The 72,089-nt window shown below is 39.4% G+C and overlaps 1 protein-coding gene, 2 long non-coding RNA genes and 1 pseudogene across 3 annotated transcripts; all 4 read right to left on the bottom strand.

Annotated features, from left to right (window-relative positions):
- Positions 1 to 4,264: 4,264 nt before the first annotated feature.
- LOC148923559 (secreted RxLR effector protein 161 pseudogene) lies at positions 4,265 to 4,750 on the bottom strand (annotated as a pseudogene).
- A 144-nt stretch (positions 4,751 to 4,894) lies between these two features.
- On the bottom strand, positions 4,895 to 6,815 carry LOC148923558 (uncharacterized). Its single transcript, XR_016132665.1, has 3 exons — positions 5,550 to 6,815; positions 5,366 to 5,437; positions 4,895 to 5,258 (listed from the first exon to the last, which is right to left on the bottom strand). It is a non-coding gene; the product is annotated as an uncharacterized LOC148923558 (long non-coding RNA).
- Positions 6,816 to 14,966: 8,151 nt separating this feature from the next.
- Positions 14,967 to 16,887, bottom strand: LOC148923557 (uncharacterized). The gene is made up of 3 exons (XR_016132664.1): positions 15,622 to 16,887; positions 15,438 to 15,509; positions 14,967 to 15,330 (listed from the first exon to the last, which is right to left on the bottom strand). It is a non-coding gene; the product is annotated as an uncharacterized LOC148923557 (long non-coding RNA).
- Positions 16,888 to 41,727: 24,840 nt separating this feature from the next.
- On the bottom strand, positions 41,728 to 43,872 carry LOC148923556 (uncharacterized). The gene is made up of 5 exons (XM_089061535.1): positions 43,437 to 43,872; positions 43,065 to 43,361; positions 42,568 to 42,935; positions 42,322 to 42,450; positions 41,728 to 42,126 (listed from the first exon to the last, which is right to left on the bottom strand). Exons 1-5 carry the CDS (start codon positions 43,870 to 43,872, stop codon positions 41,728 to 41,730), a joined length of 1,629 nt encoding a protein of 542 aa, XP_088917661.1.
- Between the last annotated feature and the right edge of the window lie 28,217 nt (positions 43,873 to 72,089).

Genomic DNA, 72,089 nt, shown 5'->3' with positions numbered 1-72,089 from the left:
TCTCTTCCCTTCTATTCTTACTTCAGCTGAAAAAACAACTTCAACATATGATATTTTAAAAAAAATTATCATGTTCATCGTCCTATTGGATGGATCACTTTGATTATATACTATTGTTCTTGTATATTAACCATACGTCCATTATTAGTACGTTTTAATCACATGTATGGATATATTTTACTTTCATTAATATGCAATAATAGAATATTTTTACTACATCACAAAGCTATATATTTTCAGAAATTTATAATGTGATTTTTTTCAAGTTTAATGACCTAAAAGAGGCAAACATAGACCATTTATAAGGTTACATTGGCCTTCCTTATGCCCAATAGTTATGAATACCTTTTTACATACATTTAGATATAATATTTATATGCATATCAAATTTTAAAACATGTTAAATTCAGTGTCAGTATACTCCCGCCGTGAGCCGTCCTAAGAAAACAGAATAAATTGACCATTTTTTTTGTCATTCTCCGAAAATGAATTAAGTCTAAATATAAAAAAATTTGAATCAATTATACACCACAAATAATAAAGATTCCATAATCCATCAACACTATTTTTATTACTTTTTCTCAAAGTTCTCTTACTTTACTAATTTTATATTAAATCAGTTTCATTAACAAAGTTTGACTATTATTTTAAGGTAGTAGGGAAAATTACTTTTGTATAGAAATATACTCCCTCCGTCCGCAAATAGAAGTCCCGTTTTTCCATTTTAGTCCGTCTGCGAATAGGAGTCCCGGTTCATTTTTACCATAAATGGTAAAAGGGTCTCACCTTCCACTAACTCATTTCACTCACATTTCATTTAAAACTAATATATACAAGTAGACGCATATTCCACTAAATTTTTTCCACCTAATTTTCTTAACATTTCTTAAAACTCGTGCCGCCCATGAATGAGACTCCAAATGACGGATGGAGGAAGTACCAGTTATTAGTTTTTCAATGAAAAACTTATATAGTTGAGGCGATCTCATAATTTCGCAAGAAGCCAGTGGCGGATCCAGGGAGGGGCAGGAGGGGGCGACCGCCCCTCCCCGGCGACCATTTACCATGTAACCGAACGTAAATTTTCCATGGTCGCCCCATTCGTTGGCTTCCGAAATCGCCCCGAGGAAGAAAAGAATCACCCAGTGCCAGTAGTTCTATATGGAAAAAATCAGTTTTTCACAGCGTTACTAGATCTGGTTGTTCTAGCCTCTATAACATAGAAGAGATTAAAAAGATTGAACACAGAGAAACATAGCAATGTAGAGTGAGGAAGAAAGGGATATAGTAAAATGACTTGGGCTTTACCACTATTTTACTATTTTACTGGACCAAAGGTTTAAAGTTAATGAGTTATTGGTGTGAATCCAATAAATACGACTGAATTTAATTTTGATATACATCTAACTACTAATAAAATACTTACTAATACAAATTAATTGTGGTATTCATTGTGAAAATTTGTTGTTGAAGATGGAGTTAGTATTTAGGATGAAAGAAATTATTTGTGGTGAATTAGGATATACATGGTGTGGGATTTGGAATACTTGGTAATAGTATCCAATTTAAATATTGTAGAAAGGAGTGAACGGAAATTGCCATATTGGTGTGGTGTCGTGGGGGTGTCAATTTAAGCATTTTTATTTGCTAAGTTGGTGTATTTGTGGGGTAGTATTTTTTTTGTTTGATTAGGTAAATGTTAAATTTTTTTCGAAAAAACATAGTTTTATTTTGGTTGAAAGAGTATGCTCTGCTGTAAAATTGCATAATGCGATAAAAGATGATTGATCGAGTGAATCTTGAAACGTTTTCAATATATGGATACTGATAGAAGTTAGTTGTTGCGATCAACGTATTCTAATGTTATTGAAGTTAATGAGAAAAGTGAATGACATAGATATTAATAAGAAATTGGTAAAATAAGATAACGAAGAAGAAAAAAAGTGGATAAAGTATGAGAGTGAAAGAGTAAAAGCTGATAAAGTATTTTAGAGAAAATTTTCATATTTGGATGAGACTATTTTTTATGGACGGAGTCAAATAAAAAGATGAGATTATTTTTCGTGGATACTGCAAGAAGCACCATAGTTGTTGATTTGGCATTAAATTTAGCATGGGTGTAATGAATCCACCAAAACTGATTGCGTAAATTTCGAGGTACAAAATCCCAATTTTAGGCCAGATATAAAGCAGGCGGTGCGACGATTAAAATAAAGATTCTAATAGTATAAAGATGAAGAACTATGGATACTAGAATATAAAATTGATTCATTAACATAAATTACCACCATTATAACACTACCTACTAGTACTAAAGTTCGAGAAAGAACTAAGCGAAAAAAAAACCAAACAGTAATGAGACATAAGAAAATTTAAAACCACTTCGCATTAATCATCATGAACATAAAAATCAAACTGACGAAGTCCAGATGGTGTGATGGTCGATGGCCTACAAAAACTAAATGAACTTGTCAGCCATATTTCATGATGTTCGTGATTTCTATATTTAATTTTTATAGTAGTTGGTTTCTTATTCAATTCGCAACCAATCTCCTTATATAGCTCATTTGGGCTCATACAGAATAAAAATTTAAATAAAAAATAGGTCAGATCCATAATGCATTTTAATTAACACATTACCAGGCGCCCTGCCCCTCATATTGTGACCACCTTCTCTGGCTTTTTGTTACTCGTTCCATCCAAATGTGAAGGATTAATATTTTTTCCTCTCTATATGAGCCTCTTCTATGCCTTTATCATTTACTATTTTATAGTGACGTTTCGTACATTTATTTCTAAAATACGCCATAATTTCTTCTACACTATTTTTGCTGGAATCAATGATATTTAGGGTAGGTTTGGTAGCTTTCTATGGCTTTTATTAAGTTTCCACATATTTGACCTTTTCAATTATTTTATATGCTGCTTTGGTAGAAATTAATCTTATTAAAGGTTGTAGGGATCAGACCAGTCCAGATTCACTAATTACCAAGACCTCCTTTGTTCTTGTACAAGAGAGCTTAGCCAAACTCTCACCCACGCGGCTGATTTATACAACTACAAAAGTGTAATTGTACTAGGGATACAAGTAATTTGAACCCTAATTATTACAAGCTTCTTGACCGAAACCCTAGCTGGTTCATCCAATTGATTTGTACCCTGCACACTCAAGAAACAGGTTAGTAACTTCACAGAAGATCCTTTCGGATCAAAGATGAAATACTAACACAAAGAGAAAAACAAATCAGAATAGATCACTAAATATGGCTCAGAACCCGCCACATAGCCCAGATTTATTCAACTAGAACCGAATCCAAGGGAGCATGGATGAACTGACTGGAGTCTACCCTCACACCGTCAATACCTCCACCACACCGTCCCTTCACACCTGATTAGATCACCACACACAACTCAAACCAGAAATCCTAATCCTCACAACACCAAGCAACCAAAGCAGTTGCCTTCTCAACAACTCACACACGATTAATCACACTAGAACCATGAAGAATCTCAAGGAGTTGACCGGGAAAGCCATCGGAAAAGAGGAGAGAAGACAGAGTATCACCGAGAGTAGAAAGAGAGAGAGTAGATTGTAGAATGAATAGGAGCGACGCCTACACATCTCACTTATCACACACAAAACACAAACCCTTGATCCAACGGCAGAGAAGCAAGATCCAAGTGAAGGGACGCATTGCAGCAATCCAGCGGTGAAGAGTAAGTAGCTGGGCTTCTGGGCCAGGGCCAGCAAGGATAAAAGGCCCAGACACAAATTAAACCAAGCCCAAATAATGGTCCACATATCCAACATACTCCACCTTGGACTCTTATTCTAGGAAACCAATCCTGAGTTATAGGCTAGGGCATAACTCATCATTGCCAACAAGGTTAGTTCCTGACACCAAAGAGCATAAACTCATTAGTCATGGAAATAACCAAAGATTTGCCTAACAAGATCACAAGAAGGTCACCAATGGCCAACTAACCAGTCTTGTAGGTCTTTCATGCCTAGTGATCTCAAAGAGCTAAGGCTCACAGAGTCAACTAGGTCTTACCCCCGGGACATGCACATGCTAACCACAATCAAAATGCAAAATCCTAATTCAAGTGAGCAATTTATCAACATGTAAGCATTTGGTTCCCATATCAGCTGGGTTCTTATCAATGTGCACCTTTTAAGAAAAACTTCACCTTTTTCAACAATATCTCTAATGTAATGAAATCTCACATCAATATGTTTTGTCCTATCATGAAAAACTGAATTTTAACATATCTGAATAGCAGACTGAGAATCAGAAAACACAATAGGAGATTTATTCACAAACTTAAGTTCAGAGAGCACTCCCTTCAACCATACAGCCTCTTTCATTGCCTCAGTAATGACGATATATTCTGACTCAGTAGTGGATAAAGCCACTATATGCTGCAGCTGTGACTTCCAACTAATACATGATCTGCACACAGTAAACACATAGGAGGTAGTAGATTTCCTCTTACCCCTATCATTAGCATAGTTGGAATCCACAAAACCAGTTAGTAAAACACCATCATCACATTTAGAGTAACACAACCCATACTTGGCAGTGTGCTTATGATATCTTAGAAGCCATTTCAAAGCTTCCCAATTAACAGAACCAGGATTTTCCATATATCTACTAAGGCATGACACAACATAGGCAATGTCAGGCCTAGTGCTAACCATTAAGTACATCACTAATCCAATAACATTAGCATAAGAGACTTTCTTCATGGCATCAATATCAAACTGAGCCTTTGAGCATAAATCTTTACTCAACATAAAATGAGCAGCAAGGGGAACAGAGGCAGGTGTGGCATCAAATGTAATACCCGCGCCAGTTTATAATTATTTGTGTTCAATATAGTAATGTGGAACTAGAGAAGTAACGTCCCCTCCTTTATTTTAAATAAATGGAACGCGAGCCTTTATTGAAGCTAATTCTTTCTTTTATCATTTTCGTTACAAGATGATAGAAATAAAAAAAATAAGGATGAGCGAGCAAATTAGAACAGACTAAAGATACACTTCGGACTAAAGAAGTTCGAATATCTTTCTACATACACAAACTATCAAACTAGCTTTCCAATGAGTTACATGGAGTAAAAGATCGGGATGTGAGCTTTCAAACAAGCCCTTCGGTTTTCTTCCTTTAGGCCCGAACCGCGGCCCGTTCCCGAGAAGCCCGTCAGGCCGAGGATAGCGGGCTGGGCCGGGAGCAATACAACAGCCAAGTCTTGCTCTACCCGAAAAGGAATTTAGACAATGACAAAAGTTAACAAAACCTCATATAACAAATGTGAAAATCTGCCAAGTAAGAGGAAATTCTAGGAAATGAGACAACAATACCTTGCAAAAGTGAACACAAGTTGTACTAAAAATAGCAAGCATACTCCTGCACCTCCCCACCTCAACCGAGAGCTGCAATGAGAAAACAAAGGTTCTTAAAACTAAGGAGTACAAGGCTGCAAAATCTGTGTACTAAACAATAAATTAAGGAGGGACAAACTGAGATAAAACAAGTAGAGTTTACCTCTCAATGCTGCCAAAAAAAAATTGGAGGCTTGCCTCATTTGGAGTGGCAACTTATCCTTGACCGACTCCTTGCCATTCAACTAACCCAAACCGTCGCCCTCCAGCTGCACCAATTCAGTCCAACCCGAGCAGCCACCTGCTCCCCTGCACATCAAACAAATAACCTAATGAAGGTAGTACTTAGGCTTCAAGAAAGAGACAAATGAAATGAATTAAAGGTGCCATCTGCAGCATGAGAACAAAGAGCTTTGACAGCCCATTTAATTTCCCCTAAGGTACACAAAATCAGCCTATAAAAAGCCCCTCCACCACACTTATGAACTCCCTTCCGCATACTTCAAACTTCCAGCAACATAACAAGATTGAGAGTAGGAGAGCTTGAGTTCTAAGAGCTGAAAATTCAAGCAGCTGGGGTTTCAAGAGGTAATACACCCCCATCCTTTTTCTTAATCAATCTTTCATGTCATCATGTAGAAACACTAGAACCAGAAGCAATAAGCTACTGCCTTTACATCAAAAATCAACAGCTTAAGTAGTTTTCACAGCATAGAAACTCACATGTTGTTGCAACTGCCTTCAAATGTTAAAAGCCCCACCACAGTGGCACTTTATAACCATTTCAAGATCAATACTTTAGCCTAAAGATCAAGCTCATTGCAGTGAGCTAAACATTAGCTCAAAACTCACAAACTCAAGTCACAATAATAAAAAAAAAAGGCCACCAACATAACTACTGTCCAAATCTCAACAAAATACATAGAAGGGAGTATAAGAACGTAGCTTTAGGGCCGAAGGGATCCTCGGAGACCGCCGGCGACGGCGAGGCCATGAGGGCAGCCGCGGGGACTCCACGGCAAGCTCCAGCTTCCGAGGTGAAGACGGTATCGCGTACACCAAGCAACGGCAGGATGGCCATTTGCAGAGCCCGATCCCAGCGTCGAATCGCCGTGGCTGTGGCTGCCTCGGCGGCGCATCCAGACGATGATGGCTGCGATAGCGATGAGGGGAAACGCAGCTCGACGGAGGGCCGGCGGCGCTGGCGGAGCGGAGCTGTGGGTGCACAGAGAGAGAGAGAGAGGCGATGCTCCCTCTCCTTCTCCGACGGTGCGACACCAGCGACGAGCGGCAGCCGCAAGGTGGCGGCGGCGGGTGGCGGCGTTGACGACGAGATGGCGGCGACCGGGTGAGGCGGCGATACCACCGAGAGAGATGAGGGAGGTTGGATTAGGGCTAGTGTTGATTTGGGGAAGATGAGGGATGAGAGAGAGGCCGATGGATTGAAGGAAGGGAGAGTAGTATTTGGGCCTCTTTAATTCTAGCATTTGGGTTTTCTTTTTAGATGTTGGGCCTCCTAAATTTTATTTTGTGTTGGGCTGGTGATGAAGGTATTAATTTGGGTCACTAATTAAATTAAAGTAGGTGTGAGGAATCTAATTAAATCATGGGCCTTACTATATTATGGACTTAATAATTAATAGCCCGCAAATTAATTCCACGAAGATAAGTCTAATTTTTCCGGAAATTAGCAAGAGTGCTCAAATGATTAATTTTAAGAAATTACGATACGCTAACGATGAATAGACCTCGAGCCAAATATTTAATACTTGAATAAATAGCATAGGAGGTAGCACCCTCTAGCTAAGCGAATAATTTTCCCAATTTAATTAAATCAGATCTGCTGATTTAATTAATACTCAAGAATTTTAGAACTCTTCTAGAAAATTTAGAGAAAGAATAAAATGATCACGCACTGAGGATGCATTCATGTCTAAGCTTAATGGATATCTCAAAATCTAATTAAGTATCTTTTTATTTCCTAAAGGGACGTCTTCGAACGTCATCTAAAACCAAGTTAAGGAAATTTCGGAAGGAGCTTCAGCTGTTAAGGTGGGCATTTCTTTCAAAATGTGATTTCAGTATGAAAATGTGAATCTTTGCTCAAGTATATTGTCATGCCATGTTTTGTTTTATGATTACCTATCTGCTTGGCTATGCCAATTTAGTTAAATCGAATTCGGGTCCCAGTAGGGCCGCAAACCCTACTCGGACTAGTGTACACATAAGGGGACCGTGAGCTAACAAAAGGGGTTGGCCGGTCCAGTGACCGTCGTGGAATGTGGCCACATTCCCGGTTCACATCAGTTTCAGATATGGTATATCTATGTTACGTGATTGCGCAATCAAATCTTTACTAAAGGAAAAGTATTTTAGTGACTCGGGTCTTTTAAGAAAAACCCCGTGATCACTCAACTGTGGCATTGACAATTAAATATAGAACTATTTTTGGCAACGTGCCCACTGAGTATACCAAATACTCAGCCCTGCATGTTATTTTCAAATGTGCAGGTTGAACGTGGACGAGCAGGCGAAGGTGTTGGGACAAACATTTTAAATAAGTAGTTAGGTAGCCCAAAGTAGCATGTCTTCATACGTGCTATTTTGTCTTGGACTCTTCCGCTGCAAACCTAGAATTATGTACTAGCAAGCTTTGAACCTAGTCTTGTTACTCTGATCACGTTTCGACTATGTACCCATATGCCTTTGATACTTTTGGTTTGAGTGATTTCATCCTTTTTATGTTGTCCCTTGATGATTGAGAATTGTTTAGTCACGAAATAGCTACGCTCATTAGCACTAGGGAGTTGTGGTCGTGACAGAGTGGTATCAGAGCACCGTTCTTTCGCTCTGGACCCAAGAACCTTCCTTCAAGCCTTAGTCTAGAATGATAGCACTAGGCTAGAACATGACTTAAATAGAAAGTTAAAGGACCCAACACCTCGACTCGTCACGTTCAACCGCAGCAAAAGAGGTAAATACCTTTTGTTTCTTGAAAAAGTCTTTTTCAAAAAGGGGATAATAATGTTTTAAGTCATGGAAAAACTATGCAATCTCTTTGAAGAAAATGTGTCTTTCATGAAACATTGTGAGTGCTTTTGAACACTAAGTGTAATGTGCTATGCATGACCAGCTATGTGATCTTGGACTTATGGTGATAGTGTTGATAACTCACATCTGGGACTATGCATGCAAACCTAGAACGCCTAAGGAGGTACATTAGGCTAGAGTATCTATGAACGAATAGTCGTGAATGACAACTCTTGCACCGCTTCCAAGAGCGATGAAATCAACGGAAAAATGCAAGATAGGGCGAACCCCTAACTTTTCTTGAGAAATAGAACTTTAAATGCGAACTACGGCGTACTGTATTACGACCTTTACGTTTAAAAAGAGAAAGAACGTCCAAAATTATGAGGGCCCACGTGTCACTCAAAACGAATACTAATACGATCTACCCCTATCAAGGAAAACCCTAACGGTTTATCGATACGACGGCTAGTACTATATATTTCACTATACATATTACTTCTATACTTTTTTTCTCTTTTTCGCGTTTTTGAGAGCCCATTCTTTCGTACAGATGGCACGACAGCGCTACACCCATCGTAGGCCGCTCCGAGCTGGCGCGGATTCCGAGGCAGTGATTCGCTATTACCGGTCCTACCGCCGCTGCCATGGGGATACGCTGGCAGAGTTCGTAGCTCACTACGCGAAGTTATGGGACGAGGCCAACTGTCATGGGGTGAAGCCCTACGAGGGTATCATGAGGCTCGTCGGTTTGTTTCCTGAGGGGTGGCAGAGTTGGATGACGGCCACTGCCGAGTTGTACACGTCGTCCCCGCCTCCCACATATGAGCCTATCGGGGACATGCCCGGTTTTCTGAGCGCGGTCTCAGCAGGGTGCTTCCACTTCGGTGATGGGCCCCCACCAGAGACGCAGGCGCCCGGGAGCGAGAGATTCCGCAGGTTGCCACCCTTGGCCCTCATGCGGGGTGCAGGTGGAGTATTCGAGGAGGGGCAGTCGTCTCGAGCTCCCGCCCGCGAGAGGGGCCGAGTAGAGGTTACGCCCGACTCGAGTGATGAGACCGGGTCTATGGGGAGCAGCGCGGCGGATGAGGATGACGACAAGAACTCAGAGGAGGAGGGCGTAGACGACGATGAGGTCAGTGAGGAGGACTCCGAGGGAGAGGACCCGGATGAGGAGCCCGAGGAGGTTTTGGAGTGGAGCGAGATGAGGGAGGATGGTCCCGCTGAGGAGGAGCCACAGATTGGCGGCCTCGCTGATTTGGGGTTGGAGTTCGTTCCCCCACCACCGGCCGGACCACCACCAGAGATACCCCCACCTCCAGTGGAGCCCCACCCGGAGACACTACAGCTGTCCCACCACCCGATAGATTTGACCTCTTTCAGCGAGCTGTACCACCGCATATGGCGTATGCGCAGGGAGTTGGCCGCCGGGACCGACATTCCCTTTGCACCAGTAGCAGCCCCAGGGCCACTAGAGCCTGTGGCAGTGCCGGAGCACCCCGAGGAGCCGGTGCCTCCGATCGAGACGTCCCATCAGGGGACTAATCATGACGACCCGATGTGGATCAGCAGCGACTCTGAGCAGGACTGATTGGGCAGGCCTCAGGCGTGTTTATCGTAGTAGCTTAGCATCATGTTTTCTCTTTCCATGTATCGAACCTTTTAGGAGTTTCTTATTTTCCTGATTGCCCTCACATGTATCAGATTGTAAGTCCTCGCTAGAGGCAATTTTCTTCGATTATGACATGTGATGTTTCTTGGCTACGTTACTTGCCCTTGATATTATTGCTCCTTGTGTTCAAGAAAATGGTGCATTTAATGAACCTAATGCTTGCGATCATGACTTTCGACGAGTATAAATCCATGTTAACCTTGTTATCCTTAGAACAGAATGCCACCAAGGAGACGTGCCGGACGGCCAAGAAGGAATGGCGAGGTGCCACAAAATGTACCACGAGGAAATGGAGCGGGAAGAGGGATGACCCCACCACCTCCTCCGCCGCCTCCACCGCCACAGGAGCGGCGAGTGGAAGAACTCTTCCTAAAACAGAACCCTCCGGTTTTCAATGGTTTAGGGGACCCAGTTGTGGCTGAAAACTGGATACGCGCCATGGAACGTATCTTCAACTTCCTGCACTGCAACGATCAGGAACGCTTGACTTGTGTGACCTTCCAACTGACAGGATCAGCTGATTTCTGGTGGGAGGCACGAAAGAAAATTTTGACCCCGGAACAACTGGCTCAGATGACTTGGGATGAGTTCAAAACTGGAATGTATGACAAGTACATCCCGAAGAGTTACCGTAAGGCTAAGGAAGTGGAATTTTATAATCTGAAACAAGGGCGGATGTCCGTTACTGAGTATGACAGAATGTTCTGCGACATGTCTCGCTATGCGCCTGACCAAGTCGATACTGATGAGAAGATGGCTGAGAAGTTTTGTGCCGGTCTGAGGTACGAAATAAAGATGGCCTTGGCAAGCCTTGGAGGGTTGTCATACCCTGAATCACTAAGTCGAGCTTTGGATATCGAGGCTGCTATGCCCAAAGAAAAGTCTATTGTGCCTGTTGCCACAACACCACCTCAACAACAGCACAACTTCCGAGAGAAAAGAAAGTGGGATGGAGATCGTACTCCAAATGAAACTAAGAGATCACAACTTGCTCTGAAGCCACCGCAGAACGGTGGAAGGCAAATTGCTCCAAATCAGATGATGGAGTACCGACCTAGAGCCCCTCCCTGTGCTAAGTGCTCAAAGAATCATCATGGGGAGTGCAAAGCTGGGACTGATAGGTGCTTCTACTGTGGCAAGGGTGGACACTTCTCCAGAGAATGCCCGGATAGGAACGCTGGAGTCAGAGGGAGACAGAACTATCAAGGGCAGCGTCCACAACTGCGGGCACTTCAAGCTGAGCCGAAAGGAAAAGCGGCCCTACCCCAAGCTCCACAACACCAGCGGCAGTTACGGCAGAGGCTTCCCACTCAGGCCAGAGCTTTTGCACTGAGGCAGAGGCAGCCTAAGACGGAGCCAGGGAACCAGGAGCAGGGCAATCTGGCAGGTATGGGAACTCTCCTCAACATACCTATTGCCATTTTGTTTGATACTGGTGCATCACACTCGTTCATATCAGCACCTTGCGTGGATACTTTAGAACTACCTACTGATGCAATCGAACATAAGATGAGGGTGTCCTCACCCGTAGGAGGCCTTATAGACATCTTACGAACTTGCTCAAATGTAGAATTCACTATGGGAAACCTTAAGTTAGTGGCTCACAATTTGCATGTGATGTTGATGTGGAGCGTCGACATCATATTGGGAATGGATTGGTTAGCCGAAAACTACGCTACCATTCTTTGTAAGGAAAGGCAGATCTCGCTGCAATACCCAGGGAAGGAACCCACAATCTTCCACGGAATCTCCATGAGGCGACGAAAGTCCATAATTTCTGCACTACAAGCAACCACTATGATAAGGAAAGGATACCCTGCGTACCTCGTTTACCTGAATGGAGAAGAGAAAGAGGACCGTAAGATTGAAGATGTAGCAGTGGTACGAGAATTTTCAGATGTCTTCCCAGACGCACTACCGGGATTGCCGCCAGACAGGCAATTAGAATTCACAATCGATCTCGAACCAGGATCGGCCCCAGTATCTAAGGCACCATACAGAATGGCGCCTAAGGAGTTAGAAGAACTCAAGATACAGTTACAGGAACTGCTAGACCTAGGCTTCATCCGACCCAGTGTGTCACCATGGGGCGCACCAGTGCTCTTCGTGAAGAAGAAGGACGGAACACTGAGAATGTGTATCGACTACCGAGAGTTGAACAAGCTGACGCTCAAGAACAAATACCCTCTACCGAGGATTGATGATCTGTTCGACCAACTTCGAGGGGCTGGTGTATTCTCGAAAATGGACTTGAGATCAGGCTATCACCAATTGAAAGTCCGACATGACGATGTGCCCAAAACAGCATTCCGCACCAGATACGGCCACTACGAATTCACTGTAATGCCTTTCGGGCTCACAAATGCCCCGGCAGTGTTCATGGACTTAATGAACCGCGTGTTTCACCCATACTTGGACAAGTTTGTCCTAGTCTTTATAGATGATGTACTCATCTACTCTAAGAACGAGAAGGAACACGAGGAACATCTGAGAACCACCTTAGAGACGTTGAGAGCCGAGAAACTCTATGCTAAGTTTAGCAAGTGTGAGTTCTGGCTCAACGAGGTGAATTTCCTCGGACACATAATAACCGCAGATGGGATCCGAGTGGACCCTGCAAAGGTGGAGGCAGTACAACGTTGGCAGTCACCGACCACACCGAGTGAAATTCGAAGTTTCTTAGGTTTGGCTGGATATTATCGGAGGTTCATTGAAGGATTTTCTAAAATAGCCAGACCATTGACTCAGCAGCTCAAGAAAGGAGCTAAGGTCAATTGGACGCCGGAGTGCGAAGCAAGCTTCCAGTTGTTAAAAGAAAAGTTGACCACCGCACCAGTCCTAGCCGTGCCAGCGCCAGAAGCAGGCTATGTAGTGTACACCGATGCTTCAAAGGTCGGACTTGGATGCGTATTGATGCAGGATGGCAAGGTGATTGCTTATGCGTCACGCCAACTCAGGCCACACGAGTTAAACTACCCTACTCATGATTTGGAACTAGCGGCAGTAGTACATGCCCTGAAGATTTGGAGACATCACCTTTACGGGGTTCGATGTGAGATCTTCACGGACCACAAGAGCCTTAAGTACTTCTTCGAGCAGAAGGATTTAAATATGCGACAGCGTAGATGGCTCGAATTAGTCAAGGACTATGACTGTGGTATAAATTACCACCCAGGCAAGGCGAATGTGGTGGCAGATGCCTTGAGCAGGAAGACTACACCCCAAGTGGCTACTTTCCTCACTCAGAATGAGGAGCTTATACGGGAATTCGCTAAGATGCGATTGGAGGTAGTAAGAGCACCAGAGACGGTGGAGAGTAGAATCGCCACTTTAGTGATTGAGCCAGACTTAAGAGCCAGAATTGTTGAGGCTCAGAGGAGTGATGAAGCATTTGAGAAAATTCGACTTAAGGTGAGGACGGGAAAAGAGGTGAATTACCGCGAAGAAGCGGATAACGCCCTCACTTTTGAAGGGAGATTATGCGTGCCCAATGACGAGGCTCTCAGAAATGAGATCATGAGCGAAGCACATGAGACACCCTACACCGCCCACCCAGGAGGTACGAAAATGTATCAAGATATGAAGAAGCATTTTTGGTGGGATGGCATGAAGAGGAGCATAGCGTCGTTTGTAGAAAGGTGCCTAACATGTCAACAAGTGAAGGCTCTACATCAACGACCCTATGGGAAATTACAACCCCTAGAAATTCCCGAGTGGAAGTGGGAGCACGTTGCAATGGATTTCGTGACAGGATTGCCAAAGTCCCAACGAGGAAATACAGCTATTTGGGTGATTATAGATCGCCTCACCAAGAGCGCCCACTTTGTACCAGTTCGTATCACTTACGGATCGGACAAGTTAGCTCAGATCTATGTGCAAGAGATCATACGATTACATGGAATACCGGTGACGATCACATCAGACAGGGATCCAAAATTTACTTCTAGATTTTGGATAAGCCTGCAGCAAGAGCTGGGCACTAGATTGAATTTCAGTACTGCATTCCATCCACAGACAGATGGGCAGTCTGAAAGAACGATCCAGACCTTGGAGGATATGCTAAGAGCCGTAGTGCTCGACCGCGGAGGAAAATGGGAGCCAGTATTGCCACTTATAGAGTTTGCTTACAACAACAGTTACCAAGCAACTATAAACATGGCCCCATATGAAGCACTGTATGGGAGGAAATGTAGATCACCACTTTATTGGGATGAGGTCGGTGAGAGAAAGACGCTTGGACCGGATTCTGTAGAGGAAATGATAGAGATCGTCCGCCAGATCCGTGAGAGAATCAAGGAAGCTCAAGACAGGCAGAAGTCTTACGCGGATGCTCGCCGCACCGACCTGCAATTCGAGGCGGGAGACAAAGTTTTTCTAAAGGTATCTCCGTCTAAAGGGATTACGAGATTTGGCGTCAAGGGCAAGCTAAGACCACGTTTCATCGGACCCTACGAGATTCTAGAAGAAGTCGGTCCTGTGGCGTACAGATTGGCACTCCCACCGAGTTTCGGGAACGTGCACAATGTCTTTCACGTGTCACAATTGAGGAAATATGTGTTCGACCCAAAACACATAGTCCATCAAGAGGAAATGGTTTTGGAACCAGATTTAAGCTATGAAGAGAAACCAGAGGCAATCGTGGATAGGAAAGTCAAGGAGTTGAGGAATAAATCCATTGTAACAGTGAAAGTTCTATGGAAGCACCATGGTCACGAGGAAGCTACGTGGGAACTAGAAGACAAGATGAAGGAAAAGTACCCAGAGCTTTTTGAGTAACTTAAGCAAAAAAATTTCGGGACGAAATTTTCGTTAAGGAGGGTAGAATGTAATACCCGCGCCAGTTTATAATTATTTGTGTTCAATATAGTAATGTGGAACTAGAGAAGTAACGTCCCCTCCTTTATTTTAAATAAATGGAACGCGAGCCTTTATTGAAGCTAATTCTTTCTTTTATCATTTTCGTTACAAGATGATAGAAATAAAAAAAATAAGGATGAGCGAGCAAATTAGAACAGACTAAAGATACACTTCGGACTAAAGAAGTTCGAATATCTTTCTACATACACAAACTATCAAACTAGCTTTCCAATGAGTTACATGGAGTAAAAGATCGGGATGTGAGCTTTCAAACAAGCCCTTCGGTTTTCTTCCTTTAGGCCCGAACCGCGGCCCGTTCCCGAGAAGCCCGTCAGGCCGAGGATAGCGGGCTGGGCCGGGAGCAATACAACAGCCAAGTCTTGCTCTACCCGAAAAGGAATTTAGACAATGACAAAAGTTAACAAAACCTCATATAACAAATGTGAAAATCTGCCAAGTAAGAGGAAATTCTAGGAAATGAGACAACAATACCTTGCAAAAGTGAACACAAGTTGTACTAAAAATAGCAAGCATACTCCTGCACCTCCCCACCTCAACCGAGAGCTGCAATGAGAAAACAAAGGTTCTTAAAACTAAGGAGTACAAGGCTGCAAAATCTGTGTACTAAACAATAAATTAAGGAGGGACAAACTGAGATAAAACAAGTAGAGTTTACCTCTCAATGCTGCCAAAAAAAAATTGGAGGCTTGCCTCATTTGGAGTGGCAACTTATCCTTGACCGACTCCTTGCCATTCAACTAACCCAAACCGTCGCCCTCCAGCTGCACCAATTCAGTCCAACCCGAGCAGCCACCTGCTCCCCTGCACATCAAACAAATAACCTAATGAAGGTAGTACTTAGGCTTCAAGAAAGAGACAAATGAAATGAATTAAAGGTGCCATCTGCAGCATGAGAACAAAGAGCTTTGACAGCCCATTTAATTTCCCCTAAGGTACACAAAATCAGCCTATAAAAAGCCCCTCCACCACACTTATGAACTCCCTTCCGCATACTTCAAACTTCCAGCAACATAACAAGATTGAGAGTAGGAGAGCTTGAGTTCTAAGAGCTGAAAATTCAAGCAGCTGGGGTTTCAAGAGGTAATACACCCCCATCCTTTTTCTTAATCAATCTTTCATGTCATCATGTAGAAACACTAGAACCAGAAGCAATAAGCTACTGCCTTTACATCAAAAATCAACAGCTTAAGTAGTTTTCACAGCATAGAAACTCACATGTTGTTGCAACTGCCTTCAAATGTTAAAAGCCCCACCACAGTGGCACTTTATAACCATTTCAAGATCAATACTTTAGCCTAAAGATCAAGCTCATTGCAGTGAGCTAAACATTAGCTCAAAACTCACAAACTCAAGTCACAATAATAAAAAAAAAAGGCCACCAACATAACTACTGTCCAAATCTCAACAAAATACATAGAAGGGAGTATAAGAACGTAGCTTTAGGGCCGAAGGGATCCTCGGAGACCGCCGGCGACGGCGAGGCCATGAGGGCAGCCGCGGGGACTCCACGGCAAGCTCCAGCTTCCGAGGTGAAGACGGTATCGCGTACACCAAGCAACGGCAGGATGGCCATTTGCAGAGCCCGATCCCAGCGTCGAATCGCCGTGGCTGTGGCTGCCTCGGCGGCGCATCCAGACGATGATGGCTGCGATAGCGATGAGGGGAAACGCAGCTCGACGGAGGGCCGGCGGCGCTGGCGGAGCGGAGCTGTGGGTGCACAGAGAGAGAGAGAGAGGCGATGCTCCCTCTCCTTCTCCGACGGTGCGACACCAGCGACGAGCGGCAGCCGCAAGGTGGCGGCGGCGGGTGGCGGCGTTGACGACGAGATGGCGGCGACCGGGTGAGGCGGCGATACCACCGAGAGAGATGAGGGAGGTTGGATTAGGGCTAGTGTTGATTTGGGGAAGATGAGGGATGAGAGAGAGGCCGATGGATTGAAGGAAGGGAGAGTAGTATTTGGGCCTCTTTAATTCTAGCATTTGGGTTTTCTTTTTAGATGTTGGGCCTCCTAAATTTTATTTTGTGTTGGGCTGGTGATGAAGGTATTAATTTGGGTCACTAATTAAATTAAAGTAGGTGTGAGGAATCTAATTAAATCATGGGCCTTACTATATTATGGACTTAATAATTAATAGCCCGCAAATTAATTCCACGAAGATAAGTCTAATTTTTCCGGAAATTAGCAAGAGTGCTCAAATGATTAATTTTAAGAAATTACGATACGCTAACGATGAATAGACCTCGAGCCAAATATTTAATACTTGAATAAATAGCATAGGAGGTAGCACCCTCTAGCTAAGCGAATAATTTTCCCAATTTAATTAAATCAGATCTGCTGATTTAATTAATACTCAAGAATTTTAGAACTCTTCTAGAAAATTTAGAGAAAGAATAAAATGATCACGCACTGAGGATGCATTCATGTCTAAGCTTAATGGATATCTCAAAATCTAATTAAGTATCTTTTTATTTCCTAAAGGGACGTCTTCGAACGTCATCTAAAACCAAGTTAAGGAAATTTCGGAAGGAGCTTCAGCTGTTAAGGTGGGCATTTCTTTCAAAATGTGATTTCAGTATGAAAATGTGAATCTTTGCTCAAGTATATTGTCATGCCATGTTTTGTTTTATGATTACCTATCTGCTTGGCTATGCCAATTTAGTTAAATCGAATTCGGGTCCCAGTAGGGCCGCAAACCCTACTCGGACTAGTGTACACATAAGGGGACCGTGAGCTAACAAAAGGGGTTGGCCGGTCCAGTGACCGTCGTGGAATGTGGCCACATTCCCGGTTCACATCAGTTTCAGATATGGTATATCTATGTTACGTGATTGCGCAATCAAATCTTTACTAAAGGAAAAGTATTTTAGTGACTCGGGTCTTTTAAGAAAAACCCCGTGATCACTCAACTGTGGCATTGACAATTAAATATAGAACTATTTTTGGCAACGTGCCCACTGAGTATACCAAATACTCAGCCCTGCATGTTATTTTCAAATGTGCAGGTTGAACGTGGACGAGCAGGCGAAGGTGTTGGGACAAACATTTTAAATAAGTAGTTAGGTAGCCCAAAGTAGCATGTCTTCATACGTGCTATTTTGTCTTGGACTCTTCCGCTGCAAACCTAGAATTATGTACTAGCAAGCTTTGAACCTAGTCTTGTTACTCTGATCACGTTTCGACTATGTACCCATATGCCTTTGATACTTTTGGTTTGAGTGATTTCATCCTTTTTATGTTGTCCCTTGATGATTGAGAATTGTTTAGTCACGAAATAGCTACGCTCATTAGCACTAGGGAGTTGTGGTCGTGACATCAAACATGTTCAATTTCTTCAAAACTTTGTACACATAAGGTTCCTGATGCAAAACAAGAGAACAATTTTTCCTATCTCTCTAAATGCAAATACCTAGGATTTTCTGAGCATGCCCTAGGTCCTTCATGTCAAAATTTTCACTCAGAGAAGATTGCATAACCTTAATAGTTTTCAAACAAGGACCCATGATAAGCATATCATCCACATATAACAAAAGAAACACATGAACAGAATCAAGATCTTTCATATACAAGCATGCATCAAAGGTACTTCTTACAAAACCTAACTTATGCAAACAATTATTGAACTTGATGCTCCACTGTCTGGGAGATTGCTTCAAACCATACAGGGCCTTTTTCAACAAACAAACATGATTAAGAAACTTATGATCAATAAAGCCTTCAGGCTGCTTCATGTAAATAGGTTTATCCAAATCACCATGCAAAAAGGCAGTTTTCACATCCATTTGTTTCAATTCCCAATCAAAATGAGCACATAAAGCAAGCATTAATCTCACAGTAGTAAATTTAACAACAGGAGCAAAAATCTTAGTATAATCTACCCCCTCTTGTTGAGTAAAACCCTTTGCCACAAGTCTGGCCTTGTATTTTTCAATTTGTGAAGCCAATCAACCATAGATGCACCAGGAGGCAAAGGTACAAGGATCCATGTATGATTTATCATTAAAGAATGCATTTCCTCCATCATGGCTTTATGCCATTGTTTCTAGAATTTAGATTTGGCAGCTTGCTTATAAGATTGGGGTTTATCCCCATAAGATTCATACACATTAAAAGCAGAGTTTATAAGAGCAACCAAACCAACATAGCCATCAAACTTAACAGATTTCTTCACATTAGTTCTTCTAGTTCTATCTCTAGCAAGCACATAATCCTGCAAGTTAGAAGCATCAATGGCATTCTGAATGTCAGCAGGGCTATTAATCACATTCTGAACAGGAACAGGAGGAGAATTTCTAACAGGACTAGCATGCATATCATTGTTATCATCATACACATTTTGGGGAGGCAGCTCATCATTCATATTTAGGTTTCCCTTATTGGGTGGAGTATAGACTGGGTAAGTATTCTAGAAAGGTTGCTCCACTTCACTTGGAGTATCATTAGGATGCTCCACACCAATGAGTGATTATGTGGACTCCACCTCCATCAGAGGTTCATTGTCCACAGTAGTTGGAGTTGGGTTATCATGCAGCTTCAAGCAAGGAAAGTCAAGGTCATTAAACACAACATCCCTGCTAATTATAACCTTAAACCCAGGTTGATCTCTTAACCAAATCCTATATCCTTTAACACCCTCAAGATACCCTAGAAAAACACCCTTTCTGGATCTAAGTTCAAGCTTATCAGTTTTTGTATGCACAAAAGCAGAAAACCCAAACACTCTTAGATGAGAAATATTCAAAGTTTTTCCAGAAAAAACATATTCAGGGCACTGCCCTAAGAGAGGAACGGAGGGAGACCTATTAATCAATAAGTAGCAGTCAATAAACATTCACCCCAAAAAATTTTAGAGAGACCAGATTTTGCAAACATGCACCTTACTTTTTCAAGCAAAGTCCTGTTCATTCTTTCAGCAACCTGATGCACTATTTTTTAACACTAAATAAACCTGCAAGTATACAGAGTATATATAGTATAGCTAAAGGTCAGTACCGAATATCGAACATGGGGAAGGCAAACCCAAGTGTCTATCCTCTACTGGAACTCAATTACTATCTGGAAGATCAATAGATTTTGAAAACTTTTGAAAACAGAAAATATTTGAAAACAATTAACAACTAAATGCAAGCAAAACACAGAGACAATCGATAGAGATAAGGGAATCTCAGGGATGTGCGTTAACAGTTGTGGTTATACAAATTCCAAACTACAATACCCTATGATGCACTTTTTATTAGCACTAAATAAACCTCAAGTATATAAAGTCTATATAGTATAGCTAAAGGTTAGTACCGGATATCGAACACGAGGAAGGCAAACACAAAGTGTCTATCCTCTACTAAGACTCAATTACTATCTGAAAAAGCAAGGGGTTTTGAAAAACTTTTGAATAACTAAAAACAATAAAAAGCATAAAACAACTAAGAGCAAATAAAACACGGAGATAGACGATAGAGATAAGGGAATCCCAAGGATGTGCGTTCACAGTTATGGTTATACAAATTTCAACTACAATACCCTAGCACAGTTTATACTTTGAAAGGACGAGTCACCTAGCTTATGCTCATGCGATACAAACGTTGATTACAAAGTTAGGGTTGTCAATCCTAATACGTAACTCCAAAAAGCTCCTAAGACCCTTGAAAAGTCCTCACTCTCAATTAATAGTGCCGTTTTAAGGGAAGCTAACTGTAGTGTCTACTAAGTGAATCTAACTCGCTAGAACTCTGTCACAGTTATGAAGCAAGTTATATTAAATCATACAAGATTGTGTTACTCAATCATGCAGCATAAGAACTACTTAGGGAAGAAAAAAAGTAAAAACAAAACGGATATTAAATAGAAAAAGGAATTTGTATAACCAAAGTCGTTACTAACACATCCCTAGAATCCTATGAGTTTAGTTACACATAGTTGAATAAGCTAAAAAAATAGATTGAAGGGAAGACAATTTGAACATAAACTAAAGCAAATAAAACCCGTAGGTTGAATCCTTGTCGTTCTTGATGTTCTTGAAATCCTTCTCCATCTCCTTGCACAATGGAAGTACTCTAGCTCTTGATCTCTACGAAGTATTTTGCAAGTAGAAGCTCTCTTTTGATGAAGCTTGAGGTCTTATTTATAGGGAAAAGTCAATCCTTGTTGTAGAAGGAAAAGATCTCCAAAATATGGTAAATCTGGGCGCAAATCTAGGGCTTCTCAGATTCGCCGCCTTTCTCTGGCAGGCCGCCGCACCTTGGCCGACGGTCGCCGCGTTGGACTCCAGAGAGTCTGTTCCCTCGGCGGCGGACCGCCGCACGACTTCCGGCGGTCGCCGGACGAGACTTCTCTTCCAAGCATATTTTTTTGAGGCGGACCGCTGCATTGATCTGCTCGCCGGGCGCCGGCGGTCGCCGTCTGCCTCCAGATTTCCAGACTTTGCGTTTTGGCTCCCTTTTTCGGCTCAATTATGCACATTTCTCACAAAACACATCAAAATTCCAAAATAGACAAAATATGCAAATAATGGTCGTGTAGAGTGACTTTGACATTAAAAACGGACCAAATAATGGCCTTAAAATAGTGCAAAATCCGAGTGTATCAACTCCACCAAACTTACATTTTTGTTTGTCCTCGAACAAAACAATAAAGACACAAAAATAGACGACGCACGGAATGCACAAGAACTAAACATCATAATTGCCTCAAAAGATGAAAGAATAGATTAAGCATGTATTAACACAATCAAATAAAGCAAGACTTATTAGTGCACTTTCATTACTAACTTGTGGAACACCTTGAATTCAAGCCCTCACATGTGGCAAACTTCCAAAGATGGGAAGTGTTCTCTCACTCTCAAAGTGTATAAAGGTAATGTGTATATAAGCACTCAAATCATGCATCATGCAAAGTTTACCATAGGCTTGCTCAAAGTCTAATCCCTCCTCTACTAGATGTGATTAAGCATCAAAAGTCCGAAAGGTCTTTATCTTTGGTTGTAATGTAGGCTCTTTGGTAGGTGAGGAATGTTTGGCTAAAAAGTGACTAAAAATAAAAATATCCCAAGTAGAGTAAAGATAACTCCACTTTTCTAAACCCAAGACACTTTTAACTTATTGAATTTTTCCTTCAACCCACTTTCCAAACCTTTTATTTTCTTTTATTTTCTCAACCTTTCACATTTTTTTTCCTTTCTTTTCTTTTTCTTTCTTACACATCCTTTCCTTTCTTTTCTAAAATTAAGCACATATTTGGAACTTTTTCTCAATTTCACAACTTGTACTTTCTTTGCATTAAGCACACTACTTTTTATACTTTCACTTTATCTCTCCAATTCCTTCACAAAATAAGATAGTAAAAACTAACTAACCCAAGGAATTGTCCCCATTATGTTGGCTTCCAAAGAAAAGGCTTAAAGGCTCAAAATTGGCTCCAAAAGGAAAAATTATTTGAAATTTTTGAGAGGGTGAAATCTTTTGGATAAAAGTAGGCTAGAAATGATGGCCAATCATCCTCCTAAATCAACTTAAACACTATGTAAACTTAGGCAAGACTAAGAGCAAGTTCTAGAAACATATACATGAATGCAGATAAATCACACAAGAAAGAAATATATGACTCAAATCCTCACAAGGTATAAGCATGACTCAAGGCGAACAAGCAATTCACTAATTATGCACCTTTCCACCAAACCATCAAATCAAAACATTAAGCCACACTTAAACATAGATGGAATGTAATATCATTGGCAACGCGGTCTAAAGTGTGTCCCTAAGCATGCGTGTTTCTAAGTTCTTTATGTTAAGTTCACGATATGGATTCAAGAAAATATTTTTTAGAACATAAAATTCACCTACGGGGTTTTTGAAAAACAAAAGCAAAAACTTTTAAAACAAAAAGAAAACCCTAAACAAAAACCTAAGCTCACGGTCCACCACTTCATCCCCCCAAACTTATTTACAAATAAGTGTAAAATAAGTTTGTAGAGTTGGTAGGGACGTGAGTAAAGTACTAGAAAAAAAAAAACGTACCTTGAAAAATTTCGCGCGAGGCTTGACTGGGCGAAAACTCAAAAAATTTCGAAAAATCGCGCTGGAAAAGGCGCCCAGGTGGCAGCCCGCCGCGCCATGTCCGGCGGTCGCCGCGCAACAACAGATTGTTCCAGCGAGCAGGTGGCGGACCGCCGCAGTACATGCGGCGGTCGCCACGAAGAGGTCAGAACCTGCGAAAAATTTTCAACGCACAAAAATTAAACTAAAACAAAAAATACTTAAAATTAAAGCAAAAATTGTCAAAAACATAAAAATAAATTGTCTCAAAGTATCTAAAAATATGGTACAAATGCTCATTTAAAGTCATTGAGCTTGACTTCTTCAATCTTGAGGAGGAGGAGGGAAACGGGCGTTGAGGTCGTCGAATGCACCAATAAGATAGGCGATGTCGCCACTCATTGTTTGGCGCTCTTGTCAAGACTCGGTGGCCATCCGGTGGAGCCCTTGAATCTCACGACGGCGATGCACGTCTTCAAGCCTTTGTTGCTCCCAAAATTGTTGCTCCGCCGTGCGCCAATCGCCTTGAGCCGTCCATCCTTGGCGATTGTAGGCGTTCTCCATTTGTTGCTCCGCCCACCGGGTGTCCCAAGTGTTGGACACGTTTTGCATGTAGGAGTAGATATCTCCTAGTTGGGCGGAGGTGTTTGCTTGAAACTCCTCATCGGGGTTCGGCCTTCCGCGGCGGCGGTTTGCTCTAGTCCAGCGGCGATGTCCCTCGACTTCCTCCTCTTCTTCTTCTTCTTGGCGGCGTTGGGGCGGCGGCGGCGGCGGCACTTGACTCTCTTGGGCGTGCGAGTGCTCCCCTTCTTCGGTGTAGTGATCGATAGCATCGAAGGCGGAGTCCTCATCGGCCTCAAAGATGGGGATGCGGGCCGGGATGTTCCTCTTCCTAAACTCCCCGTTGATGGGGTTAGCCTCGATGGCTTTTCGGTGCGCCGGGGTGTTGAGCTTTCAATAGACTTGGTTAGCCCATACATCGACCTTCATCAACTGCGGGATAGGAATGGGGAAGTGATGCCCCGCCACTTGTAGGAAAAATCCTTGACCCCGATAGTCAGTCTTCAATAACCCCACCGAGAAGAGCACCTCATAGGTGATAAAGCGCTCACCGCCATCTTCCGTCAAACCGACGAAAGAAACCTCCAAATGCTCGGTGATTTCCGTGATCAAACCTCCACAACATATAACGCCGCCATCCTTCTTCATGATCCGGTCCACATAGCTAGTAAAAAGGGTTCCATAGTCGAATCCCTTCTTGTTGAGGAGGCACCAAATCACATTCAACTCCGTTTGGGAGACACTTCCCCCGTCGACCCTGGCAAACATAAGTTGGGTCATAGCTTGGTGGAGGTATCACAAAACCGGGTTGCGAATTGAAGAAGACTTGGCGTAGCCCGCCGCGTGCTCATGCTCATTCGTCATCACACCCCAAACCTCATCAAAGTCATAATCATTATCGGTCCCGGTGTTGGGGTCGAAGCAATGGAAGATTCCGCAAATATCCTCCATGGTGAGCGAGTGCCATCGGTTGCCTAGGCGAAAATCGATGCTAAGCGGGATGTTTTACCGGCGGTCCTTGGTGACCTTCAACGAGCTTAGGCACTCATGAGTATACTTCCTAAAAGTCGGCCACTTCCTCTCGAACATGTATTGAAGGCCGTTCCCGTCACCCACATCACACAGCGCCCAAAAGTCCTCCGCGATCCCCAAAGTTTGAAGAGGGAAATCGTGGGGGTACCTTGAGGGCGCCGTCTCTCGCGCCGACAACTTCTTCCACATAGTCTTTTGCTCGTCCGAGGCAAGGCTAATGCCATAGTTCTTCGCGTTCTTGGGCTTTCCCTTTGATCCCATTTTCCTACAAACGAAAAGTAAACACTTAAAAAGTATACCAACAGTGGGAAATCAAAGGTTCCCCCAAACTTGCACTCTTATAAGCAATATAAGTGCAAGCTCAGGTGTACAAAACTTCCTAGATGGTAGCATGGAAACATGTAGAACATAAACATCCAAACTAGGAAACACAAATCCATCCCCCAACGTGAATTCATCCCCCATGCAGAGACGTATTAACAATAAATCAATACATATCAACAATCTCTATAGGATACTCAAGTATTGCAATTCATGGAAATAATAATAGCCTCACAATGCTATGAACATGATTGCAACATATGAACAAGTATAAACTAGAAGGAATCACTATTCACAAAGCTTCAAACTATCACCAAAACACAATATCACCATGGAAGTCCACAATTAAGTATACACAATCACCCCCCATAGTAAAATAAGAGTTTTCACCGAAAAAATCATCCAAAACATGCTTAAATCCATGGAAGAAGTAAAACAAAACTCAGAAATTTAGTTAGGATTCGTACCTTGTGTTGATTGAAAATTGGGGAAGAAGAACTCTAAACTTGGAGAGAATTGAGAGAATGATAGTGTGGGTGTGTGAAATTGGTGATTTATAAAGGTGGGGGTAGTGTGCAAGGAAGGAATTGGAGAATGAATGGGAAAAAGAATGGAAAACTTACCTTTTAAACTGCGTTCCTGTCTCTGGACTGCGCGGCGGGCCACCGCACGGGGTGTTTAAAACAGCGATTCCTGGCGGGCCGTCGTGGCCCGTTCAGTGGTTCCTCCGGCCCGCCCTAAGCCTGCCCTAAGCTCGACCTATCCTGCACATGTGAAAACACGTGTGGCGACCGCCGTGTTAAGTGCGGCGACCGCCACGCGTTAAATATATATATATTTTTTTATAATCAATGAAAATAAAGAAAAAAATAGAATTAAAGAAATTGGGTTGCCTCCCAACAAGTGCTTTTGTTTTTAGTCGTTAGCTCGACTTGAAGTGGCCCACTAATTGGGCGGATCAGCGACCCGAGTGTTGAAAATGGGCATAGGGAGCAACTTGGTCCCTAGCTTCGTCCACCACTTGTACTTCCCCTTATTGGTATTGATAACATAAATCTCGGGGTCCTCCTTGGGTGCCTTCTTCCTCTTTTGCTTCTTTTTCTGCGGGATAGAGGTGGAGGGATTAATATCGTCCTTTTTGGGAGAACGTCTTACCTCTTTTACAATGTAGATGGTGGAGGTAGCATGATCCTCTACTTCAAAGGGGTCTTGGAGTTTGGTGAAATCCGTGACCATGATTGCCCTACACTGCCGTTCCATCTTTGCCCGCTTTGCTTCCTCAAACTTGAGTTCTCGCTTTCGATCTTATAGATGGATTGGCTATAGTTGTCGCTATTTGTGATCTCGCCACGACCTACATCAATCAAAGCTTTGCAAGTAGCAAGAAAATCTCTCCCTAAGATTAGAGGGACGTTCTTGTCTACTTTCATGTCAAGCACAATAAAATCGGCGGGGAAAATGAAATCATCGACTTTTACTAAGACATCCTCAATCATACCAACAGTTTTTATGGATGAGTTATCGGCCAACCTGATTGTTACGTCTGAAGTTTTGAGTGGCCCAATGTTGAGCTTTTCATAGTACTTCAGTGGCATGAGATTGATGGAAGATCCTAAATCGCATAGGGCCTTGTCAACCTTTCCCTCTCCAATCCGGCATCGGATAATGAATTGGCCCGGATCTCTCTGTTTTACTGCCTTCTCCTTTTGGATGATCTCGCTGCAATGATGTGGTAGCTTAAGGTCGGCTTTTGTAGGCTTTCTCTTCCTCATCACCGCCTCCCTTAGTAGCTTCGCATATTTTGGTATTTCCTGCAACGATTCAACTAGAGGAATGTTAGTATGAACCTTACAAAACATGTTAAAAAAAATGCTTGAACTGTTCTTTGAGCTTAAACTTCCTCTTTGGTTGAAAAGGTAGCACAATCTCATTATGCCGCACGAGTCCTTGCTGAGTGGGTGCATCTGCGTTGTCTGTGGCGGCCCACCGTGGTGTGTGCGGCGGTCCGCCGGCGGCTGGGCAGTCCCCAGTTTTCTGCTTTGCCACCCACTTCTTATTGATGTCATCCACTCTTGCAGCTGCCTTTGCCCTGTCCTCATCCAACTTCTTTTCGATTTGCTCCATTTGAATGTTGATGTTGGCTATGGCAGTTGAGATCGTGTTCTTTCCCTGCTCGAGGTTGTTTATTCTAGCTTCAACTACGCCGATCTTGGTGTCATTAACCTTCCTGTCTTGCGTGATTACTTCCAAGATCCTTGTGATTCCTCGGTCATACTTTTCCTCCTTCTTGGTCGTCTCAACTACTCCTCCTTGCTAACGTTAAATCCTGCGGGGGGTTGCAAGTAATTATTGTTAGAATAAGAGAGATTAGGATGAGGACGGTTTCCATTATTATTATTGAAATTACCGCCCCCCTGATTGGGGTGATAATTATTGTTGTAATTTCTATTGCAACCGCCTCCTTGCATGTAGTTGATTTCCTCCACTATCGGGGCAGGAGTTTCGGGTTTAGAGACCGCTATGATGGAGGTCGGTGGAATCGGGTCCTCCTTTCTTGATGTATCCATTTGGTCCACCCTAACTCTAAGCTCGGTCAATTCCTTCGCAAAAGAACTTTCCTCGGTCTCTTCAATTGCAGTTATCCTCTTCATGCTATGCCTTTCTTTCGACCATCCCCTGCTGTGGGTGGCGAATTCCTCTATCACCGCCATGGCTTCCTCACCTGACTTCCTTAAGAATCCTCCATTTGCACCTGAATCAAGCATAGCACAAATCTTCTCGTTAAAGCCATTATAGAGAATTCCTACCTGATGGTCCACGGTGAAACCATTGTTAGGGCACTTTCGGAGAAGAGCTTTGAAATGAGCAAACGCCTCGTAGAGGGGCTCGTCATGGCCTTGGATGAACTGGAAGATCTCACTTTTGAGCTTCAAAATTGTGCCCGGTGGATAGTACTTGTCGAGGAAGGCAGCTACAATGTCCTTCCATGTGAAGACCTTTTCTCTGGGCATGCATTCAAACCACTCTTTAGCAGAATCAGTTAATGAAAATGGGAAGAGTCTTACCCTTATGGCATTTTCATCGACACCGTTTAATTTGAGCGTGTTTGAGATCTCCACAAATTTGGAGAGATGGCGATTGGCATCCTCTGTAGCCCTACCTGCAAAAGGAGTTTGCTCGACCCTTTGAATAAGGGGCATGTGTAACTCGAAATTGTTAGCGTCAATACGAGGTCCTTCGGGAAAGGTAATCATATACCCAACGGGTTGTATTTCCTGATTCTTCTTCTCCAAAGCCTCGCGGGCTTCCCTTTCCGCGTCTCTCTCATTCATCAGAAACTTCACCATTTCTTGCAGCTTTTCGATGTCTGTTCGGTCACCCATTGTTCCTGATCCTTTTTCACTTCTTATTTTCCTACGAGTTCTTTTAAGTTCTAAATTGAGCGGTTCTAGGCTGTCCTTCCCAGAGCGCGTTCGCATACAAAACCTGGAAAAATCTAAAACAAAAACAAATTAAAGAACTAAAAAAAATGAAAATTGAAAGCAATTACATTCCAAAGTAGCAAAATTATCAGTTTTAATATATCACTCCAAAGTGAATTGTCTTCCCCGACAACGGCGCCAAAAACTTGATACACTTTTTATTAGAACTAAATAAACCTGCAAGTGTACAGAGTATATATAGTATAGCTAAAGGTTAGTACCGGATATCGAACACTGGGAAGGCAAACACAAAGTGTTTATCCTCTACTAAGACTCAATTACTATCTGGAAAAGCAAGGGGTTTTGAAAAACTTTTGAAAAACTAAAAACAATAAAAAGCATAAAACAACTAAGAGCAAATAAAACACGAAGATAGACGATAGAGATAAAGGAATCCCAGGGATGTGCGTTCACAGTTATGGTTATACAAATTCCAAACGTTGATTACAAAGTTAGGGTTGTCAATCCTAACACGTAACTCCAAAAATCTCCTAAGACTCTTGAAAAGTCCCCACTCTCAATTAACAGTGCCGTTTTAAGGGAAGCTAACTGTAGTGTTTACTAAGTGAATCTAACTGACTAGAACTCTGTCACAGTTATGAAGCAAGTTATATTAAATCATACAAGATTGTGTCACTCCATCATGCAGCATAAGAACTACTTAGGGAAGAAACAAAGTAAAAACAAAACGAATATTAAATAGAAAAAGGAATTTGTATAACCAAAGTCGTTACTAACATATCCCTAGAATCATATGAGTTTAGTTACACATAGTTGAATAAGCTAAAAACATAGATTGAAGGGAAGACAATTTGAACATAAAACTAAAGCAAATAAAACCCGTAGGTTGAATCCTTGTCGTTCTTGATGTTCTTGAAATCCTTCTCCAACTCCCTGCCTTGGTACTCTAGCTTTTGATCTCTATGAAGTATTTTGCAAGTAGAAGCTCTCTCTTTTTGATGAAGATTGAGGTCTTATTTATAGGGGAAAGCCATTCCTTGTTGTAGAAGGAAAAGATCTTCAAAATATGGTAAATCTTGGAGCAAATCTAGGGCATCTCGGATTCGCCGCCTTTCTCGGCGGGCCGCCGCACCTTGGCCGGCGGTCGCCGCGTTGGAGTCCAGAGAGTCTGTTCTTCAGGCGGCGGACTGCTGCATTGCTCTGGCCGCCGGGCGCCGGCGGTCGCCGTACAACTCCGCGGCGGTCGCCGGTCGCCGTCTGACTCCAGATTTCCAGACTTTGCATTTTGGCTCCCTTTTTTGGCTCAATTATGCATATTTCTCACAAAACACATCAAAATACCAAAATATACAAAATATGCAAATAATGGACGTGTAGAGTGACTTTGATATAAAAAATGGACCAAATAATGGCCTTTAAATCGTGCAAAATCCGAGCGTATCACAACCCCATTTTGCTGGGGGGTATAAGGAACAATTTTATGTCTCTTAATTCCAAAAGCATCACACCAATCATCAACATGTTTATTACAAAACTCTAATCCATTATCAGTTCTGATAGCCTTAATTCTCTTTCCTGTCTGTGTCTCAATCAAAGTTTTCCAAGAAACAATTTTACTGAAAACCTCATCCTTATGTCTCATAGGGAACATCAAACTTTTCTGGAAAAATCATCAATTATAGACAAGAAATACACAACACCAGAATGAGTAGACATAGAAGCTGCCCCCCCACACGTCCATATACACATACTCAAGAATATTTTTACTAACATTAGCAGGTACAGGAGTAGGAAAGGTGACCTTGTGCTGTTTTCCCAGCACACATGTGTCACAGAAAGGTAGATCACCATGAACATCAGAATCAGATAAAATGGCATGCTTTTTAAGGATATTAAGGCCTTTTGCACTTATATGACCTAGCCAATTATACCAGAGCACAGTTTTATCAGTTTTCACCACATTAGCATAGGCTTTTTCACAAGTAACAGGCACAACATTACAGACATATAAACCACATTTCCACTTGGCTTTAAACAGACACAATGAACCTTTGCAAATTTTCATGCACCCTTCCCCCCATTTCCCCCGTGCCAGCATTCTCTAAACCAGTACATGACATCAAATTATAGCATAATTCAGGAACATATCTCACATCCTTCAGATTGAGCACAAAACCATTGTCAAACTTTAAACACATAATGCTAATGCCAAAAATCTCATTTTTTTTGTCATCAGCCATGGACACATAAGTATTAGTCACAAATTTCAGCTCAGAAAACACTTCCTTGAAAGGACTCACATGATATGTACATCCAGAATCGCAAAGCCAATCATTTGAAGTAAAGGGGCATACATGGGAAGCATTTATGTACTGCAAATCATGCACCATAAAAACAGATTCATTCACAGTGTCATAAGTAGCCACATTAACAAGAATTTCAACCTTGGAATTATTGTTCTGGGATTTATTCTTCTTAAGGTTTAGTGCACTCCTTTTTATAGTGCCCAACATCCCCATAGTTAAAACACTTCCTGTAGGTCTTAGGGTCCTTACTTCTAGACCTAGACCTATACTTTTTCTTGTCATTATTTCCAGAACCAGAGCCATCACTAGATTCATTTTCCCCTCTAGATTTGGACCTACCTCTAACATTCAGCACTTTGTTATAGGCATTCTTATCACCTGCTCTCTCCCTAAGTTCAAGTTCCTTAGATTTCAGGGAGCTAATAATCAAGTCCAGAGGGGAGCAGAGTCTCTGCCATACTTAATGGCAGCTTTAACAGCATTATAGGAGTCAGGAATGACATTCATTAGGGCTATACTAGTGTAAGCATCTATAGTTGTGTCACCGGATCTCTTAATATCTTGCACAAGCTTCTGAAATCTATCAACATTGTCATCTATGTCTTTAGTAAGATCAAGCTTAAATTTGAACGACTTTTTAAGTAGGTACATTCTTGAAGACATAGAGGTTTCAGTAAACAAAGTATCAAGCAATTTCCACATTTCAGAGGCAGATTCAACATGATCAACTTTCCTAATCACATAATCAGACAAGTTTAGCACAATAGTAGCCCTAACCAACTCATTCATCTCATCCTTTTTATCCTGAACAGTGTCCTTGAGTAAAGTACCATCAACAACCTTGAAAACTTTTTGTTGAATCAAAATACACCTCATTTTCTACTTCCAAATAGAAAAATCATTTTTACCATTATAAGGGATCAAACCAACATGTTGGGCCATTTTCACAAGAATTTTTGCAAGAACACAGGAAGCAAGGCAAACACAGAACACCTTACACACCTTAGAACACAGAAACATACACAGCAAAGACAGGAACACTTTCACACAGAGCTTTTACACAACAAAGAGGACCTCAAATCCTTGACTGTCATGAGAAAAACTGGCCAAGGCTATCCCAGCTTGCAATACTCACTAATGGAGGGCGTAGGGGGTCACTTGGGCAGCACAAGATGCTTGGTGGTCAAGTAAAATGAGATCACAATATCACAGAGAACAAGAACCAACGGAAGCAAAATACAGAGAAAGCACAAAAAGATCATAAGCCTTTACCAAAAGCTATCTACCAGAAAACAATATCCCAATCTTATATTTGGCCCTAAACAAAAAAGAAAACCACAAGAAGATTAGCCAATTTACTAGAGCAAACCCTCACTCAAAGGAGGATTCAATTTTCCCACCTCCTTTAGCGACTTGGCGTGCTGGCCTAGTTCCCCCGTGGCTCTGATACCACTGTAGGGATCAGACCAGTCCAGATTCACTAATTACCAAGACCTCTTTGTTCTTGTACAAGAGAGCTCAGCCGAACTCTCACCCACGCAGCTGATTTATACAAATACAAAAGTGTAATTGTACTAGGGATACAAGTAATTTGAACACTAACTATTACAAGCTTCTTGACCGAAACCCTAGCTGGTTCATCCAATTGATTTGTACCCTGCACACTCAAGAAATAGGTTAGTAACTTCACACAAGATCCTTTCGGATCAAAGATGAAAGACTAACACAAAGAGAAAAACAAATCAGAATAGATCACAAAATATGGCTAGAACCCGCCATATAGCCCAGATCTATTCAACTAGAACCGAATCCAAGGGAGCACGGATGAACTGACTGGAGTCTACCCTCACACCGTCAATACCTCCACCACACCGTCCCTTCACACCGGATTAGATCACCGCACACAACTCAAACTAGAAACCCTAATCCTCACAACACCAAGCAACCGAAGCAGTTGCCTTCTCAACAACTCACACATGATTAATCACACTAGAACCATGAAGAATCTCAAGGAGTTGATCGGAAAAGCCATCAGAAAAGAGGAGAGAAGACAGAGTATCACCGAGAGTAGAAATAGAAAGAGTAGAGTGTAGAATGAACAGGAGCGACGCCTACACATCTCACTTATCACACATAAAACACAAACCCTTGATCCAATGGCAGAGAAGCAAGATCCAAATGAAGGGACGCGTGGCAGCAATCCAATGGTGAAGAGTAAGAAGCTGGGCTTCTGGGCCAGGGCCAGCAAGGATAAAAGGCCCAGACAAAAATTAAATCAAGCACAAATAATAGTCCACATATCCAACATAGGTAACATCATTTGGTAGGGATTTGGATTTATACTTGAAAATGCTATTACACATTGAGTTGACAAATTTAGCCTTACTTTTTCATCAGAAAATAAATTGTGAGGAATGAAGTACTTTTATCCCAATTTAATATTCTTACAAATAATGAAAATAAAAATAAAAAATTTGCTCATCAAATCAAATGAATGCCACAAAATGGATACAAATTCATTAAATTCAATATGCAAATTTGCAAGTCGTAGGGTCGAATAATTGAAAATTTATAATATATAATATAATATTTAAATAATTATGTAAAAAATATGACTCCCTCCCTCCATGATTTGAACCCCTTTTTAAACACAAACTTTTTTAAAAATGTGAGTTTAAAAAAAATGGAATCTAAATCTTATTTTTAAATAATTAGTTTATAATAAAAATAGGAATTATAATAAATTTATGAATACGAGGTCTACATATATATTTAATAATAGTAAAATGAGACTTCTATTATCAGGATTACCGAAATGGTAAAATGAATATTATTATCAGGTGGAGATTGTACAATTTAAGTTGTTTATTTTCACACTTAAATATGCATTTCTAAATGTCGACATTTAAATATTTTATAAATAATTATTTAATGGTTTATTTCATAAGTTAGAAAAAAATAATAGAATGCAATGGAATATTGTTTATAGAAGAAAAATTAAAAACGGATATGTACTTAATTAATTATTTTCATTAGATTTACGTAAATGAAGCCTGCTCATTGAGGCCCACATACTGAGCCCATTTCAACGCTTCTTTTTCCTTAGTGTAAAATCTGAATACTGCTCAACCGATCTGAATTCCTCTTTCCATCTCTCTCATCTAATCTTCCCACTTATTATCCCTCTCTTCTTTTCATTTTTCTGCAAAGTTTGAATGAATGAGGTCGATGTCCACTGCGCGAGGTCAAGACGGAGCTTCATGGGGTCGAGAGGAGAAATTTTCCTTTGGTCGGAGGTTTGTGAATGAAGTTTTCGGTGGCGCTCGTCAGACCACGGTGGGGTCGGTTGACCCCACCTGGGCCCGTCATTGCCGGATACCTCGAATTACTGCCGCCAAGGAGTGCCGAAAGGGATGCCACTGTGTTTGTAGAGATCGGAAATTAGAAGGGTTAATTTGGGAATAAAAAACCACAACATGAAGTCGGAGTATCGGAGGAAACATAATACTTCAAACTTTTTTTTTTTGTGTTTCGGAGAGGATCATCAATAGTTCCCCATCTACCCCCTTGTTGAGTTCGAATTGTGGCAAGTCAACTATCTCACCTTCACTATTTTCACACACACAATAATCTACTGCTCAAGTTATGTATGACTCAGTCACACACTAAATTTTATTAATAAGATTTACTAAACCAAATTGTAAATACTTTAAATTTTTGGTTGGTGTTTGATATTAAACGTTGGTGCTAATAAATTATACAATAAATTGAATAGCATATTATAATATGTATAATTATAGTGAAGATGAGATTGTTTGACACCACCCCAAATAGTGAGAACAATAATAACTTGATTTGGTCCATCTTAATAATAAAAGGTTAGTGCAGGAGAATCAAACACTAAATTGACTAGTATATTATGCAGTCTTTTATTTATTTAGACGAAAATAGTGAAGATGAGATTTTAGATCTTTTAGAAATAAATGTATGATGCACCAATATAAGTAGTAGATTATAAAGCCGTAGAAGAGGAAATTGTATCCCCAACGTGTCTTCAGAATTGGCAGTCTGAAATCACTATTGTTCTCTTCCATTACATTAGAGAATGGGCATTCATTCAGATACTATGGAATGCACATTGGAGGTATTGTCTCTTCTCAACTTTGTCATAAATTTTCTTCTACACAAGATTATTCTTATTAAATCAACAAGTCAACTTTAAGAGTGTGCAGAATTGTCAAAAGAAGCATCAACATAATGAAGAACAACAGTTAAAAAAATGTGGATGTGAAGAACTTAGTGTTGGAGCTCCAAATTCAAATTCAAATTCAACAAAGAATCCGTCACATTTGGAAGGAACAAGTAGCAAAGAACCTCAGCCGGAGAAGGTGACTGTAAAAGTGAAACTAGAAGAAGTTTTCATAAAGTTTGAAATATGTCTCAAGTGTGGTGTGAATAAGATTTTTGAAGAAGTTGTCACAATGTTTAATCTATGATTTGGCACTTTCAAAATCAAATATAAAGACGAAAACAATGACGATATATTAATAATAAATGATGATGATTTACAGCTTTCTCCAAAGTACAATATACGTATCAACTTCATAGTTGGCATGATACCTATCAGCACTAGTAACTACGCTACTTGTAACAAACTTTTTGTAAGTTTAGATTAGTATATCTTTATTTATCATAGTTACCATTTAATGGTAGATAGATTTGAGTCCTCGTTATTTTCTGGTTTTCTTTATTGTTCTTCCCAGAATCTTAATCTGTGTAGAACCATTTAGTTACTACTATTCAACGTCCCTTTTTATCATTTTTCTCATGATTTATAAAAGTAATTCCTTTACAATTTCATCTTCTCATCTCAATCCGCTACTCCATCCGTCTATCATTTAAAGAGTGATCTTAACTTGGCATGAGTTTTAAATTTTTTTTGACTTTGTGATGGTAAGTTGATAGAAAAGGTTAGGATTAATTTTTTAATGAAATTTGAGTGGAAAAAATTAGTGGAATATGGATTTCACATACTACAAGTGAAAAAAATTAAATAGATCTTTAAATTATGGATATTTCAAAATGACAAAATAGATCTTTAAATCGTGAACGGAGAGAGTATATTTTCTCAATTTCTCCCCAAACCGTAAGTCCAGATCCTCTGTTCACAAAGATCATCTTGGATATCTTGAAATTCAAGTATATTTGGTATGTGAAATGTATTTTCTATACAATTGTGATTTAATCCGTAATATTCAGGTGATATATTTTGGCTTTTCCGATGGCCAATTAACGTTTCTTTTCCGATGGCCAATTAAAAGTGCGATATGAAGAAAATTTCATATAGTTTGAAATATGTCTCAAGTGTGGTATGAATAAAATTTTTGAAGAAGTGGTCACAAAGTTTAATCTGAGTTTTGGCACTTTCAAAATCAAATATAAAGATGAAGACAATGATGATATATTATTAATAAATGATGATGATTTACAGCTTTGTCCAAAGTACGATATATGTATCAACTTCACAGTTTGCGTTATACCTATCAACACTAGTAACTACGCTACATGTCTCAAACTTTTTGTAAGTTTAGATTAGTATATCTTTATTTATCATAGTTATCATTTAATGGTAGATATATTTGAGTCCTCGTTATTTTCTGATTTTCTTTATGGTTATTCGCCGAAATAGAACCATATAGTTACTAGTATTCAAAGTCTCTTTTTCATCATTTTTCTCATGATTTATAAAACTAATTCCTTTACAATTTCTTTTCATCTCTATCCACTATTCCATCCATTTATCATTTAAAGAGTGATTTTAACTGACACGAGTTTAAATTTTTTTGACTTTTCGACACGGAGATTAGATGGAATTACATATCATTGGCAAGTCGGTCTAATGTGTCCTTAAGCATGCGTGTTTCTAAGTTCTTCATGCTAAGTCCATGACATATTTTCAAGAAAATTCACTTTCGGGTTTTTCAAAACAAAAACTTTAACTAAAAACCTTTTACAAAAACCTAGACTCACGGTCCACCACTTCATCCCCCCAAACTTGTTTACAACAAAGTATAAAATAAGTTTGTAGAGTCGGTAGGGACGTGAGTAAACTACTGAAAGCAAATAAAGATACCTTGAAAATTTTCGCGTAGTGGCTGGACGGGCAAAAATTCAAAAATTTCAAAAAATTGCGGCTGAAAAACTGGAGTTGCGCAGCGGTCACTGGGTGCACTCCAGCGTTCGCTGGCGACGAGTCAGAACGTTACCAGTGAATGGCCAGCGGGCCACTGCGCGCGATGCAGCGGTCGCTGGAAATGGTCCAGAACCTGCGAAAATTTCAATCAAACACAAAAGCGAAAATTAAACCAAAAGTAACTTTAAAAACTGGAAATAAATGGTTGGGTTGTCTCCCAACAAGCGCTTATTTTTCGTCTTTAGCTTGACGTTCTTTGAAGCTCATGAGTTATCACCCATCGTGGGAATTCCGTTGGGATGCCTTTGTATCTACAAATTGTCAATGTGAGCATAGAATAAAGAATATTGTAGTAGGATACAACACATAATATTTGACAATCCCCCAAAGTTCAAATCAAGGTGTAAGAATAATCACATGCAAGACCAAGTAATCTACCTTGATTTAAAAATCATCCCCCATCATGATCTTTATCCCCCAATACTTTGCAAGAATTTTCAACAATAGACCAAGATCATGCAAAACAATTTGAGCTCAAAAATATACACAAGTCATGCAAGATAAAATAGCCTCACAATGCTGTGAACATGAACTATGCGTATCAACAATCAAGTCAACGGGGTATTCAAAATTCATCCACAAAAAGAGGCTAATTCATGCACAACCAACAAATGATATACAACAATGATTAATTCCAACAAATTCAACTCAACAATTTATCACAAGTATATCATCCCCCATCAAACTCCAATTCAACTACCAAAATTTATACCAACAACAAAATCATTCAATGGAAGAATTCAAGATCAATACTCAGAAATTACAAGAAGAACGTACCTTGCATTGGTTGACAGTTGAGCACAAGAACAATTTGATAGAATCCAAAGAATTTGAGTAGGTGAGCAAATTAAGTGTGGGTGTGTGATTAATGTGGAGAAAATAGAATTTAAAGAGAGGAAAGAAGTGGATTCTAGGATTAGAAAGAAAAAGAATGAAAAAGGCTAGAAAGAAAAAAAATGATAAAGGAAAGAGAGGAAACATACCTTATATGAAAATGTCGCATCTGTCTTGCCACAACGGTCATTGACTGTAGTCCAGCGGACCGCTGTGGATGGTCTTCCCTCACTGTTCTTCTCTCGGCGGGCAGCTGAAAACAACTCAACGGACCGCTGACCCTGCTTGCCTAAACATCGACCTTGGTCAATTGCGGGATTGGAACGGGAAAGTGATCCCCTTCCACTTGCAAAAAGTAGCCTTGACTGAAGTAGTTGGTCTTCAATAGCCCCACCGAGAAGAGCACTTCATATGTGATGAACCGTTCCCCTCCATCTTCCGTCAAACCGGCGAGAGAAATAACCAAGTGCTCTACAACCGCCGTGATCAAGCCCCCACAACATATGACACCTCCGTCTTTTTTTGTGATCCGGTCCACATAATAAGTAAAAAGGATTTCATAGTCGAATACCTTCTTGATGAGGAGGCACCAAATCACATTAAGCTCCGTTTGGGAGACAGTTCCCCCATTGACCCTAGCAAACATAAGTTGGGTCATAGCCCGATGGAGGTACCTCAAGACGGGGTTGAGAATGGACGAAGACTGGGCATAAACTGCGGCGTTCTCCTGCTCATTGGTCATCGCGCCCCAAACCTTGGAGAAATCTTAGTCATTGTCCTCTTCGGGGTTGGGGTCAAAACATTGGAACACCGCACTAAGCTCTTCCATGGTGAGAGAGTGCCAACGGTTGCATAGGCGGAAGTCGATGCTTTGCGGCACATTGTAGCGGCGATCTTTGGTGACCTTTAGAGAGCTAAGAAACTCAAGAGTGAGCTTCCTAAATGACGGCCACTTTCTTTGGAACATGTGGATGAGGCCATTCCCATTGCCCACGTCGCACAACCCGCAAAAATCCTCCATGATTTCCAAAGTTTGGAGAGGGAAATCGTGGGGATAACTCGAGGGTGCCGTCTCTCTTTCCAACACCTTCTTCCACATAGCCTTTTGCTCCTCCATGGCAAGGCTAATGCCATAGTTCTTCGCATTCTCGGGCTTTCCCTTTGATGCCATTGTCCTACAAAAGAAATTCATACTCTTACAAAAAAAAAACACCAACAAGTAGGCATACAAAGGTTCCCCCAAACTTGCACTCAACTAAGCAAAAATAAAAAATCAACAATCATGTGCAAGTGTGTACAAAGTAGCATCCTAAATTGTAACATGTAGAAATGTAGATCATAATCAACAAAAATAGGACACATCAATCTATCCCCAAACGTGAATTCATCCCCCATGCAGAGACGTATCAACTATAAATCAAGACTAATCAACAATCTCTAATAATTCACAAGTAATGCAATTCATGAAAATAATAATAGCCTCAAAATGCTATGAACATGATTGCAACATATAGACATTCAAGAACAAGAGGGAATCACTATTCAAAATCAACATATCATCACCATATATCAAAATTCAACCATGGAAATTCAAAAATAAGCACATACAATCATCCCCCATTATAGAATAAGAGTTTCTACCGAATAGTTCATCAAAGAAAGACCAAAATCCATGAAAGAATAGAAGCAAAACTCAGAAATTGAGTGTAGGATTCATACCTTTTGTTGGAGAGAATTGAAGGATGAAAGCTCTAACTTGGAATGGAATGAGAGAATGAGAGTGTGGGTGTTTGAATTTGGTGATTTATAATGGTGGGGGTGTGTGCAAGGAAGGAATTAGAGAATGAATGGAGAAAAGAGAAGGAAAACTTACCTTTTAAAGGTGAATTCCCGTTTCTAGACTCTCCGTGGCGACCGCCGCGTAGCGTGCGGTGGGCCGCCACACGGGCTGCGAAAACGGTGCTCTCCTAGCGAGCCACCGCGGCCCGCGTAGTGGTTTCTCCAGCCCGCCCTAAGCCTGCCCTAGGCCCGACCTAACCTGCACACTTAAACACACGTGTGGCGATAGCCGTGGATTGTGCGGCGAACGCCACTAATTATTATTTTTTTTAAAGGAAAACGAAAAATAAGGAAAGAAAACAAAAGAATTGGGTTGCCTCCCAACAAGCGCCATTGTTTTGAGTCGTCGGCTCAACTTGAAGTGGCCCATTAGTTGGGTGGATCAACAATCCTAGTGCTGAAAATTGGCATTTGGATCAATTTGGTTCTAAACTTTTTCCACCACTTGTATTTTCCCTTCTTAGTTTTGACCACATAGATCTCGGGTTCTTCCTTAGGTGTTTTCCTCTTCTTTTTCTCCTTTTTCTGCGGATCGGAGTTAAAAGAGTTAGGTTCGTTCTTCTTGGGAGAACGACTTACCTTGTTGACAATACAAATAGTGGAGGTAGAAGGATCCTTGAAAGTGTCTGGTTTCCTTTCCACTCTTTCGGGTGTTTTGTGGTTTATCGTATGTAATTTTGGAGTGTATCCAACTGATCAGGAAGAGATTCCCGACCCAGCTGAGTCGTTGGTACGATAACCGGGACCTGGCTTCGAACAAGTTTCCTCAACCCACTTCTACTTGCTAGTATAATGGAGGTAAGGGTCGAATCCCACGAGGATGGACACGTTTTGATAACTGTGGTGACTTTCCTGGGTGTTTTGGTTAGCTACCACGCTTGGGTTGAGATTTTACCTAGACAGGAAATAAAGGTGGTACTCTACTGACTAGTAGGCGGGAAAATAACAGACATGTGGGAGTGTTCGTGAAAATAGGGGACAAGGTGTATCAGAGACATATGGAAAGTGGACAGTTACTAAAAGGGGAAATTTAGACTACAAGGCATATTTGGTGGCTGGGTGGTTCTCAGACAGGTCTGGGCAGTACATCTGAAAAGTAGGGAACAAAAGCAAAAGTAACTTAAATGTAAAGTGGTTCAAAATAAAGTTGATTTTGACGTTTTCTTCTTCACCAAGTATTAACAGAATTCAGATAAACACAAACACCATAACTGAACTTCAGATTCACAAATTCAAACTCAAGATCCATCGATTTAAATGCCCAAACTTAAATTAAACAGTGAAACTGCAACTTTACTTCTACTGACTGGCATGCAAGGTGGTAATCACGGCGCAGAAAAGAAACTCATGCACGAAAACTTGACTAAACATAGCTACAACTTTGAATCAACAACTCCCGACAAGAAATACTTAGAAATTGAAAGCAATAACTAAATCTAACTTTCCTAGGCAGAATGAAGCAAACTCGAACCAAAGTGACATGCGAAATAGGAACTTCATAATGTAAATGTTTGAAAATAACAAAGTACTTCAAAAGAGCAACAACAATGAGTGTTTGCAAATAACCAACGATGAAAACAAATAAACTTTAAACTAGGAAAGCGATTAAGATTGTTTGTGCCACTCCGGGCGATGATACTACTACACTGCTACGATGACTGGCTGGAACGGCGGACTGATGACTTCTCCGGCAAACTCTTCGACGTCAAGTGACCATGGCTGTGGCGAGGAACGAGGGGTAGGATAATGCTGAAGGACTGATCTTCTAGAGAGAATTCTACTAAGTGTGATTGTCGAACTCCTTCTCTCTCTCCAAGTGGCTTCTTTTATAGGGAGGCTTGCCCTTGCTTTTAAGGTAGACTTCTCCCGCGTTTTGACCTTTTTGCCCTTGTCAATGATCATCCCACCTACCCTCCTTCTCCATCTCGAGCCTTTCCTCTAGCATGCATCCTGGTCAGTATCACACCCTTCTGGCGCCCTTTTCACTTGCGTCACCTGATTCGTCTCCTACTGACTTGGATCATTCAATCCTGCACACTTAAGCAACTGTTTTGCAGATAATACATGCGTGAATAACAACTGTTTTGCAGATAATACATGCGTTTCACGACATACTGACCAGTAACCAAGGCTTAGAATACGACTTATCAATCCTCTACTTCGAATGGATCATGAGGCTTAATCAAATCGGTCACCATGACCGCCCTGCATTGCCGTTCCATCTCTGCCTGCTTTGCCTTCTCAAACTTAAGCATTTCGCACTCGATCTTGTAAGTGGAGCGACTGTAGTTGTCACTGATTGTGATCTCACCACGACCTACATCAATCAGAGCTTTGCAAGTGGCTAGAAAATCTCTGCCTAAGATTAGAGGAACATTTTTGTCTACCTTCATATCAAGAACAATAAAATCGGCAGCAAAGATGAAATCGTCTACCTTCACCAACACATCTTCAATCATACCTACTGTTTTGATGGCCGAGTTGTCGGCCAACCTTAGAGTCACGTCTGAAGTGTTGAGTGGCCCAATGTTGAGCTTTTCGTAATACTTCAGTGACATATGATTGATAGAAGACCCTAAATCACATAGGGCCTTGTCAACTTTCCCTTCTCCAATTCGACACCTAATGATGAACTGGCCCGGATCTTTCTACTTCACTGCCCTTTCCCTTTGGATGATCTCGCTGCAATGATGTGGTAGCTTAAGGTCGGCTTTAGTCGGTTTTTTTTTCTCCATCATCACCTCCCTTAATAGCTTGGCATATTTCGGTATCTCCTGCAACGATTCAACTAGAGGGATGTTAGTATGGACCTTACAAAACATGTTGAGGAATTGTTTGAACTGCTCTTCAAGCTTAAACTTCCTCTTCGGCTGAAAATGGAGTACAATCCAGTTGTGTCGCAAGAGCTCCTGCATGGTGGATGATTCTGCCGTCTCAGTGGCGGTCCGCCGCAGGGTGTGCGGCGGTCCGCCGGCAATTGGGCAGACTGCAATCGGTGGGTCAGCGGCGGCCCACTGCGGTGGTTGGGGCGGTCCGTCGACGGCAGAGCAGTCCAAAGATTTTTGTGTGGCCACCCACTTCTTATTGATGTCATCCACTCGTGCTGCTGCCTTTTCCTTGTCCTCATCAAGCTTCTTTTGGACCTGCTCCATTTGAGTATTGATGTTTGAGATGGCAGTCGAGATCGTGTTAATCCCTTGCTCGAGGTTGTTGATTCTAGCTTCCACAACTCCAATCATGGTATCATTGATTTTCCTATCTTGTGCAATTACTTCCAAGATATTCATAATCCCTTGGTCATACTTCTCCTCCTTTTTTATGGGCTCAACTACTCCTCCTTTGTTAACATTAAATCCTGCATGGGGTTGCAAGAAATTATTGTTAGAATATGAAAGATTAGGGTGAGGCCGATTTTCATTATAATTATTGAAATTACCGCCCCCCTGATTAGGGCGATAATTGTTGTTGTAATTTATATTGGAACCGTCTCCTTGCATGTAGTTGATCTCTTCTACTATCGGGGCAGGACTTTCGGGTTTAGAGACCGCAATGATGGAGGTTGGTGGAACCGGATCCTCTTTCCTTGATGTATCCATTTGGTGTACCCTAACCCTGAGCTCGGCCAATTCTTTTGCAAAGGAGCTCTCCTTGGCCTCATCTATAGCAGCTACTCTCCTAGTGGCGTGCCTTTCTTTCGACCACCCCCTGCTGTTGGTGGCGAATTTCTCGATTAACAACATGGCATTCTCCCCTGTCTTCCTAAAAAATTCTCCGTTTGCACCTAAATCCAACATAGCACAAATTTTCTCATTAAATCCATTATAGAGGATTCCTACCTGATGGTCCACGGTGAAACCGTGGTTGGGGCACTTTCGGAGAAGAGCTTTGTAACGAGCGAACGCCTCGTAGAGGGGCTCGTCAGGGCCTTGGATAAATTGGAAGATCTCGCTTTTGAGCTTCAAGATAGTGCCCGACGGGTAGTACTTGTCGAGGAATGTGGCTACTATGTTTTTCCATGTGGAGACCTTCTCTGTGGGCATGCACTCAAACCACTCTTTAGCTGAATCAATTAATGAAAAGGGAAAGAGTCTTACCCTTATGGCGTCATCGTTGACACCATTCAATTTAAGAGTGTTTGCAATCTCCACAAACTTGGAGAGATGACGGTTGGCATCTTCTACGGCCCTACCTGCAAAAGGAGTTTGCTCGACCCTTTGGATAAGGGTCATGCGTAACTCGATGTTGTTAGAATCTACACGAGGCACTATATTCCCGTAATTGAACATGTTCATCACAGGTACTATTTCTTTTTTCTTCTTCTCCAATGCCTCGCGGGCTGCCCTCTCCGCATCTCTCTCATCCATAAACAGCTGCACTATCTCCTGCAGCTTCTCGAGGTCTGTTTTGTCACCTATTGAACCTGATCCTTTTGCACTTCTTATTTTCCTACGAGTTCTATCAAGTTCTAGATCTAGCGGTTCTAGGTTGTCCTTCCCAGAACGTGTTCGCATACAAAACCTTCAAGAATAAAAAACAAAAACAAATTAAAACTAAAAATTAAAACAAAAAGCAATTAAAATCCAAAGTAGTAAAATTGTCCGTTTGAAGATATCACTCCAAAGTGAATTGTCTTCCCCAGCAACGGCGCCAAAAACATGATGCACTATTTTTTAGCACTATAAATACCTTGATTCACTTGGATTTTACATGATTTTAGAGGGTAGTTTTACTTGGTTTTGATCATATATTGTGTACTTTGAGACATGGTTATAGCTATTTCTCTATTATGTTGGTATTTTGACCATTTTGTGAACAATGTGTAGAAAAATGTACAAAATATGTGGATGTGCAGCTGCTCAATATTCGAGATAGCTTCTCTGGAGATTTTGAAGTCCGATTCGCATGTAATGCATACCATTCTCTTTGTCTTCGAAAGAGCTTCGCGTGGATATCTTAAACGTCTCAATCGAAGTTGGGTAGAAGAAGTTATGACCGTTTTAGCAAGACTACGCAGCGCAGAGCAGTGACATAGCTGGCGACACGCCAGGTTCGCATGCAAACGAACCTGGCGACCCGCCACCAAAACACGAGAAAAACGCCGTAGGCAGCTGGCGACTCGCCAGCTTCGACGCACACCCAACCTGGAGACCCGACAGTATATTTCGTGCCCAAAGTCAACCCTTGGTATATATATGCCTAGGAAACGCCTCCAAACACAACCTACACGCCTCCTAACCCAAAAATACCACTTTTTCACCTAGGAAGAAGAGAAGAACGAGCAGAGGACAAATATTCATCACAAGATTGAAGACGAGGCCTCCAATCCGCCCAATCCGATTCTAGGAGTTCATCTTTTAGTTTTATTCTTGTTCAAACAATGTTTTTGAATATTTCTTTGACTTTTGTGTTGAACATGAGTGGCTAAATCCTTCGTAGAGTTCTACGGGGGAGATACAATGATTCTTATGTTTAATTGATTTCCTTTTTCTATGCCTTGGCTCATGTGGTTATTTTGATTTCTTCTGTGCTTATACATTTATTTGACTGATCACCTTATAAATGCATGTGGATTTTACTACAAGAACTGGGAGTAGTTTAATTTGAAAGAGAAGAAATTGACGTCTTTGCCAATATAATCGAGAGATTTGAGCCTTTGAATGAAGCTAAGTATCTTAGGAGCTATTAGGAGTTGTTGCCTTAGTTCTAGGAAGGAGACTTCGGTTCTAGGTAGCAATCTACAAATTATATGCTTTGAGAAAAGATATAGTTTTACCTTAGTGATAGCTTAATAACCCTTGAGACCCTTTGTTGGCATAGTTAGGAAATTAGTTGAGCATAGGATAGTTGTTATCGATCCCGTAGAATTCTACCCTTCTCATCTTTGATCCACATCCGTTTTCTTATTTGCTTTTAGTTCTCTAGTTGTTTTTAATTGTTTTTATCTTGCTTTTTAGTAGATTTAGAAAACCAAAACTTTCCGATTCATCTAGATACTAGTTGAGGTTGGTTCGTGGTAATTAGGTTGACACTGATTGTCTCTGTTGATACGATACTCTTTGCTTACTATTTGCTACATTAGCCCTGTACACTTGCGAGTTTACTTGTTTTAAAAATAAGTTGAGTCAAGTTTTTGGCGCTGTTGCCGGGGACAATATTGTGTTACTTAGCCTAATATCGTGATAAAAATTAAGATTACTAATCTAGAATTTACTTGCTTTAATTTTTTCTTTTTTTTGAGTTTTTCTCACTTTTGTGGTTTTCTTTTCAGGTTGTATGCTCACTCGCTCTAAGGGGCAACCATTAGAGTTATTCGATCCTGAGATTGAAGCTTCCAACTGAGTAGGCGGTTCTCCTCTTAAGAGAGAACCGCCTACTCCTGTTGCAGTAACAATGGCGGACAACGAAGAGAACAATGCACCACATCCAGATCCGGTAGTCCAACAACTCCAATTACAACTTGCAGATATGGTGAAACAGCTAAAAGAAAAAGAGGGACAACAAGCCATAGTGCCAGTGCAAAACATGTAAGCTTACAGAAAGGTAGAGAACCCACCAAATGGCAACGATGGGATCGATGCCAATCATTTTGAGCTCTAGCCAGGATTGCTTAATACGGCTGAGGCTAATGCTTTTGCGGGGAAGGCCATGATCCCAACAAGCATCTCACTAAGTTTATTCAAATCAGTAACACGGTGAAGCTTAATGGGGTGAGAGATAAACAAATCAGACTAAGGCTATTCCCACCCAACGAAGTTCTAAAGAGGCAAGCAGAGATAAGTCAGTTCCAGATGAAACCTCATGAGACAATCCGAGAAGCATGGGCTAGATTCAAGACACTGCTGAAAAGATGCCCCAAGCATGGTCTAAGTCCTGGTCACCAAGTCATAACTTTTTACAGGGGGTGTACTCCATATGCAATACGTGAACTGAATTGGAGCGCAGGAGGAGCACTCCTTCAATTAGGAGAGAATGATGCCATGCCAGTGATTGAGATGAAGGATGGAATAATGAAATAAACAAGTCATACAGGGTGACCTCTGTTATAGAAGATGATAAAATAGACAAACTGTCTCAGCAGTTAGATCTTTTGACCACTCAACTGGGGATCATGGAGATGAGACAGCCTAGACCAGAACTGCAGGGAGGAGTTGAAGATGTGAACTATGTGCACCAAGGAGGAAATAATAGGAACTTCAACAACTATCGTCCCAACCAAGGTGGTGGTAACTATAACAACTATGGTAACAAGGTGCATCCCAATCTCTCATATGCGAATCCCAACAATGCTCTGCAACCACCGCCAGGATTCACAGTGTCTAATGGGTTGGTAGAACAGCAGAAAAAGCCTACTACTGATGATATCTTGGCAGCATTCATGAATCAGACTACCAAGTACATGGAGAAAGCTGACAAGTACATGGAGAGCACTAGTCAAAGGTTGGGGAAGGTTGATAATGACGTGCAAAGCTTGAACGTGCATATGAAGAGCATTGACACTCAGATTAGTCAGATCTCTCAAGCTGTGGGAGTCCAACATCAACCGGGCCAATTCCCAGCACAGACCATAAACAATCCCAAAGACTGCAAGGCCATATACTTGAGAGGTGGTAAAAGCTATGGAGGTTCTTCCATGCCTGTAGAGGAAAAGAAGAGTAGTCCAAAGGAAGATGTCAGAGCTGAAGAGGTTTCCAAGGGAAAGAATAAGGTGGACATTCAGACCGAGAAAGACGAAGTGCCAGAAAAGCTTCCCCCTCCCTCCATTCCTACGACAGTTAGGGTGCCCTTCTCATTTGCGGTGAAGAAGAAGAAGTTGGATGAGCAATTCTCCAAATTTCTATATATTTTTAGGAAGGTGCACATTAATATTCCATTGGTGGAAGCTCTACAAGAGATGCCTACATATGTAAAGTTCCTAAAAGATGTGCTATCCAAGAAGAAGAAGTGGATTGATTATGAGACCGCCGTATGGCGACCGCCGGAGAAAGGCGGCTACCGATCTACCCTAGATTTGCTCCAAAATTTACCATATTTTGAAGATCTTTTCTTTCTACAATGAGGAATGACTTTCCCCTATAAATGGGACCTTAAGTTTCATCAAATTAGAGCTTCTTTTTGCAACATAAATTCCCTGAGATTAAAAGTTAGAGTACGTCATTGTGCAAGGAGTTGAAGAAGGATTTCAAGAACATCAAGAACGACAAGGATTCAACCTGTAGGTTTTATTTTCTTTAGTTTTACATTCAAATTTTCTTCCCTTCAATCTATGTGTTTAGCTTATTCCATTATGTGTAACTAAACTCATAGGATTCTAGGAATATGATAGTAACGACTTTGGTTATACAAATCCAGTTTTGCTATTTAATATCTGTTTTGTTTTTACTTTGTTTCTTCCCTAAGTTAATCTTGATGCTTCACAATTGAGTGACACAATCGTGAATGATTTAATATAACTTGCTTCATAACTGTGAGAGAGTTCTAGCGAGTTAGGTCCACTTAGTAGATGCTACAGTAGCTTACTTTAAAACGACACTTTTAATTGAGAGTGAGGACTTTTCAAGGGTCTTAGGAGCTTTTTGGTGTTCCATGTTAGGATTGACAACCCTAATCTTAGTAATCAATGTTTGCATTGCATGAGCATAAGGTAGGTGACTTGTTCTATCAAAGTAATAACTGTGCTAGGGTATTGTAGTTTGAAATTTGTATAACCATAACTGTAACAAACATCCCTGGAATTCCCCTTGTCTCTATCGTTTTTCTCTATGATTTATTTGCAACTAGTTGTTATTTGCTTTCAATTGTTTTCTGTTTTCAAAAGTTTACAAAATCTTTCAGTTCTCCAGATAGTAATTGAGTTATAGTAGGAGATAGACACTTTGTGTTCGTCTTCCCCGTGCTCGATATCTGGTACTGGCCTTTAGCTATACTATTCCTACCCTGTATACTTGCAGGCATTTATAGTGCTAAAAAATAGTGCATCAACAAATTCCTACTACAATACCCTAGCCCAATTCATACTTCGATAGAACGAGTCACATAAGTTTTGCCCATGCGGAACAAGCATAGATTACTAACACTAGGGTTGTCAATCCTAGATCTGTAACTCCTAAAAGCTCCTAAGACCCTTAAAAAGTCCTCACTCTCAATTAATAGTGTCGTTTTAAGGGAAGCTAATTGCAGTGTCTACTAAGCGGACCTAACTCGCCAACCTCTTCTCACGATTATGTAGCAAGTTATATTAAATCATCACATAATGTGTCACTCAAACGTGAAGCATTATCCAAAGTCGTTACTAACACAACCCTAGAATCTTATAAGTTTAGTTACACATGATAGAATAAGCTAAAAACACAAATTGTAGGGAAAACAAAGTGAACATAAGTGATAAAGCAAATAAAACCTAATGGTTGAATCCTTGTAGCCTTGATCTTCTCTTGATTCCTTCTTCAACCCCTTGCATTATGAAGAACTCTCAAATTTATGATCTTGAATTAATTGGAAAAAGAAGATCCTTGTTGAAGAGGCTTGAGGGGGTATATATAGCTGCAAAATCGTCCTCCCCTAAATAAGGTAAAAAGTGGCTAAGTTTGGCAAATCTTGGGGAGAAAGTAGGTCAAATTTGTGCACGCGTTTTTCCAGCGGGCCGTTGCACTTTGGCCAACGTTAGACATGCCCAAGGTTTTCAGTTCCGGCGGTTAACCGCGGAACCAGAACCGTGACATTTTTCTTGATCCTGAACCACCGTAATTTGAACCGCGGGCCGGTTATGGTTCCAGATTTTACGAACCGAAACCGCCACCGAACCACCGGTAACCGGTGGTTTCACGGTTTCGGCGAGATGTTCGAAGCATTCAGCTTTGGCAGCCGTGATTCAGCTTTTTTTGACAATTTTTTGACGGAAACCGGCCGTTTCACAGTTTGGGTGCGGAACACTAGGCTGACACGTTGCAGCACAGATTGGATGGTTCATGCAGGCGGTTTGTTGACCAAAACCAGCGGTTTTGGTGGTACAACCGGCGGTTTCTGCGGTTAACCGAAAGTTTCGGCGGTTCCCAGCGGTTTTTAGACCGTTTTCCAGATTTTTTTTTTCAATTGGAAATTTGAATTCAAATTTATCTAATTTCGCCCCAATTTTTATCTATAAATACCCCCCTCTATCCTCAGTTACATTTGCCTCACTCTTGTATTAATAAGAGTTTCTCTCTTCAATCTCCCAATTCTCTCTCGTTGTCTCCCATTTCTCATTGTGCTATTTGTGCTTACATTTGAATTATTCATGTGTTACTCTTATATTACGCATTGTTATACTTGTTGTCTTGTTCTATAGTTCTATAAGTTGTCTTTCCCAATTGCTAAAACAAAAAAATAAATATAATTCCATATTTCTACTATAATTCCATAAACTATCAAGATGTCTTCGTCCCGAGAAGGTCGTATTGATAAGGGAAAAGGAAAGTCCAAGAGGCCAAGTCGAAAATCCGTTATTGATGAGATATCTCAAAGGAACATGGATATGTGGCAGGTTAATATTTATTATCTACTAATATTATTAATTATGAATTACATTACATTATTTTTCATAATTCTGTTTGATATTTACACTACAAATATTATTTTGTAGAATCGAGAAGAGCAAGATATGGCCAATGCTATTGCTCTCTCTCGCTCTCAATCCCAAGGCAGATGTGGATATGGTGGCGATGCTTATGTTGATAGTGGTAGTGGTGCTCCCGGTCCCGGTGCCTATACTCAACAAATTCCAACTCCAGTGAATCTTGATTACGACGATGATGATGATGACGAGGAGGAAGGGGGAAGGAAGAGGCGAAAGAGGAACAACAAGAAGAAATGACACCCCCACCACCACCAAGGAGTCTTCGTGGTCGTGGTCGAGGACACCCTCCTCAACCTCCTAAACCAAAGCGCAACTATTGACGGCATATATTTTCATGTGCGATGTATTGCTCATATTTTGAATTTGTGTGTTCAAGATGCGATCGATTTGTGGAAAAAGTATGTTGATCCTATTAGAATTGTTGTTAAGTTGATTCATAACAAAGCTCCTATTGGTAGAGCTTGGAAGAAATATTGTCATTGCAAGCGGTGTAGGTACACCAATTTTCGTTTGGATGTTTCAACTCGTTGGAACGTGATGTACGATATGTTGGAGTCGACCTTGAACCACATTGAATATTTATGTGATTTTTTTAGAACTTTCCCGCATGTTCCTTCTGATTTGCTTTTGATACCCTCTTGTTGGGACCACAACCTAAATTTGTTTCGATTATTCCAAACTTTCAAAAATTCCACTGTTGAGTTATCCGGTGTTTATTATCCTACTTCTGTGCGTGTTTTGGAGCATCGCATGTATGTGGAAATTGGTTTTAAGACATGTGTGAAAAATACTCAATTTATAGAGTTGAAGGCTATTTTGTTTTATATGGTTGAAAAATGGTTGAAATCTTTTGCGCGTATTCCAAATGTGTTTTCGATTGCAAAATGCTTGGATCCAAAGTGGAAGTTGCATGGTGTGCATAAAATTTTATACATGTACTATTGTTGTTTGCACGATTTAGATTTTTCTCAACTTCGCGAAATGGGCTTGATAAGAGGAGAAGGCTTGAACTAAATCTTCCGTATGTTGAAGAAATCAAACTAAGGTTAGATAGTGCACTTCGTGCTCTCTACGCGAAATATGAAATGCGGTATAACACCACTCACCAAGTACATGCTCATCCTAGCCCTTCTACATTTGATTTTGGTGGCGGGAACTATAGCGATGTCATGATTGATCCCAATGTAGTATCACAATTGCATGATCTATACGGTGCTACAACCAATAGGACTAGAGCTACTTGTGAGTTAGATATATATTTGGAATCGCGCTCTATTTTTTCAAGATGCAGGTCCTCCTACTTAACAAATTGACGTCCTTGATTGGTGGGGAACACATGACAAAGAGTTTCTGATACTCTCGATAATGGCTAAAGAGATTTTCGCCATTCCCACTTCCACCATCGCCGTGGAGTAAGCTTTTAGAGTCGGCGGTTGTGTCCTAGATGACAAAAGGAGAAATCTCTCCGCCAAATCCATGGAAGCCACTATGTTACTTGATGATTGGGCAAAGGCGGACATGAGAGCACAAGAGCCGAATTTCAACTTCCGTGTAGAGAGTGATGGTGAAGAGTTTTCCACCAATGACGAGGTCGGAAGCGAGGGCGCTCAACAATATCAATGACGGGGGGCGATGAACGACGAGCACGACCGGCCAAAAAGGTAAGCAAGGTAAGAGAACTACGTGGACTTTGATTCCTCAATAAAATTGTGGATACGTAGGCAACTCAACTTAAGTTTGAAAAGTTTAACTTTGAAAGTTTAAGTTGAGCTCAAGCCCTTTTCAATTTTTTCCTTTTACCCCCCATTTCATGGTTTTTTTATTTATGTTCCAACGACACTTGTAAAATATATCACATTGTTGTATATGTATTGACAATTATAATGTATTGTTGTCCGTTACAACTCAAATTCAATAAAATTGATATGATTTTCACCTTATTCATCTTATTTCAATTTAAATTATCCATTGTCTTGCTCCAATTTATTGTATAAGTCTAAAATTCCAAATTACATAGCAAAAAAAAAAAGAAAGAAAACCGCCAAACCGAACCGTAACCGCAAGGAACCGTACGAAAACCGGCGGTTCAGAACCGAAACCAGAACCGCCAGTTTTCGAACAGAAACATGAACCATCAAATAGCCTTACGGTTCGGTTCCGGAGCTACACAATGTTGTAGCGGTCGCTATGACTAATCCCGTAGCTTCTGGATCTCTGGAGCAGCCGTTGCGCACACCCCATCGGTCGCTAGGCGTGTTCTTCGTTTTAGCACAACTTTCTCCGCAACATACCGCTACTGGCTAAGCGGTCATTGGCCCCCAGTGGCCGTTGTAAGGGTTACAGCGGACCGCTGGGCGTCTTGAATGCTCCAGATTTCCAACTTTGACTTTTAGCTATCTTTTTAGGCTCAAATATGCATATTTCTCACAAAACACGTCAAAATACAAAAATAGATAAAAATATGCAAAATATGGACATGAATTGCGATTTTGACATTAAAAACGGACCAAATAAAGGCCTTAAAACAGTGCAAAATCCGAGCGTATCAGTTGTCCCATTGTACTTGAATCATTTTCTTTCTTTTGGCGGAAAACAACAACTTGTCCTTCTCATATAAACTTGAATTTTAAGAAATCCAAGAGGATCTTGATGTTAGGGTTTGAGAAGAAGATATATTTTGCCATTTGGGAAGTCCACGATTTAATGATCCATTTACCTTTTTTCAAGTCTTAGTATGCAGACCGTTCATTCCACTAACTTTTTCCTCTCGTATTCCATTAAAATATTAATATAAAAAATGGGACCACCCATATTCCACTAACTTTTTAATTGACTTTTCTTCACAAAGTCAAAATAATTTTTGTAAATTCATGCTGAGTAAAAATGACTCTTCAAAATAATGGAAGCAGGGAGTAACCGATAGAGAATAGAAAAAGTAATTTTAAAGGAATTACTTTGGTAAACTGTCGAGAATAATAAAGGAAAAGAGACCTTAGTACTAACTATATAATTCTGCACGGACTAAGAGTTGGGAAAGTACCTTAAATAAAACCCAAGAAATGATAAGGACTCAATTCTCTCTAGGAAAAAAAGTTAACCATTTCCGTGATAAATAACGACACACTAATCCATATATACACAAAGGTAGATACAAGTATTGGGGGTAGGTCCACAAGTTTTGTAGGTAGGTATATTAAACTTTGGACAAAGTTGTAAATCGTCATTATCTATTACAAGTACATTCTCATCGACTTCATCAGTATATATTATTTTGAAAGTGTCCCTGTTCAGACCAAATTCTGTGATCACTTCTTCAAAAATGTTATTCGCACCGCACTTGGGACATATTTCAAATTTTATGAAATTATATTCATGTCGCACTATTACATCCACCATCGCCGTCTTCTCACCAATAGGAGGATGGGTGCTTTCTGTGCTTGTATATAGCTGAGGTTCTTTGCTACTTGTTCCTTCCAATTGTGAAGGATCTGGAGTTCCAACACTTTGTTCTTCGCAACCTTTTGATTGTTGTTCTTCGGAATAATGATGCTTCATTTGACAATTCTGCATACTCTTACAGTTTACATGTGTTGATTTTGTAAAAATCTTAATTGTGTAGGAGAAAATTTATGACATACCTCTATTGTGTATTCCATAGTGTATCTGAATGACAATTCTTCTCTAACGTAGTTGAAGATCTCTGCGATGATTTGAAGACACGTTGAGGGTCTGAGTTCCTCTTTTATGCCTTTATCATCTACTATTTATAATGATGTATTATACATTTAATTTTAAAATAACCATAATCTCATCTTCACTATTTTCTTCTAAATTAATGATAGGCCGTGATATACTATTCAATTTATTATATGATTCTCTCGCACTAGCTTTTGTTAATATGATTAACCAAACCAATTCATTATTAATGCTTCTACTATTTGATTGGTGTCAAACAATCTCACTTTCATTTTTTCATAAGAACTAACTTTTGTAGTTTTATTTGATAATATGATTGTGATTTACCTTCACTATTACTAAATCACAATATATAATCTTCTATTCAATTTATTGTAAATTCACTTGCACTAACTTTAAATAATACTAAGATTTAATAAACCAAATCACTTTAATTAATGTACGATTCACTTGCACTAACTTATGATAATAAGATTTACTATTCAAATAGTTACTCCCTCCGTCCCGCTTAAGATGACACGTTTTCCTTTTTAGTTTATCCCAACTAAGATGACACATTTCCTTTTTTAGTAACTCTCTCTCTCCAATTAATACACTCAACCACTTTTTCTCACTCCTATTAAAATATTCATCTTTCTTTATCTCTCTACTTTAATACTTACACCTAGGGATGTCAATCGGGCTAACCGGTTCGGGTTCGGGCTAGCCCACTCGGATTGTCGGACTATTTGGGTGCGGGACATTCGGGTTATAGATTTTTCGGGTCATAAATTTTCAACCCTAACCCTAACCCGTCGGGTTTTTGGCTAATCCATCGGGCTATTCGGGCCTAAAAGCTTTCGAAAATAATCTTTTGTATCAAAATTTTCTACTATAAAATAATTTTAAATTTTAGATACTTTTTTCTTTTTAGTTTAGAATCATATAAAATCTTCAAATTTTCATAGTTTTCTTCAATAATACTTGAAAAAAAGTCTTTCATCTCGATCAACTACGATATAAATTAAAGCTTGTGTTCGTGTCATTATTATGGCATTATTCGTAACTAATTCTTTATGAAAATTAAAAATCATACTCCCTCCGTTCCAATAAATATGAAACGTTTGCTTTTCGGCACAAGATTTTATGTAGTGTTGTTTTGTGAGTTAAAGAAGAGAGAGTAAAGTAAGAGAAAGAGAAAAGTACAGATAAAGTTCTTTCTATTTTAAGAAACGTTTCATTTTTAATGGGACAACCCAAAAAGGAAAACGTTTCATTTCTAGTGGGACAGAGGGAGTATCTTACATGAATCATTATTAAAATGATAAATATATTATTATTTTTGATGGGTTAGTTCTTAATTTTGTCTTGATTGGTTTTGGTGGTGGTAAGACACTAGTGGCAGATGATGGGACGGTGCAATAATGAATTGAGATGGAACTTGAAAGCTAATATTGTGGGATCGAGTGGAAAAGTGTAGAATGAAGATTGAGGATTCAAAAATATAAAAAAAAACCCCTAAAACTTAATATTTTATAATTAAAACTCACAACCCATCGGGCCGACCCGCAACCCGTTCGGGCCAACCCGTTTAGCCCGTTTTGTATTCGGGTAATAAAATTACAGTCCTAACCTGCTCATATTACTGGGTTGTTCGGGCCGGCCCACGGGTTTCGGGTTGAATTGACATCCCTACTTACACCCACTTTCTCTCTCTCCAATTAAACACTTTAATCAATAACTCCTAAAATCTCGTGCCGGCTAAGCAATGTGTCATCTTAGCCGGGACGGAGGGAGTACTAATTTCACTATTAAGTTGGTGTTTGATAAACTCTCCTTCACTATTTTCACCCAAATTGGTGATAGATCGTATATCTAGTGCAATTAAAACGCTTCCATTTATTTAGTCAAGTTTCAAAATTATACGATATAAATGAAATTATATACAATTATAACAATAATACACTTTCATTTGTTTAAGAAAATATAAAAAATTGAATTTATTGACTAATAAATTTTTTATTTAACTAGTACTATTATCCAAGTAATATCATCAAATTTCAATTCACATTCAGCTAGGCAAATTTCATACATATTGTTTATTTCACATATAGTGAAATATTGTTTTCATTTAAATATTGTAAGATTTATTTAGTTTGATTATTTAAAATGCTTACTGATTCTAACTTTCTAAGTATCATATCAATTAAATATTCATAAAAATTTAGTTAGATTGATGAATTAAAAATACTTATCGATTCTACGTATCTGATTTTTTTGTTTTCATTTTAGTTAGATATCTATGTTTTTTTTTAAATATATCAAACAAAAATATAAATCCTATAATAGACGATCTGGTAAATAGAATTGCTATCTATTTTAATTCATCAGTTTTAATATATTTTACATTATTTATGAATAATTTTTAAAAATAACAATAGAAATTTGTTGTCTTTCACTCCCTCCCTCGTATAGTTTGCCTAGTCATTTTATTCTATCTATTCGGTGTTCTTATTTTGCGAGCAATTATATCTTATTCAAGGTGCAAGTACTTCTAATTCACTCAAACAACTCTAAATTAGATTACAGATATAATTATTTTATAATTTTAAATTAATTTCTTATAGATATTTATGATTAAATAAATAACAATAATTTGATGCAAATTACTATGATTATTTAAAATTTTAAAAATTCTTTTATTTAGAATTTTTAATTTTATAATAAAATAATTGGATACGAAATTGCAAATAACTGTTAATTTAGTTTGATGATAGCACTAACAAATTAAGTATACATGCATGTTGTGTTTTTTTAACGTAGAATTTTAATAATTATTTAATAATAATATAATTCACGTGAATGATTATAATTATTTTGTTTGACGATAGCACTAACAAATTAGAAATATATGCACTAAGAAATTAGAAATATATGATATAGTCATTTTTGTATAATTATATATTTAGAAAGTACTCGGTAATAAAATCATTGGATGTGAAATACTAATATGATTTCATTGGATAATAACACGAAGAAAAGAAATTAAGTAGTATTCCATTTGTTCCACATTAGTAAAGTCATTTCATTTTCTGCACACGTTTTGTAAAAATGATAATAAATAGTTAAAGTGGAGAGAGAGTAAAGTAGAGAAGAGTCTTATCTACAATATTTTCTCTCTTACTTTACTTTTTCTCCACTTTAACTATTTATAATTATTTTTTTAAAAAGAGTGCGCAAATGAAATGACTCTACTACTATGGAACGAAGTGAGTACTATATATGTTATAGTCATTTTTTATAATTTGAAACATTAAAAAAGTATTAATAATAAAATAATTGGATGTGAATGACTATGATTATTTTATTGAACACGAAATATTAGTACAATTACTTTGGATGATAACATGAGGAAATCAAGTATTCATGTAGTCGTTTTCAAAACTTAGGGTTTCATAATTATTCGATAACATAATAATTGGATGTGAATGACTATGATTATTTCGTTTGATGATAATAACACTAAGAAATTAGAAATATATTTAATCTACTGATTTAAAAGTTATTTAATAATAAAATAAGTAGATGTGAAATACTAATACGATTTTTTTGGATGATAACACGTAAAAATTAAGTATATTTGCATGAGTTGTATTTATAACTTAGAATTTTAAAAATTATTTAATAATAAATTCAGTGGAAGCGAATGACTGTGATATTTCATTTGATGACACCACTTATATATGTATACACGCAATCATATTTTAATTTAAAAAATTAAAAGTTATTTAATAATAAAATAATTAGGTGTGAATGACTATGATTATTTCGTTTGATGATAACATGAAAAAGTTAAGTATATATGCATATAGTCAAATTAAAAATTTTATAGTAAAATATAAGCGTGCAGTATTTGATAATTAACTAATTAAATGTAACATAGTATTATTATTTATTTGCACGATAACAATAAGAAATCAAGTATACATGCATGTAGTCGTTTTCATAAATATACATTTTATAGTATTAATATTAAATAATTTAATGTGAATGATTATAATTATTTCTTTTCATGATAACAATAACAAATTAAGTATTTATTCACGTAATCATTTTCAAAATTTGAAATTTTAAAATTATTCAATAATAAAATTGTTGGATGCCTATAATTATACCTTTTTTTTATGATAACACTAAAACATTAAGTATATATGTATGTAGCCATTGTTATAACTTAAAAATTTAAGAATTTTCAAATATAAAATAATTGGACATTGATGACTATAAAAAATTCAATATTTTGTCAATCTGAATGCTTTTATTTGAATTTTTAAAATGTTATTATGATATCTGATGAGACCCGTTTCATACATGTGTTTTCTAGCAAAACTGCACTGAATTCAGCAAACTAACGACCTTTTTGAGCCAGCTGTGTGTAGATTTCGCCGCAAAACCGAAGATCACATCAATACTAGGGAGAAAGATAAAGCTGGGAAAAGAGGAGAAAAAAGGCAGCTTTTGAACCGATCAAGTCATATTCCAACCGGAGCCAGCCAACCTTGCGCCGAAAGAAGATCACCAACTCCACTCTAGTGTGCGAAGGGCAAAAGCGTCATTCCAGGGCCGTGGTACCCTAGGGATCAGAGCCCTGCGCCTCCCTATATAAAGGAGCCTTGCACACTAAGAGAAGGGAGTTCCCCCACATTTCATTTCACGCTTAGTAGTTTAGGGGGGTTCTCTTTAGCGTAGGTAGGATTTCTAGCTCTCTTCTAGAGCTGAAATCAAGGTTCTCTTCAGTTCTAAACTTTTTAAATCTCTGCACACACTTGGTTCCGTTTAGAGTAGCTGGTAGTTAGCTGTTACCTTGCTTTCCGCGTACAATTTCCTGTTCCTGTTTTGTAATTCCACTCTGAGAAGAGGTGATGAGACAATTTCCTGCTTTCCAAGTTTAGATTCTGTTTTATTTTCATGTATTGACTCTTGTTTCTGTTTTGCTTTAGTTAAATTTGAAGTTTCTATTTCGTTTTCTTGTTTCGAGCTTGTTTTATGTTTTAACGTTTAGATTTGTTTTCCATTTCATGCTTTCTTTTAAGTCTTAGCTTAGATTTGAAGTTTCTGTTTGAGCCCCTGTTTTCCTTTTAGATCTATGTGTTTCTTTTCGTTTTTGCATGCTTTCACCGTAGTTCATCTTTTTACGTAGTCGTAGCTTAGATCGTAGAAGTAATTTTTAGTTTATGTGTTTTTGCTTTGTTCCGTTTTCCTAGCTTTTCAGATCTATTTCTGTTCTGTTTATTTGTGCTGATCTGTTGAGGAAGACGATTTTGTTAAAGTTAATTTGCTTTTCGTACTGTTTTGTAGGGTATGACAAACCCGTTTATGTTATTTTCCTTTTTATAGTAATGTTTTCTAAGTTGATCAGTTAGGTAGTTTAGTTGCTCAGCTTAGGTAGTTTTTCTCTTTTTCTCCGCATCAGTAGATACTTAACCCACCCCCTAAAGTAAAGCGTGGCAGCAGCCAAGCCCCAAGCCGTATCACACAAACAAATGCAAAACGCCTAATCTCCGTGGGATCGGTCCTTGCTTCCCTATGCTAATTAGTTAGTATTAGTGGGTTAAGGTTTTTGACGCCGTTTCCTTTCCAAATTCTCATTTCCTCTCGCTCCAGTCAGAGTCACTCAACTTGATCAGCCCAAATCTCTACTGGATCCACTCACCCGCATTTTGTAGGTGAAACAGGCAGGAATAGACTGACTTGATCAGGTTGGATGCCCAATTTGAGCAGCTTACGACGATACAATCAGCTATCAAGAGGATGGAGAATGAGAAAGGGGAGAAACCGGTACGATCAATATCTTACTAAAACAGCGGCGGATCTAGGTGGGGTCGCGCGGGGTCGGCTGACCCCACCGTATGCGCCGGAGAGTGGCCGGAAAACGCCCTCCATCAAAAAGAGTTTTTCATAAGTTTTCTGTGAAATGGGCTCCTAAACTGGGCCTTCCTCCTTTTTTCTAAATATTTTTTAATTGTTGATTAACTTAGAACCGGTTTCATTTTCGGCTTATATTCTAGTAATACAAGTTCCCATGGTAATTTAAGTTTTCTTTTGAAATTTAGCGGGTAGCTTTATTTTAAGTTTCAACATTAATATAAGTTCCAACATTAACTCAAGTCTTTTAAATTGAATCTTTTACAGTTTCATGTAATAAGATCGTTACTAGTATTTTATTCTTTCAATTTATAGTATATTAATCAATAATTGTTATATTCTCTATTTTTTCTCTTATTAACATTTTTTATTGAATTCATTATTTTACTTATCTTAACCTTAAGACTAATTAAAAGTGTTATAGTTACCAAGGATAAATGGTTGGATATATCATGATTTTTATACTTTTAAAAAATATATCCAAATTATTGTAAATAATGTTTAATGAAACAATTTTTAGTTGTTTGCAGAATGTGTATATTTATTGATGTCAACTATCTTGCAAAAAATGGAGTATACATAACCGATATACTCCCTTCTTTCTAACAAAATAATGACATTTGGAATGACACGGTAATTAATGCTCAATTGGTAAAGTAAAAGTCCAAAAAAAATAATTATAGTATTGTTATTGATGAGACCCACCTTATAAGAGAGAAAGAAGTTACCAAAAATAGAAGGGATATTTTTTATGGGGAGATTATAAATTTTAATAGTTTTTTATTAAATTATAATTATTTAAATATTACTATATTTTTTGTCTTGTCCGATCCGACCCCACGGTTATCGATTCCTGGATCCGCCATTGTACTAAAATATTGTAATTTTTTATAATAAAATTTGTTTTTAATTATTCTCATTGATGATATTCATCCAAACATATGTGATCATGATTCATATGAATGCTTTGAATAAATATCGCCGGAATTTGGTGGAGTACGTCTCTAATTAATTTTAGAAGAATTAGTTATTCTTGTTAATGTATTGATTAAGAAGATATAATAAATCATTTCCTAAAATGTATGGTAGTTGATTATGGGATGCTTAATTTTCCCAAATGATCATAAAAGGGTCATAATGTAATACCTTAAATTAATTAATCATTTAAGTTTATTTTAAATGTAAAATATCTAAAATATCCTACATTGTATATACAATCTTTGTTAATTTATCAATACTCTTTTTCTATTTAGTTGGTGTTGGATAGTATCTTCTCACTATTTTCATCCAGATTATTGTTAGATCATAATCATTTAGTTAAATTTAGTAAATAATTGTCTCACACTAACTATTATTAATAAGATTGACCATACCAAATCACTATCTATATTTGTACTTAGGTGTGGATACAGGATTTTCACGTTCCAATATAATGGTAACAATTGTAGGATATATTTTATGCCGGCGTAGCCAAAAATTGCGACAAAGATAGCATAAGATGAGTAATGAGATCGAAAATGAATTGATATGAAAACTTGAGATATGAGTACATTTAATATTATTAAATATGAATAAATTTTGAAATAAGTGACGTATATAACATGAAATTTTTTGTATAATAGTGGTAGAAAAATAAAAATATATCACAAAAAATAGCAAAAAAATGAAATGTATAATTATGAATAAATTTTGAAATAAGTTAATTAATGAATTATTATAAAACATAAAATGCTTGAATAATAGCTGTAAGAAAAATAAAAGACATCACAAAATTTTTTAAAAAGACAATTACAAATCTTTAACTATGTGAGTTTAGGCCATTATTTTAAATACTTATGAGTTTTGGACAATATTTTGAATCCTCATAAATTTTGCCCATTATTTTGACTAGAATTATCCTCCGCGCTATGCACGACATAAAATATTTTCATTTTACTAATTCAACATCTTGAATAAACTAAATAAGATAAGTAACAACATCAACATTAAATTAAAAAAAATGAACTACTAACATGTTAAATAATTAGAAATATAAAATTAAATAATTTTATAATTAAACAAACATGAAAATATTTGTTAATTACAACACTTATATAGTTATCAACAACAAAGAAAATATCACCCTTAACAACATACACTGATACACACTTTAATAATAAAATACTATCAATATGAAATCGATATAAAATACTTAATATACAACTAAAAATATTAGGTGGACAAAGATATTGTCATCTTTTAAAAAGATACACGAGGAACTACAAAGCATATAAACAACACACATATGTAAATATTAATAAAACTTAACATTAGAACAATGAAACAATAATTCGAAAGTTATCAACAAACTTATTTGGAAACATCTTTAAAATTTTCCTCTTTAACACCCAAATTGATGATTTATGCTTGTGCGCAAATAAATGTGATATGCACTTCGTCTTCTCTGCTTCCTTTCGTCATTTTGTTGACTTTGGTGTTTTCTTTGTATGAAAACATAATCGAAACAACATCAACAAAGAATGGAGGATAAGAGCTACACTAATGGAGCGACATGCTAGCCTTCTCCGTTGTTGTGTATGTCAATGCATGTACGCTTAGCCTGAATTTGTTCAACTATTTTTGATTAATGGAATTTGTACATTGTTTTTGAGTGAGTTAATTTGTTCCGAAGTACTATTTATAGACAAAATTAGGTATTACCATCCAACATATAAATGTATATAATTGTATAATGTAACTGTTGTTATTTATTATAGCTAATAAATAATAATTAGGTTTGTAGTTTAATCAGGCCATGTATTATAACTGTTGTAACTGTAGTTTAATTAGGTTTGGGAATTAAACTCCTCCTATCAATAAAGAAAATTTGTTAATAAAAATTAAGAATTTGTAACGTATGTATTATGGCATGCATATCATGGTTCTACCCTTCATTTGATTAATTTGAAATTATATAGCAATAAATGGATGAAATTATGTAATGTAACTGTTATATTAAGCACTTATTTAAAAATTAATCAAAATATATTTAAGAAAATGCTTAAATTAGTTGGTCAAATTGATAAGAAACGTCCACTAAACACTAAATATTTAAAATCCCACCAAAAACTTTTAATATTCAAAATTTATCCCAAAACTTTATATATATATATATATATATATATAGATAGATTACTTATAAATATGAAAGATATTGTGATTAATAGGTCAAAACATTTATACTAACGTATATGTAGGAAATGCTATATTTACTCTTTTATAATAATTTTTTCTTCAACACTATAATTATTTTATCTTCAAGCATTGAATACATGGTCAATGTAGCAGTTACATTAGATAATTTTATTCATTTTTTTTTTGTTATAAGGAGAGAGTCGAAGATATAAAGAACGCCAAAAACTTAGGCAGGAACACACTGACCTATTTTATCTAGCTGAAGAGGATTAGCAACGCCTGTCGCCTCTTGTAGGATCATTTAGCAGTCAAAAGCTCAAGTTCATTATCAGGCCCCATTTTGCCATAAAATTTGCCGCCTAATTGACAAACTCATGTTTTTATCGGTTTAATTGGTCTGATGAAGTGCTAAATGCCGAGTTTTTACTCGAGATTATCTAATCCTAGCCAATTATTCTATCTTTTCGAGTTTTATGTGGTTGTTGAGTGTTTTAGGCAAAAGAATGGAAAATAATGGCAAAATTGCGGATATGAGGGCAGTGCGAGCGAAAAAGACACCACCCGGCCGGGTGGATTTCCAACTAATAAATTGTACCCAGCCGGGTGAATTTGTTGTACAATAATTTGACCCGGCTGGGTCCGTCAAATCAGTGGGCGTTTCTGCAGTTACGAGATTTTGAAAGAAAAAAGGAAAAAGGGGATCTAGGTTTTATTCATTCTACATTCTACCGCCTACCATACACCCTACACTTCCCCAAGAACACTTTGAAGAGAGATTTGAAGATTGAAGACTACAAATCGAGAGATTGAAGTTTCCATTCCATATAATCGTTCCATAGGAGTATCTATTTGCTTTATTATGTGTTTGATTGAATCCTTTGTTTTGGTTTTCATGAAGAACATGCGTAGCTAAATTTATTGTGGAGTTTTGGTGAAGACTACAATGGATGTTTGTGATTAATTCAAGGACATCTTTAGACTGCTTAGCTCTTATGGTTTCTTTGTTTATTCTTGTGCTTTTTCAATTCAATTGCTTAGCTACCAATTGAGTTTGTTTACCTAGATTGTAGTAATCGAGAGATACCTTTCTAGGGTTGTTAAAAGAATGAGCATCACTTTGATAATCTACACTCGAGAGAGGTGATCCTTTGTGAGGGCTTAGGTCTTTTGTTCCATGGAGTTAATCTAAACATATTAGAAGGAGACTTCAATATTAAGGGTTAATCAACGAGGTGAGTACACTCGCGAGGGGGCTTAACCTAGACTAGCGACTTTCCTAGTAACCCTAGAGACATAAAATGGATAATCGAAGTTGTTGAATCAATTGCACGACAATTCCATTGTAGTTGGATCCAAAACTCTACTCTCTCATCTTTGTGGTATCTTTTCTCTTGTGTTTAATTCCTCTTGTTACTTTTATTTCATCTTTCTTGTTATATGCTTATAGTAGTGTTAGAACAAAACCAATTCTTTTCCGATTGTCCATATAGTAGTCGAAGTTTGTTGGTGGTACTTGAGTTGATATAATCTTGTCTTTGTGGATACGATACTCTTATTTGTTTTATGCTACACTAGCCTCGTACACTTGTGGGTATTTCTCGTGTTAAAATAATTTGAGTCAAGTTTGAATAATTCGCTTCGCGGTAGACATGTTTAATTTCTACATGCCGTTGTTTATCAATCAAGGACCAAATATGTCTGACAAGACCATAACTGCAACCTTCAATTTTCTTAGAATTAACCATGAGCACAGCCGTGATGTTGTCACATTCCACCACAACATTTTGTATGTTATAATCCCAAGCAATTTTTAAACCGTCGTATATATCCCATAACTTAGCAGCTAATAAGAGCATTCCCCTAGACGTCGGGCATATCCAAAAAAACAATCTCCACTCGAGTTCCTGATAACACTTCCAACAGCTGTTTTTTTGTTGAGTTTTTAACTGTACCAAAACTTTTAACTACACCGCCGGACAGTAGCGGACGCAGGAAATTGTTTTGGTAGGGGCTCCACAGTAAACTTCATTCATTCAAATATAAAGTCTCACTCCGTTAGTTGAAAAAATAAGTAGAGTATGTGTCTTACTTTTACATATAGAGTTTATAATGTAATATGAATGTAATGACAAAGTGTGATATTATTTCACGAACAAAATGACACTTATCACACTTATCCAAAAAAAGTGAATCACACTTATCAAAATGAAAAGTGTGATATTATTTCACGAACAAAGCGAGTATTTTGTTCAAATAATAGCTGCATTGAACCTATAAGATAAAAATCAAATAGGAAAATATCAGTTTCAATAAATCACTAATCTTATACTCCTTACGTCCTATATTTTCTATAATTGCAAGGATAAAACTTGGGACGAATTTTTACTAGCAGTGAAACTCAGATTCTACCGTGACTTGTATGCCGACTATGTGGTCAGATTGGCTACTTTGCGCCAGACGCCAACTGTGGGTGAGTATCAGGCGGCTTTCGAGGACCTCATGCAGTGGGTGGCCATCCTCCGCTGACTGCAGCTGCTACTCCACATCAGAACCGAAATGGTCAGCAATCAAATTCACACCAACAACAGCCCTTGTTGCGTTTGACTGCGGAGGAGCGTGTAGAAAGGGACTATGTTACTCTTGTGATGACAAGTGGTTTTGCGGGCATTCGTGCGCCAAACAAATTTTATGCCTTGGTCGGCAAGTACGACAGCGATGATGAGACCCTATGCGACGACATCCCGATTAAGGAGACTAACGCTTCACCGTATGAGGATACTGAAAATATGGATATCACGGGTGATGTATCTAGCATTCATGTTATCGGCCCAAAAATCAAGCCTAGATCCGTTCGTCTCACAGGCATCATCAATGGCATGGAAGTGTCAGTGTTGATCGACGGTGGCAACACCCATAATATCAACATGCCTACCACCGTGGAGAAATTAAGTCTTCCTCTTCATCATACCTCGCCTTTTCGCGTTCTTAAGTGCTCTTTTGCATCTTTAAGCATCAATGTCATTTTTTCAGGAGCACCCATTTGAGATCGATACTTGGTGTCGAGGGCCCAGATATGATTTTGGGGGTCCAATGGTTGCAGGAGCTAGGTGATGTAACAAAGAACTACCGCAGTGTGACTATGAAATTTGATTGGAAAGACAGCCGGTTTTCTTGAAGGACGACGGCTCCCCACCCCGAACGATCTCTTACAACGGTTTATTTTCGTTGTTAGGACATGATCCGGAGTCGGAGGTTTTAGAAATCGTTCCACTCGAAGATAAATCCCCTAGCCATCCTACCACGAAAATTAAACCAAATCCACAAGTGGAATCCCTTCTCGGTTCCTTCCCGACAATTCAACTAGATCCACCATATACACCTACCAGACGCAGCGAAATCAGTCAATGTCAGGCCCTATCGCTATCCATACTTTCAGAAGTCTAAAATTGAAAATTAAGTTCATAAGATGCTTTCCCAAGGAGTTATTCAGCATAGTACAAGTTCGTTCTCTTCTCCGGTCCTCCTGGTTCGAAAGAAGGACGGTTCTTTCCGTTTCTACGTGGATTACAAGGCTCTGAATGCCGCTACCACTCCTGAACATTTCCCAACACCCACTGCGGATGAATTGTTCGACAAATTGCACGCCGCCAAAGTGTTTTCAAAATTAGATTTGCGATCTGGCTATCATCAGATACGCATGCATATCAACGATGTGCACAAAACAACATTTCATACTCATGCCAGTCAATTTGAGTTCCTCGTAATGCCATTTGGTCTTACTAACGCGCCATCAACTTTCCAAGCCGCTATGAATAGCATCTTTCAGCCCTTCCAGCGGAAATTCGTCATTGTTTTCTTTGATGATATCTTAGTTTATAGTGAATCGGCCTCCACGCACGTCGAGCATTTATGCCTAGTCATACAAATTCTGACGGAGAATTCCTTCTTTGTCAAATGTTCCAAATGCATGTTCGGCGTGGACACAATCAGATACTTGGGTCATATAATTTTAGCAGGAGAATTAAGGGATGATCCCACAAAAATAGAAGCCATGAAGGTGTTGCTGTTTCCTACAACAGTGAAGCAGCTATGCAGTTTTATGGGCCTTACAGGGTATTATCGAAGATTTGTTGAGCATTACTCGATCATCGCGGATTCCCTCACGAACCTTTTAAAAAAGGAAGCATTTCGGTGGACTCCAGAGGAATCTGCGAGTATTGAAAGACCCAAAGCCGTAATGTGTTCGACTTTTGTCCTCCGAATCCCAAACTTCGAGGACAGGTTTGTAATCGAGATGGATGCCTCGGACTTCGGCATTGGGGCCGTCTTACTTCAACAAAGTCATCCACTCGCCTTCGGTAAGCAGTTGGTCCGAAACGTCGGCTCGCGTCCACCTACCATGATGAATTATATGCAATCGTCAAGGCAGTGTAAAAGTGACGCCAATACCTCCTCAGTCGTGAATTCGTGATCCGAAGCGACCAGCGGAGTCTGAAGGACTTGCTATCTCAAATTATGCAAACTCCAGACCAATAGTTCTATATCCGGAAACTCATGGGATTCAAGTTCCGGATAGAATATAAGACCGGGGTTTTTAATCTCGTACCGGACGCCCTTTCATGAAGGGACATGGAGACGGCGTCTGCCGCAGCGCTCCTCACGCTTTACGTGTGCCCAGCCCAGTCTATTCTAGCCTCTAATTTGGCAGAAAATAAGTCCTGCTCGGAAATACAGAAACTACACGCGGTTGTGGCTGCATGGCGTGCCTCGGCTTCCTTGTCGGTTTCCAATGGCATTCTCTATTTTAAGAGGCAAATTTACCTCCAGTGAGAATCTGCGGCTCGCCTGATTAAGGGACTATCACCCAAGGTCTTTCATGGGCATGTAGCCCAAATGGGTGTTATGTTGTTTAAGGGTATTTCCGTTCAGTGGGAGTATTTTTAGTTATTGCTCTATATTGTGTTTTGAACATGAAGTTATAAACTCATGTTATTCTTGCAAAAATAAAGTATTGTGTTTTTTTCAGTACTTGTGTAATTTAGTTTTGGTTTGAGTTCACTAAGGATTTGGGAGGACCAGTTGGAAATAGACATGTATGATCACATTGCATGAAATTTCCATGCTACACTCCACAATTGATATGTTGTTGATTTTATTTGCATATGTGATTACTGATGGTTTTAATCATGAAAAAATATGGTGACTGCCTCTTTAGTCCTATGCCGATATAGTTGATAATAAGATTGTTCGGGAATACACTATGTGATAGCATATTTGAGTGCTCATTCGGTTTGTACACATTTATTTTGTGTCATGTGTTGCCCAAGTGGGAGATTGTTAGAATTTTTGGGCTTCCACATGACTCATTTAATGTGTATGGCTATCTTTCAGTTTCCCAATTAAAGTGATCAATTAAAAATTAAATTTTGGGCTAAAGTGTATTTATTTGTTATGGAAATAAATGTAGATACCATATGAGATTTTCTCTTTGATGAGGGACCGAATAGAAAATAAAGAGGTTTATATTTATTATAAATAAGCTAGGGTTATGGTCCCCAAACATCAGAAGAACATTTGATATCTCGGCAGACTATTGTGAAGAATGTCACTAATCGTTTGGAAGATCCGTAGTCGTTGCAAAGCAATTTCACTGTTCAATTCGTTACGGATCAAGGTACGCTTCCGCTTTATAGTTTATGCTCCTTCGCTGTCCTTGGTTAATCATCATAGAGAGCTTTTAAGTAATTGTTCATTCAATTATTCCAACAGTTCTATATCCGGAAACTCATGGGATTCAAGTTCCGGATAGAGTATAAGGTTGGGGCCTCTAATCGCGTAGCGGACACCCTTTCACGAAGGGACATGGAGACAGCGTCTGGCGCGGCGCTCCTCACGCTTTACGCGCCCTGCCCAGTCCATCCTAGCCTCTAATTTGGCAGAAAATAAGTCCTGCCCAGAAATACAGAAACTACACGCGGCTATGGCTGCACGGCGTGTCCTGGCTTCCATGTCGGTTTCCGATGGCATTCTCTATTTTAAGAGGCGAATTTACCTCCCATGAGAATCTACGGCTCACCTGATTATATTAGCGGAATTCCATGCAGCGCCCACTGCTGGCCACCCCAAAGAACGACGAACTTTGGCTCGGGTGGCTACCATTTTTTATTAGCCGGGCATGGCTAGGGATGTACGAGATTTTGTGGTAGCTTGTTTACTTGTCGGATAAGCCAAACGGTTTGATTCAACTGCTCCCGATTCCAGACATGGTTTGGGAGGCTGCATAAATGGATTTCATAGTAGGACTCCCACCGTCAAATGGATGCAGAGCGATAATAGTAGAGGTTGATCGCCTATCCAAGTACGCCCACTTCGGGGCGTTGAAATCAGGTTTTGATGCAAGGCGTGTTGCGAAGTTATGTGTTGAGACAGTGGTGAAGTTGCATGGGCTTCCGAAGAAGTTGCTAACTGATCGGGATACAATTTTTATGAGTGATTTTTGGCAAGAAATCTCTCTCTTTGTGGCACTAAACTTCAGTTTACAACGGCATATTACCCCCAAACTGATGGTCAATCGGCGGTGATGAACAGAGCCTTGGAGCAATATCTGCGTGCCTTCGCCTATGATCAACCGAACAGTTGGTTCTCTCTCCTTTCGTGGGCTGAGTTAGCGCTAAATTTTAGCCTAAATATCAGCATCAACATGTCATCCTTCAAGGCATTATACGGTCGGGATCCGCCTAACCTCTTCGACACGTATTCCAAACCGTCCATAATACAGAGATCGCGGAGCTGTTGAGTGACCGAGAGGAAATATTGTGCAGCTTGAAGATCAAAATTGCCCGCGCACAAGCCCTAATGGCAGACTATGCTATAATCGTCACCGCCGCAATGTTGATTTTGTTGTAGGCGACTCGGTGCTGCTGCGATTACAGCTTTACCGGTAACAATCCGTCGCCAAACCGTTATCGACTTGGGAACCAGCTGCTGACCTAAGGAAGCATTTTCCACATCTCCTCTTTGAGGACAAGGCAGCTGCTATCGGGGGAAAGTTGATAGGACATCTGACATAAAGACGGCACGAGAAAGCGAAGTGGTGGTCGACGAGCCTCCAACGGAGGGGGAAGAGGGAAGTCTCGTCGAGCAGGGCCAAACCAATAAGACTAGGGAAAGATCACGATCAAGGAACACCCCAACTCGTCGAACCAGGCCGACAACATCCGTGAGAAGTCCGACCCGTTTTGCCGACGAGTGAAACCAGCTTCTGTTTCTTTTTGTTATTTTTATCTTTACTTTCTTTAAATTAGTTGTTGAATATTTGCTTTAATCGATATCTTGCAAATCAAGCAAGATATCGCGCGTCGCTTTTTGGTGTCTATCCTCGAGTTTTCTTGAAGGATCTTTCCCGAGATGAATTAGTATAAGTCAAACCATCTAGGGTTGTGATTCTATAAATAATAGAATCCATTAGGTTTTAACGTGTCGAGAAATAAAGATTAAACTTTGTTTCTTACGTTGGCTCTCAAACCCCTAGAACTTCCACTAGTGAGAAGCATTCATTCTCAACAACAAACCTACGTGTGCTCTAATATATGTTAATAGGGAACTCAAACCCCTATCAAATATGTACCCAAAAAATGTTTTATGCTTCGTGAAAAATGTTTGTCTTGCAATGATTCGTTTTATGAACTGTCTATCCGTTCGACTAGATGGTAGAGGCTAAATGACCAATGTTGAGCTACGTGGCTCATTGTTGAGCAAGGGCCGCAAACCCCACTCAAGCTAGTGTACATGATAAGTCGTATTCTAAGCCTTGGTTACTGGTCAGTATGTTGTGATTTGCATGTATTATTTGCAAAACAGTTGCTTAAGTGTGCAGGATAAAGGGGTCCAAGTCAGTAGGAGACGGTTCGGACGACGCAGGTGAAAAGAGCGCTAGAAGGGTGCAATACTGACCAGGATGCATGCCAGAGAAAAGGCTCGAGATGAAGAAGAAGGATAGCTGGGATGATCATAAACAAGGCCAGAAAAGTCAATTCGCGAAGGATCTTTACCCTAAAAGCAAGGGCAAGCCTCCCTATAAAAGAAGCCACTTGGAGAGAGAGAAAGGGTTCCGAGTTCGAAAGTCCAACCACTACACTTAGTTAGAATTATCTTGAAGACCAGTTCCTTCAGCATTATCCACGTTCTTCTCGTTCCTCGCCACAACAATGGTCACCTGAAGTCCAGACGTCCACCGGAGAGTCATCATCCCACCGTTCCAGCCAGTTTGTCATCGTAGCAGTAGCAGTTCCATCGCTCGGAGTGGCATAAACAATCTTTAATCGCTTTCCTAGTTTAATTTTACTTGCTTTCTTCGTTGGATCTGTTGCAAACTTTAATCTTGTTGCCTTTTGAAGTATCTCGTTAAGATCCAAACGTTTTAATTATGAAGTTTGTTTTTCGCATCTCTCTTTGGTTTGAATCTGTTTCATTCTGCCTAGGAAAGTTAGGTCTAGTTATCGCTTTTATTTCTAAGTGTTTACGCATGTTTTCGTTTGACTAGGCTAAATCTGGAGTTGTTGACCGAAATTTCAAGTTCATGTTCCAGTTTAAGTTTTCGTGCATGTAGTTCTTGTTTTGTGTTGTCATCACCACCTTGCATGTTAGCCAGTAGGAGTAATCTGCAGTTTAGCCGTTAATCTTTAAGTTTAAGCTTTTTAATCGATGGATCTTGTGTTTGATGTTGAGAATCTGTGTTCATCCATGGAGTTTGGGTTCATGTAATTTCTGTTGATACTTGTTGAGGAAGAAAACATCACAATCCACTTTTACACTTGGACCACTTTTGCTTTTTAGTTACTTTTTACTTTTGTCCTTTACTTTAAGTTTGTACCCTCCAGACCTGTCAGAGTTGCCACCCAGCCACCAAATATACCATGTTGTTCTAAATTTCCTTATTTAGTAACTGTCTACTTTCCACATGCCTCTGAGATACCTTGTCCCCTACTTTCACGAACACATCCACATATCAGTCAATTTCACGCCCACTAGTCAGTAGAGTACCATCTTTAATTTCCGTCTAGATAGAATCTCAACCCAAAGTGTGGTAGCTAACCAAAACCTCCCAGATTATCACCGCAATTA

This window comes from Salvia hispanica, chromosome 6 (genome assembly GCF_029641045.1).
Source record: "Salvia hispanica isolate PSC_SH4W2 chromosome 6, Shi_PSC_v1, whole genome shotgun sequence".
NCBI classification, from domain to species: domain Eukaryota; kingdom Viridiplantae; phylum Streptophyta; class Magnoliopsida; order Lamiales; family Lamiaceae; genus Salvia; species Salvia hispanica.
The sequence above is the reverse complement of the archived record's forward strand: the minus strand, read 5'-3'. Positions and strand labels throughout refer to the sequence as shown.

Excerpts from the sequence above, each read along its gene's own strand:
- LOC148923556 (XM_089061535.1), bottom strand. The coding sequence starts at position 43,872 with ATGAACATGTTCAATTACGGGAATATAGTGCCTCGTGTAGATTCTAAC. Across the intron at positions 43,362-43,436 it reads CCGAAAGTGCCCCAACCACG|GTGCAAACGGAGAATTTTTT; the intron begins GTTTCACCGTGG and ends TGTTGGATTTAG. Across the intron at positions 42,451-42,567 it reads CCGCTGACCCACCGATTGCA|CCGAAGAGGAAGTTTAAGCT; the intron begins GTCTGCCCAATT and ends CTCCATTTTCAG.